At 28.7% G+C, this 72,089-nt stretch overlaps 3 protein-coding genes across 3 annotated transcripts in view; all 3 read left to right on the forward strand.

Annotated features, from left to right (window-relative positions):
* Positions 1 to 12,971: 12,971 nt before the first annotated feature.
* On the forward strand, positions 12,972 to 52,177 carry LOC127283061 (uncharacterized). Its single transcript, XM_051307720.1, has 4 exons — positions 12,972 to 13,646; positions 47,015 to 47,301; positions 50,019 to 50,282; positions 50,477 to 52,177. Exons 1-4 carry the CDS (start codon positions 13,592 to 13,594, stop codon positions 50,915 to 50,917), a joined length of 1,047 nt encoding a protein of 348 aa, XP_051163677.1. The 5' UTR covers positions 12,972 to 13,591; the 3' UTR covers positions 50,918 to 52,177.
* A 7,396-nt stretch (positions 52,178 to 59,573) lies between these two features.
* Positions 59,574 to 64,960, forward strand: LOC127283044 (uncharacterized). Its single transcript, XM_051307697.1, has 2 exons — positions 59,574 to 60,089; positions 64,311 to 64,960. The coding sequence occupies exons 1-2, from the start codon at positions 59,748 to 59,750 to the stop codon at positions 64,632 to 64,634; spliced, it is 666 nt and encodes a 221-aa protein (XP_051163654.1). The 5' UTR covers positions 59,574 to 59,747; the 3' UTR covers positions 64,635 to 64,960.
* A 3,124-nt stretch (positions 64,961 to 68,084) lies between these two features.
* Positions 68,085 to 72,089, forward strand: part of LOC127283033 (uncharacterized) — a 4,326-nt gene continuing 321 nt past the window's right edge. The window contains exons 1-2 of the mRNA XM_051307683.1: positions 68,085 to 68,435; positions 71,215 to 72,089. The exon at positions 71,215 to 72,089 is cut by the window's right edge and continues 321 nt beyond it. Of these exons, the coding sequence (XP_051163640.1) occupies positions 71,252 to 72,089 (838 nt within the window). The 5' untranslated portion in view covers positions 68,085 to 68,435; positions 71,215 to 71,251. The remainder of the gene's footprint in view (positions 68,436 to 71,214) is intronic.

Below are 72,089 nucleotides of genomic sequence, written 5' to 3' on the forward strand. Positions count from 1 at the left end.
TCATTTTGGTTTTATAAAACTGGTTATAATTTAAGGTACCACTTTCTATGGTACCACTTTCTGTGGTACCAGTTGCTGTGATACCAGTTGGAGTGGTATTAGTTAGAGTGGTACCAATTGCTGTGGTACCAGATGGAGTGGTACCAGTTGCTGTGATACCAGTTGGAGTGGTATTAGTTAGAGTGGTACCAGTTGGAGTGGTACCAGTTGCTGTGGTACCAATTGGAGTGGTACCAGCTTCTGTGGTACCAGTTGCTGTTGTACTTTGTAACTTTCTGTGGTACCAGTTGCTGTGGTAACACTTGCTGTGGTACTAGTTGCTGTGGTACTTGGTAACTTTCTGTGGTACTACATTCTGTGGTACCTTTTCCGGTAGTACCACTTTCTGTGGTACCAGTTGCTGTGATACCAGTTAGAGTGGTATTAGTTAGAGTGGTATTAGTTAGAGTGGTACCAATTGCTGTGGTACCAGTTGTAGTGGTACCAGTTGCTGTGGTACCAATTGGAGTGGTACCAGCTTCTGTGGTACCAGTTGCTGTTGTACTTTGTCACAATCTGTAGTACCAGTTGGAGTGGCACCAGTTGCTGTGGTACCAATTGCTGTGGTACCAGATGAAGTGGTACCGGTTGCTGTAATACCAGTTGGAGTGGTATTAGTTAGAGTGGTACCAATTGCTGTGGTACCAGTTGGAGTAGTACCAGTTGCTGTTGTACTTTGTCACAATCTGTAGTACCAGTTGGAGTGGTACCAGTTTATGTGGTACCAGTTGTTGTGGTACCAGTTGCTGTGGTACTTGGTAACTTTCTGTGGTACTAATTGCTGTTGTATCAGTTGCTCTTGTACCAGTTGTTGTGGTACCAGTTGCTGTGGTACTTTGTTTTTTATGTTTTTATTTTTGTTTCATAAGAACATCTTTTTGTTCTAAATAAGGAAATGCCAAAGTAGAACACTTACCAATAAATGCTAAAACGGACAATAAAAATTTGCAAGAAACAAAACAAATCCATAAGAATGGAAAGAAATTTTGGACAAGAATAAGAAAATGATGAGAATTAAAATTTTTATTCGGTGTGTGCACTAGCGATATCTTAACTGTTCTTAATGATTGAAAAAGTGCAAATGGGATCTGTGAGAAGTCGTCATTTTGAGAAAGAGAGAGAGGCATTGCCCTGTTCCGCTCATTAGGGAACTGGACATGGAAGGTAATTGATACTTTCATAACCTAGCAGCATTCCCACCTGCAAATAGCTGAGTTTTTCAACGTCCTCGTTAGAGGTGACAATAAGTAGTTAGCTGTTTCCAAGTACGCACCTACCTACCTGGCTATGCCAGGAAGAACACTCGGCGACGACTCTGAAATCGCGCAACAACCGCAAGAAGTTTTGTATATTGGAATCGTCATTAATCCATTGTCTTTTCTTTTCTTCATCTCTTTCATGGGTGTTGCAAATATAATTTTACGCTAGAATTCCTTTGCTTTTGTGTAACTGATATTAAAAAAAAAAAAAAAAAAAAAACTCCTTTCCATTGGGAAACTTTTTTTAGGGTGTCACCAAAAATAGATTATCCAGAATTATTTTCTTTGTTCATAAATATGAAATGATATTTGTAAATAAAGAAAATTGCATCAACATCCGGAGAAACTTTACCATGTAATGTATTCAATTATATCCTCTAATGATTATTAATAAAAAGTATTTTTAAATTTCTTGTTCCGGAGTAATAATTCATATATGTATATATAGTTGATTGATGCCCACAGAGAAGCTTGTTTGTGTTGTGCAAAGCGTTTACAATTTATCGGCGATCGTGCGTGTACCGAGAGTGTCGACGAACACTAATCACGACTGATTGCTATGGGAGTGCAACCGTCGTTCGGATAATGTGTTTGTAATTGGTTCAGTCCTGTCAACTTTTCTCACATCTTAACCCATAGTTTATATATACCTGATGGGTACGTGCGGCACGAAACGGAATGTATTTTTCTCAAAACATTTTTCTTTTTGTAAAATAAATCTCTCTTCGCAGGAAATCATCCCTTTTTGGACCTAATCATTGCCAAGGACATGCAATGTGAAGTTAATTAAGACACACGTGATTTGTATTTTTTTTTTTGCAAGTTATTATTATTATTATTAAACGTGATTTGTATTTTTCAATTTTCTTTTATTTATTGTATTAATAAATTACACTCTTTATTTAAATACTCTTGTTTGTAACTCTGATGAGTTTGCTGAGGTTCAAGAAGATCAAATGATGAACAAGTTTATTTGAAGCTTAAAAAATTTCTTATTACCTTTTTTAAACAATAAACAATTTAATAATCACTCACAGTACTGAATATTTAAGGATATACCTGATACGTCCTATGGATATCCATTTTCTTCTGGTGGTTTTGTTATCTCTAGGATATTTTGTAATTATAAAATAAAGACATACTGTTTCAGTACTAGTACCAGTACTATGGTAAAGGACGCCATGGAAAAGGTATGCTATGCTACCGCTTGCTATGGTGCCAGTAGTCCTGGTACCAGTTGCTATGGTACCAGTTGCTGTGGTACCGGTTTGCTATGGTACCGGTTTGATATGGTACCAGTTAGTATATAGTACCGGTTGGCTGTGGTACCAGTTTGCTATGGTTCCGGTTCTCTATGGTTTGGGTTGTTCTGGTACCAGTTGCTATGGTATTAGTAGCTGTGGTACCGGTTACTATAGTACTGGTTACTATGGTACCGGTTACTATAATACTGGTTACTATGGTACCGGTTACTATAATACTGGTTACTATGGTACTTGTTACTTTGGTACCTGTTACTATGATACCGGTCGGTACCTGTTACTATGGCACTGGTTACTATGGTACCGGTTCGTACCGGTTACTAAGATACTGGTTACTATGGTACCGGTTGGTACCGGTTACTTTGGTACCAGTTACTATGGTACTGGTTACTTTGGTACCAGTTACTATGGTACTGGTTACTTTGGTACCAGTTACTATGGTACTGGTTACTTTGGTACCTGTTACTATGATACCGGTCGGTACCTGTTACTATGGCACTGGTTACTATGGTACCGGTTGGTACCGGTTACTAAGATACTGGTTACTATGGTACCGGTTGGTACCGGTTACTATGGTACTGGTTATTATGTTACCGATCGGTACCGGTTACTATGGTACCGGATACTATGATACCGGTTACTATGGTACCGGTTACTTTGGTACCGGTTACTTTGGTACCAGTTACTATGGTACTGGTTACTTTGGTACCTGTTACTATGATACCGGTCGGTAACTGTTACTATGGCACTGGTTACTATGGTACCGGTTGGTACCGGTTACTAAGATACTGGTTACTATGGTACCGGTTGGTACCGGTTACTATGGTACTGGTTACTTTGGTACCTGTTACTATGATACCAATCGGTAACGGTTACTATGGCACTGGTTACTATGGTACCAGTTGGTACCGGTTACTAAGATACTGGTTACTATGGTACCGGTTGGTACCGGTTACTATGGTACTGGTTATTATGGTACCGGTCAGTATAGTACTGGTTACTATGGTACCGGATACTATGGTACCGGTTTCTATGGTACCGGTTTGCTACGATTCCTGTTCGCTATGGTACCGGTTCGTTATGGTATCGGTTGCTATGCTACCGGTAGTGTAACTTTAAGGCTTTCGGGCCTGAGCCACAAAAGCCTAATAAATAAATAAGAAATAAATTAAATATCCAGGTAGTCGGATAATTTCGATAATTCTGTTTGCAGCAGAATAACATCTCTACGTAAAACTGATATGCCACTTAGCTCCATAAATAATTTGTTATTTGTTTAATAATTTATAATTTTTTTTCTCTAACATTATGCAATTTTTTTTTTTTTTTACTAAAGAGCATTATAATTTTTGTAAAAACCCCTTTTATTATTGTAAATAATCTCTTTTATCGAAAAAAAAATTATTTTATTGAATTTGAAGTTCTTTTTTTGATCAATTTTTCTTTTTCTTGCAATGCTTTTTGTCCTCCAAGGCATTCGGAATAAAAAAAAAAAAAAAAAAAGGAAAAAACATTCAGTCAGCAATTTGTCAGTAATGCTTTCTTTTTATACGTGAAAATAAATATGTCGATAATTATTTAAAGACAATCTTTAAGAGTCTTCTTGGGAACAAGTCTTGTTACAGAAACAGAAGTAGATAGAAAGGGAACGACGAAGAGACGACGCGAAGACAATTCAGGAATGATTCCTTAGTGGCGAGATACTTCAAAGTGGACGTGCGCCACAAGAAACTCTTCCTGGAACCTGTTGCTTCTTCGTGCGATTTGTCCTTAGGATTCGTTTCTTTGTGATTCAGTTCTTTTGGTCTGGTTTCTGTCTCACGTTCCCACGGGAGCGCGGAAACAGAGAAGGTGACCCTTGATGATTTTGCTTGTATGTATATATATATATATATATATATATATATATATATTGTGTATATATATATATATTCCTTAACCGTGGATATGACCTCTCCTGCGGACTCGGGGGCTCCAAAATATTAATATAAGTTATAGCAGCTCGATAGTTTTCTGAGAAGGTGAAAGAGAGACCCCAATGTAGCAACAATGGCTGTCGCACCACGGGAGGCCAAACTTGAGATTTGCTCTTGGGATAGAGCGAGTTTGACAACGCGATCGCACACAGCATCCTTGCGTCGAGGTCCAGCAGATCTTAGATAAGGACACGTTTGAGAAACCGACGAATTCCACGCTGCTGGCCCAATAGAGGCAGAGTGAGCCCCCTTTCTTTCGCACGCATTTCCTTATACCTTTCTGAATAACTTTAGAAATTCGATTTCGTCGATTCTTGCGCGCGGCTTCTATAATACTAGTCTCTCTCTCTCTCTTTCTCAGCGCCACTATACTCGACCAGAAAGTCAATTCATTCAAAAAAAAAAAAGAAAAAAAAATAACAGAATGAAGAAAAAAAGAGAATTGTGCGTTCTGTTGTTGTGAAAGCAATAAAATACTAAATACTCTTCTTTTCAAATTCCAATATTTAGAAAAAAATCATTTCTTCATTTTTAAAATTGAATTTTCAATATTAAAAATACACCTGTTATTAAATTGTAAAAAAATCCTTATCAATTTTTCCAAAAAAAAAATTTTCTTTTGGCTTCTTTTTATAATTCTGCAATATATCGAATATTTTTGAACATTACCCACACAGCATCCGGATATTCAGAATGTCCTATGGATATACTAGGGATATCCTTTAATAACAAAAATTACTGATAACTAAATAATTTAGTAAAATTTGACTATTTTTTCAGTTATTAATCCTGTGAAATTCAGATACATTTTACTAATAATTATTTATTTTTTAGTTTTTTAGTTATTTATTTAGTTTTTAGTTATTTTATCAGTTATTATTCAACTAAAATTTAGTTGATCTTTAGTAATAATTATTAATTTTTTAGTTACTCAGTTTTTAGTTATTTAGTTGGTATTTTAGTTATTACTCCAATCAAATTTAATTACTTTTTACTAATAATTAGCTATTTTTTAGTTATTTAGTTATTTTCATGGTTTCGTCACTTAGGCTATAGTAACAGTTACCGTAGTAACAGTTACCGTAGTAACAGTTACCGTAGTGACAGTTACCATAGTAACAGTTACCATAGTAACAGTTACCAAAGTAACAGTTACCATAGTAACAGTTACCAAAGTAACTTTTGCCATAGTAACAGTTACCAAAGTAACTTTTGCCATAGTAAGTAACTGTTGCCATAGCATCTTTTGCCATAGTAACTTTTGACATAGTAAGTAACTGTTGCCTTAGTAACTTTTGCCATAGTAACAGTTACCATAGTAACAGTTACCATAGTAACATTTACCATAGTAACAGTTACCATAGTAACAGTTACCAAAGTAACAGTTACCATAGTAACAGTTACCAAAGTAACTTTTGCCATAGTAAGTAACTGTTGCCATAGCATCTTTTGCCATAGTAACTTTTGCCATAGTAACTTTTGACATAGTAAGTAACTGTTGCCATAGTAACTTTTGCCATAGTAACTATTACCGCATAGTAACTGTTACCATAGTAACTATTGCCATAGTAACTTTTGACATAGTAAGTAACTGTTGCCATAGTAACTTTTGCCATAGTAACTATTACCGCATAGTAACTGTTACCATAGTAACTATTACCGCATAGTAACTGTTACCATAGTAACTATTGCCATAGTAACTTTTGCCATAGTAACTTTTGCTATAGTAACTTTTGACATAGTAAGTAACTGTTGCCTTAGTAACTTTTGCCATAGTAACAGTTACCGTAGTAACAGTTACCATAGTAACAGTTACCATAGTAACAGTTACCATAGTAACCGTTTCCACGATAACCGTTACCATAGAAAGCGTTATTATGGCAACCGTTGCCATAGTAAACTATGGCAGGTAACGACTAAACGTTACCTTAGCAGTAATTTTTTAGTTACTTAGTTTGCTTTTAGTTATTTTTTCAGTTATTATTCCAACGAAAGTTAGTTACTTTTTTTTTTTTTTACTAATAATTAGTTATTTTTCTCTAATTTCTAAATCAAAAAGTAGTCAAAAATTTTACTAAAAATTAGTTATTAATAACTAATTTAAATTTAAAAAATACAATTGTTAGTAAGCAGTAATATTTACAGTAACGTAAATTTATCATCGTGGAGAAATTATAAAATTCATTGCATAATATATAAATATATATATATATATACATGTATATTAGATAATAAACAATTCAAGATTAATTATGACCAACAATGTGAAGATAATGTAGAACATGCTTCTAAAAGAAATAATAAACGACAGATATGATTTCCTTATTATTTATAGAATTATATCAAGAGAGGCATTTGGCAAAAAAGATGACACACAGCCTAGAAATGTCGAGAGTGTTACGACGATGATAATAATGATGATGATGATGATTGATATTAGAATTAGTCATATACTCCTTTTTAATTTCTCTATAGACAAATAATAATCTCTTTATAGTATCAAAATTATCATTTGGATTATTTTCATCTTTTTTTTTTTTTTTTGCCACCAGTCGCTGATGTCAGATCTCCGTTATGCCGGAAGTGTTGACAAATATCGTCTTCATTTTAATTAATTAATAAAAAAAGAATTCTAAATTCTCAACAAAAAAAAATTGGAAACGTTTTTTTTTTTTTGTAAAATCTGAATCTGCGACAAAATATTGAATATAAGAAAGAAAATTTAGAAAGCGATGAGTCGTCACCTTAAAATAAATGATTATTTTATTATAATAAATATATGTGTGTCAATTTGACTTCTGTAGATATATATATATACATGTATTGGACGCGTGGCACCTTTTCGGGCACATTCTTTCTAGTTGACAAGGTGCAAAATGGTTTCTGAGAAACAGAGCTGCGACCACGTGTTAAACGTTGATCATCGCGTTAAGGTCCGCCGGTCGTGTGATCGCGCCCACAATGTGGTTTTATAAACTCGTGTGCCCCTTGAAAGTCTCATTCTATTCTATTCATTGATTTAAAGAGGGCTCACTTTCAATTGATTCAATATTCGTTTGTGCATTTATTTATTTTTTTTATTATAATACCGGTTTTAGTGACACATTAGATTTTCCGCGATAATTGGTGCAACTTCTCTCTTTGACTTCATTTTATAATTGGTGTTGAGAAATAGTGATTTATCGCGTATTATCCCAAAAGATGCAAACTGGTAAGTTTTTTACGAATTAGTAAAAAATAAATTAATTAATAATAAATAATTACAAATTAATAATAAATAATTTACAAATTAATAATAATAAATTAATAATAAAAAAATACAGAATTCAAATACATAATTCAAATACAGAAATTATTTGTTCAAATAAAAATTATTTGGTTCAAGTATGAATATTAATTTGTTTAATAATACCAATTATTTGAATCAAATAAATCTTTTTTTTTTTTTTTTGCTGTATATTTTCACTAATTATAATTATAAAAAACCATTGAAGGGCACTACAATAATAATTATTATTGTAGTGCCCTTCAATGGTTTTTTTTAACATTAAGCTCGATACTTTTGCAAATAATAGAAAAAAAAATTACAATAAAAAAGATTGAAATCAAATTTAAAAATAAACAATTTTATTTACAATTTTTCATGATTCTCATTTTGTAATCTATCTTAATGAGCTCAATTTTTTTTTTGCCACTGATGTTATACATTATTTTCAATTTTATTAGTCATTGAAGACGAAAACGATTTATAAAAATCTCTTTAATTAATTAATTCAATCTTGATGGTATTATTTAATATCTATATATTAGTCATATACCTGATATACAAATTATCGCAAAAAAAAAGATTACAATTCGATTTTGAATTGGAATAATATATATATAATTTTAAAAATGATTACTATCAAAATTTGAACGATTAAAGAAGATCGGAAGTATGATTGGAATGTTATCTTGATTCGGAATATATATATATATATATATATATATATTGTTCATCGAGATATGGAGTATCACCAAGTAGTGTATTTGAAGGATAGGCGCCATCAAGGTGAGTCAAGGTCTAAAGTTACCAGCAAAGCTCAGGTTCGGTTTTTTTTTTTTAAAAGATAAAGGTCACTCGATGGTAATATGTTAATGTCTCGTAATTTAATTCTTTACAAAAGAAAAATTTTTTTATATTAATAATAGTTAAATCAGAATTTTTCAACCGCTTAAAATTTTTCAAAAAGTTCAGTAATTTTCAATGTTAAATAACCTTTTTTTTCACTTCTGCAATTTTCGAAAATATTAGACTCAAAAAAAAAGAATTTTTATTTGTCAATGTTAAACAATTAAAATTTTTAGCTGCAAAAAAAAGAAAATTCACAAATTTGTTTGATGACCTGCAGGAATAAAAAAAAAGTTTTTTTAATTTTAAAATCTTATTTTTCTAATCAAGTATATCATTTGGCGAAAATTATATTAATTTTTTTTTTTTTTTGCAACATCTCCATAAAGACAATATACTGAGATAAAAAAAAACCTGAATATGATTCATTTTCGATATATAATCTATGTCAATTGAGAAAAAAAATAAAAATTATATATTATTTTGAAGAGGCTAATTTTTTATCTCGAAATTTTATTTTCGCAATTCTATATATTTTGTAGATTATAAAAATAGCGATAAAAACAGAAGCGGGTGCAATTGAGTGGAATAAAATTTCGAACATATATATATATATATATAGCCAAATCTTATATAGAAAGCGACGATTCATTCAAGATGGGGAGCATCAGACCTCGACCACCCGGATTTGTCCATCGCACAACCATTATACTTCTCGACACGTTAAAAAGCAAAAACAGGATTATAGAAAAAGAAAAAAAAAAAGAAAAATAAAAAATCTCTTGAGTAACTCGAGATATCGTGTAAACAGCAAGAAAAAGATCTTTCATCCTTTTTAACAGGGTACGATACCTGTGTGTGTGTGTGTGTGTGTCGCGAAATCCTTCGATACAGGACGATGCTCTTCCATTTTTGACAGTTGTTCCCCCCTAAGCTTTAGATAATAAATAAATATTCAAAAAGCACTCTCAATTTTTTTTCGCGCACGATAGCAATTTACAATTATTATTATTTTTAATATTATTATCATTATTAATATAATTATTATTATTATTATTTGTTTTTGTGTTATTATTATTGTTGTTGTAATAGTAGTTTTCAATTATATTAATTTTGTAATATCGAAATTCTAATTAAAGAAAAAAAAATGAAATTTTTTTCTAAAGTCATAAAAATGTTGAGCAATTTTTGTGTATTAATAACATTGTTTTTGTTTATAATTGCTCGCGCAAAATGTGTTACAATATATATACATATGTTATTTCCGTGAAAATATCCTTCTGACAATATTAATGTTAATGCGAAATAATTCCATGACCGAAATTATAAGCTATTGACAATGGCTCGCACATCGTTTATTTTATCAGAAACTCAAATATATAATATCATGACTTTCTTATCATTTGACGTCAATTTTTCAATTTTTCATCTCTCTTTCACAACAAAGACATGTGAAATTCAATTTTTTTTTTTTGTTTCTCAAATTCAAGAAATTTTTTTTTTCTATAAAATGAAATAAATTTTGAAATCAAAATTCTTGATAAAAATTTACCTGTTTTCTATATAATATAATGTCATTGATTCTGAGAATTCGATAACTTTGAAGTATATATATATATATATATATATATATATGTATCGTAGGCAATGTCCTCTGATTTTCCACGCAATCGCACACGGAGCTCCAGATTCCAAACGAACATCCGGTTGCTCAATGGATCATTAATTTTACGACTCGCGTTAGAATCATTCCTTAATAATTGTTAGATAGTGCGCGCGACACACTTCTTTCTTTTTTTTTTTTTTTGTTTCTATATAACTTTATAAAAGTAAATATAAATTTTCGACCTCGAATATCAATAAAATATAGCATTTTATGTCGGAAGTTGTAAAAAAAAATTATTATTATTATTATTATTATTATTATTGATAATTCATAATCACACGGTAAAATTTGTAACAAAGTGCGCTGAAGAAGAAAAAATTGAAATAAACTAACGCGAATCGTAATCGTAAAAAAAAAATGAGAACAAGTGAATCGTCTTGGCGCAAAAAAAAAGTTCGGTATTAAAGATATTAAGATTGTGCAGAAGATAAACATTTTGTGTCGTTTCTTTTTCTTTTCTTTTTTTTTTTTTTTTTTTTTTTTTTTTTGAACGATTAGAGACGCAGATCATGATAAAAATAATAAGGAAAGTGTCATTTTCGTTGGTATCTTTTGTTTGTTTATCAAATATAACGTAGGTCGGCCACCTTCAATGTTCGATTTACTATTGAGTTCAAAATCAGTTAATTAAGTTCAACGATCTGGTACTTCAATTTATATATGGTAAAAAAAAAATTCTTACCAAAGACCACTAATTTTTTGGGGTTTCGTGACACAGGACCGAAAGCTAATTTCGCATTGGCGTCCGTCCGTCGTACACTCGAATGGTTACCATGGTAACCGTTGCCATAGTAACAGTTACCATAACAACCGTTTCGGTAGCAACTGCTTCCTTATCAACTGGATCCATATATATACTAACCGGTATCATAAGAAAAATCGATACAATAGTAACCCGTACCATAGTAACCGGTAACATATACTAACTGGTACCATAGTAACCGGTACCATATACTAACTGGTACCATAGTAAACGTTACCATAGTAACCGGTATCATATACTAAGTGGTACCATAGTAAACGGTACCATAGTAACCGGTACCATAGTAACCGGTACCATAGTAACCGGTACCATAGTAACCGGTAACATATACTAACTGGTACCATAATAACCGGAAACCATATACTAACCGGTAGCTTAACAAAACCGGTACCATAGTATCCGGTACCATTGTAACTGGTACCATATACTAACTGGTACCATAGTAAACGGTACCATATGCTAACCGATACCTTAACAAAACCGGTACCATAGTATCCGGTACCATAGTAACGAATCGGTATCATTGTAACTGTACCATATACTTACTGGTACCATAGTAAACGGTACCATATACTAACCGGTACCATAAAATAACCGGTACCATATACTAACTGGTACCATAGTAAACGGTACCATAAAATAACCGGTACCATATACTAACTGGTACCATAGTAACCGGTACCAAAGTAACCGGTACCAAAGTAACCGGTACCATAGTAACCGGGTCCATTGTAACTGGTACCATATACTAACCGGTACCATAAAATAACCGGTACCATAGTAATCGGTACCATATACTAACCGGTACCATAACAAAACCTGTATCATAGTAACCCGTACCATATACTAACTGGTACCATAGTAATCGGTACCATATACTAACTTGTACCATAGTAATCAGTACCATATACTAGCCGATACCATAACAAAACCGGTACCATAGTAACCAAAATTGAAGCTACAATTTTTCGAACTTGTCATTAGAAAAATAGAATTATCAATAATTATTTACTGATAATGAATTAATGTTACTATTATTTAGAATTGTTTCAATTGAAGCTATTAGCATTTGGTAACTACTTTTTGGGAACTAATGGAATAATTGAAACTACAAAAATTGAAGCAAATAATTATTCGAAATTGTCATTATTAATAATTGAATCAACAATTAAAGTTACTATTATTTATAATTCCACCTTAAATTATTGTTATTATATTGCCTAGAACTACCAATAATTGAAGTTATCAGTATTTGGTAACCAGTTTTTTGAAATCAGCAGAATAATTAAAACTACCAAACAATTGAAGCTATTATTTGAAATTATTCTTATTAAAAATTGAACAAACAATTGAAGCAATTGGACCATAATAATAAGTAATAATCAATTAATAAAAGTTACCATTGCTTAGAATTACCATAAATTAAAGCTATTATTGTATTTATAACTATACCAATAATTATTAAAGCTATCAGAATTTGGTAACCAATTTTTGGTACTAATTGAAATTGTAAAATAAAAAATTGTTCAATGTTAATTATTTTTGCTTTTATTATTTATTTATAAATAAATAAAAAATAAATAAACAACAATTTTTGTATGTAAAATCTTAATTTTTGTCAAAAAATTATTTTGGAAAATTAGTAATTTTTTTTTTTTTTTTTTTTAATTCAATTGTTGATTGGATAGTACCCCTTTTGCGAATATATATCTGAAGTATATATCAGAAGGCAAAGCACGCAGTGCGTTTAATGATACATGTAATGAAATCGCGTGGCCCGGGGGTCGAGCCCGTACCCCCACGCGTGAGGGTAAAACTTAAGTGGGGAGTTTGTGGTGGTACCCGGGTAAAAAGATAGAGGTGGGACCGAGGCGTGAGTGAGTGAGTGAGTGAATAGTGAGTCCCGACCAAGTGAGTAAGACCCACTCAGCAGTGTCTCAGTCACAACGAGATCGGCAAGCTGAATGGTCAATCGCGTGTCTCATCGTGCTTTAAAAAATAAATAAATAATTTCTCTCTCAAAAATAAACCAACCCCCCCCCTCTCAAATTATCATCCCTAAAAAATTGATTTTCCAAAAAAAAAATTTTTGGACTAGAAAAAAACTTTTCATTTTTCTCGGATTACGAATGTCATTTATAATTATATTAATTATTATTATCCTCGTTATTATTGGTGATCCTTTAATAAAATCAAGAATGAGAAAAGGGTGGTTTTGTCAAAAAATTCAATTGTCAGATGATAAATTTATGAATAAAAAATTGAAAGAAATGTTAATTGAACTGGGACAATGTGGAGATATCTGGTGCGGTCTCGAACTATCTAGTAATTAATTTGGTTTTTTTTTTTTTTTTTTTTTTTGGATAGTGAGGACATAGGTTTTTAATTCGTGATTAAGGAAAAATTGAAAAAAAAGACTTCCAGTAGAGTAACCGGAAGTGCGTGAGTGGATGCAAAAAAGCTGTATCGTTGTTGGGAGAAGCCAAAGAGTCTCCTGCCGGAGGAAGAGGAAGAGATGATCTTCGGGCTGCTGGTGGCTGGAGCTATTGCCCTTGCCACTCTAAGGCGGTGTGTGTACATTGTTATATTTCATTCGTTAATTTTATTATTCATTTTTATAAATTTTTTCATTATATTTTGAAATTCCATTAATTTTTTCATCTTCTGAAATTTTTTTAAAAATTTTAATCTGCAAAATTAATTCTAATTGTTTTCATAAATATTTAATTTAAACAAATCCCTATCAAAAAATTAACTACTGGCGCGATATTGGTAACGGTATTGCGCCAGTAGTGAACTCTGGAAATTTTTGGTACGGATTCAAATAATTTCAATATATTATTATTTTTATTATTAAATTATTAAATTATTAAATTATTAAATTATTAAATTATTAAATTATTAAATTATTAAATTATTAAATTATTAAATTATTAAATTATTAAATTATTAAATTATTAAATTATTAAATTATTAAATTATTAAATTATTAAATTATTAAATTATTAAATTATTACTAATATAATATATTAATATAATATTATTTTCTATACATACTAAAATAAATAAACTTGTATACGTGTATGGATTGGATTTTTCAACACACATATATGTTTAGAAAAAAAAAATAATTTCTAAACGTAAACTACATTGAGTATACGTTTTTGAAAAAATCAATCTACATCATTTTATTTTCACATATATTTTTAGTGTGGTTTATGAGTTTTATATGTATATATATGTTTTGTATATACAAGACTGTGGTCTAGCTTAATCGTTGATGATTCATTATATATATACCCACCGCACGGTTATCTCGCGCGATCAGTGCGGAGTCTGAACTTGTTTCGTTCTCGTGCACTTTTAAAATCAGATGATATATACTTTATGATGATTATAATTTATTTTTTTTAATTTTTTTTTTTAAGAACAATGGCCCATATTCATTTTTGGTGTCATTAAAATTCTTCAAATTTAATTTTTGACATTTGTAAATTATTCATTTTTTAATTTGTATAGATTATTTATTTTTATTATTATTACTTTTACTATTATTATTATCATTATTATTATTATTATTGTTATTATTATTATTATTTTATTATTATTATTATTATTATTGTTATTATTGTAATTATTTTTTATTTACTATTTATTATAGTATTTTTTCTTTTGTTGTAAGCCTGTATTGAAAAAATAAAAAAAAAAGGAATTTTCGATATCAAATATTAAGAATTTTTGATTTATTTTTCATTTGGAAAAATTGTAAAAAAAAAAATTTTTTTTTCTCTGATTTTCTAGTACATACAACTCGTTAAAAAAAATATATATAATATTGGCTGAACTGAGTCATTATCGGGCTAAGGTACCCCCAAGTGTTTATTTGGCTTCATCTCAGAACTGGCTGCTAAAGTCGATATAGATATCGCTTGGCTTTGCTCGCGACCCTCGTATCATTGACACTTATATATACCTTTTTTTTATTTTCTCGCAGTTGTTCGATATACTTTGTCCCTTCTTTTAACATATATCCCAGACAAAATTCTCAAAAATACAAATCTTGTTTATTTTTTTTATTTATTTTTTTTTTTTTTAATAAATTTTTGTCAACAATTATAAATTATTATTATTACTATTCTTACTAGTAGTAAATAAATATAAATTATAATTAACCATAATAAATTATATATAATAAAAATTAATTTTTTATAATTATTTATTTTTCTTTTATGTAAGCGAAAATTTAATATTTAATTTAAATATTTACACAGAAAAGGGTAAAAAAAAGTCTATAAAAAAAAAAATACAGTTAATCTTTGCGCAAAGTTGTTATACATAAAGTGTTTGTATATATATGCGAGATAGATCTGTGCCGACATTGTCATAAAGCAATTTCGCCCACCTCGCATGAACGATACACATTGTTGTCACCCCATCAATAAAAAAAAAAAAAGAACTTAGATTATAGACTATAAACACTTCAGGTTACGTAATTTGTCATCTATATATATATATATATATATATACAAGAATCAATATTATATATGTTAAACGTTGATTAAAATAATTTTATAATAAAAAAATCTAAATTTATATTATCTTATTTGAAAATTTTATACGAAAAAAAAAAAAAAAAAAATTAATTTTATCTTGAGAATGGAAATAATTTTCTCGACTTTGATTCATTATATGTATAAAATCGCAAATCAGTTATTTTGATTAGCCTTATATGTGCACGTGAGGGAGAAAATGATCAGGACAATATGATTAAATGACAAATGACGAGCGACAAAACTCGAGAGATAAAGTATGCTTGAAAGATAAATTCGAAACGTGATGTTAGTTCAGAACACACACACACACACACGTGGATTATTTGCATTGTGGATGGGGTAACCACCCTGTACCACTTTTCTAAACGAAGGATGTATCAAAACACTAGTAATGTTACAAAAAAAAAAAAAAAAGTTAAAGTAAATATGTGGATTTAAATATTGCGCGTTTTGTGACTGATGCAAATATGAAAGAGTCGATAACTCTTTTGTCCTGTAAAAGTGTTTTCATTTGAAATCGAAGGATGTAAAATCTCATGGTACATGCGTGCTGATATGGGGAAAGAGGTGCGTTTTCTCGCGTGAGTTAAGGAGGAGCGGGTTGAGGGAGGAGTCAAACAGCTCTAAGGCAAACCCTCTCTTTGCTCTGGTACCCATCGTAACGTACGTCAACCGGCGCAAAAACATCGCAACAGAATGCGCCGGCGCTTTCAAGCCCTTCCTACTTTAAATCGTCAAATTAATTTCAAATTCAATTGGAGGGGGAGAAAAAATACATGAAAAAAAGGGAAAATAGTTGCTATATTGTTATATAGTTTTGAAATTTTGGTTGCTATTATATTTTATGGTTTAACTAATATCAAATCATTTTGGTTAGAAATTTAAACCATTTGGTAAATAGTATAGATTTTGTATGGTAACAAAATTTTTAGTTTTGCTATTTTTGAATGGTAGCAGTTTCTTTGATTTGCTGCATAATTGGTGAAGGTATTGGTATTGCTACAATTGGTACCAATTATTAAACCACTATTTATGGTCGCTATCATCATTATGTGGTTTAGTGACGATTATTATACAAGTTTGGTACAACTATTTAATGGTACCACTATATTAATTGCTACCATTGTTTAAATTGAACTATTTAATGGTACCATTAATTTAGTTCCGAAGAATGTTTGGTACCGATGGTACCACTATTTATGGTTGTTATCATCATTATTTGGTGACAATATTGTACTTGCTATCATAGTTTATTTCGATGTATTTAATGGTACCACTATTTTTTTTGCTACCAGTGTTTACTTCAAACTATTAAATGGAAGCAGAATTTTACTTGCTACCATAATTTAGTTCGAACTATTTAATGGTACCACTATATTAATTGCTACCATTGTTTAATTTGAACTATTTAATGGTACCAGTAAATTTAAAGTGAACAATGTATGGTACAACTATTTAATGGTACCACTATATTAATTGCTACCATTGTTTAGATTGAAGTATTTAATGGTATCGCTATTTTCAGTTCCGAAGAATTTTTGGTACCGATGGTACCACTATTTATGGTTGTTATCATCATTATTTGGTGCCAATATTGTACTTGCTACCATAGTTTAGTTCGATGTATTTAATGGTACCACTATTTTATTTGCTACCATAGTTTAGGTCGATCTATTTAATGGTACCACTATATTAATTGCTACCATTGTTTAGTTTGAACTAATTAATGGTACCACTAAATTTAAAGTGAACAATGTATGGTACAACTTTTTAATGGTAACACTATATTAATTGCTACCATTGTTTAGATTGAAGTATTTAATGGTACCGCTATTTTCAGTTCCGAAGAATGTTTGGTACCGATGGTACCACTATTTATGGTTGTTATCATCATTATTTGGTGCCAATATTGTACTTGCTACCATAGTTTAGTTCGATGTATTTAATGGTACCACTATTTTATTTGCTACCATAGTTTAGGTCGATCTATTTAATGGTACCACTATATTAATTGCTACCATTGTTTAGTTTGAACTTATTAATGTTACCACTAAATTTAAAGTGAACAATGTATGGTACAACTATTTAATGGTACCACTATATTAATTGCTACCATTGTTTAGATTGAAGTATTTAATGGTACCGCTATTTTCAGTTCCGAAGAATGTTTTGTACCGATGGTACCACTATTTATGGTTGTTATCATCTTTGTTTGGTGCCAATATTGTACTTGCTACCATAGTTTAGTTCGATGTATTTAATGGTACCACTATTTTATTTGCTACCAGTGTTTAGTTCGATGTATTTAATGGTACCACTATTTTATTTGCTACCAGTGTTTAGTTCGAACTATTGAATGGAAACAAAATTTATTTGCTACCATAATTTAGTTCGAACTATTGAATGGTACCACTATATTAATTGCTACCATTGTTTAGTTTGAACTATTTAATGGTACCACTAAATTTAAAGTGAACAATGTATGGTACAATACATAGTCTACTTATGGTTGTTATTTTTATTATTTGGTACCATTAGTAACGATTAAGTTTGGTACAACTATTGAATGATACAAACGTTATGGTTGCTAACTTTGTTTAGTTCGGACTATTTAATGGTACCACAATTCGTTGTTGTTATCATAATTATTTGTTACCATTATTTACAATTTGTATTTATGTTTGGTGCATCTATTTAGTGGTACCATTATAATAGTTGCTACCATTGGTACCATGTTTGGTAACACAATTATTACATGGTACCAATAATCTTTAGTTGTTACCAATAATGTTTTAACTACAACAGTTCGGATGCAACAATGTCGGTACAAAATTTTTATCAATAAATAAGACAAATGTTGCAAATATTATTTTTCTTAAAAAATTTTTTTTGTCACTTTCAACAAAAATTTAAATTAATTCTCTTTTTTTCTGTCTTTTGAGAATGGAATGAAAAAAAAGAAGAAGAAGAAGAAGACTATACACGCTATGGAGTTATTATATTGGACGTTCGGTCGTTTGTGGTTTGAAGTTCATCAAAGGACGCACACAACGCTCAACTCTTTGCGAGAGCGTGAAATGAAAATATATCCCATCTCATGCGGGCGCGACCCATGTGCGTCGACATTTTGCAAGAAAAAAAAACAGAAAAAAAGAGAAGCACATATTGGTAGCTTAAAAAAAATGAACGTGATGTCCCGCGAACTTATTAAATACATTTTAAAATTGACTTTTATGCGCCCTTTCATATGATTTATTACACAGTAATTATTAAAAAAATTTGCTGTCTTTTAAAACTGGTTTATCGTTCGAATAATCCACCGAAAGACGCGCGCGTTGGTTGTATATATATATAAGATCGTTGGCAAACGTTTCATAGGTCTCTCATTCTGATACCATAAGCACTCACTCTCCGTCAGTGATCGTAAAGCTGCACCGCATAAGACCATTAATTTCATCGAGGTTACCTCTGAATCATCGTAATCGTAACGTCGACTTGCCAACTCTCTTTCTCTCTCTCTCTCTCTCTCTCTCTCTCTCTCTCTCTCTCTCACTCTTGCGACTTGTTAAATTATTCTAGATACTTATCATATCCGAGGGTAATTTCCAGTGGTAGGAAATCATTCCGCCCTCTATCTCCTAATTCATATAGAGATAATTTTATGAAATTATCATTCTTCAATGTCCATTTGTTACGGTTTTTCATGCTGTAGCAGCATATCGAGTCTTGTGCTATAGATATTATATAAATATTAAAAAAAAAGATACGAGAAAAATAATTCTTGAATTTCTTTAACAAAGAATAAATATATGTATACGTGTATATCTTTCAAAAGCAGATTGCAAAGTTGAAATGTATAAATTCAAGTAAATGACTTTAGAAATATTATAAATGACTTTACGGTAACATTTTGATTTTAGTTGTGGGTTAAAATTTCAAATGCTGGGTGTTATAAATCATTCATTTAATTTTAGTTGAAGTAGTAATTGATAAGTTCAATCAAAGGGGGGAGTTTAAAGTTGGTATAGTTTCAAACTCTCAATACTTCAATAGTTCAATACTTCAATTCCACAATATTTCAATACAAATGGTTACTTCAAAAAATTGCAGGTCCACTGGTTGGGAAATTGCCAGTACTAAATAATAGGGGTGGTACCTAATAGGGGCAATACCTAATAATGATAGTAACTTATAGTGGCAATACCTCATAGTAGAGGTAGTACCTAATAGGGGCAATACCTCATTATGGCAGTACCGAATAGGGGCAATACCCAATATTGGCAATACCTAATAGTGGCCATACCTCATAGTAGGGGTAGTACCTAATAGGGGCAATACCTCATAATAGGGGTGGTACCTATTAGGGGCAATACCTAATAATAGGGGTGGTACCTAATAGGGTCAATACCTAATAGAGGCAATACCTAATATTGACAGTACCTAATAGGGTCAATACCTCATAGTATGGGTAGTAGGCAGTAGTAGTAGTAGTAGTAGTATGGCAGTACCTAATAATGGCAACACCTAATAGTGGCAATAACCCATAGTAGGGGCAGTACCTAATAGGGGCAATAGAGTACCTAATAGAGTACTTATAATAATGTCAGTACCTAATAGTGGCAATATCTCTTAGTACGGGTAGTACCTAATAGAGGTCATACCTAATATTGGCAGTACCTAATAATGGCAACACCTAATAGTGGCAATAACCCATAGTAGGGGTAGTACCTAATAGGGGCAATACCTAATATTGGCAGTACCTCATAGTAGGGGTAGTACCTAATAGTGGCAGTACCTCCCAGTAGGGGTAGTACCTAATAGTTGCAGTACCTCATAGTTGGGGTAGTACCTAATAGGGGCAATACCTCATTATGGCAGTATCTAATAGGGGCAATACCCAATATTGATAATACCTAATAGTGGCCATACCTCATAGTTGGGGTAGTACCTAATAGGGGCAATACCTCACTATGGCAGTATCTAATAGGGGCAATACCCAATATTGGTAATACCTAATAGTGGCCAAACCTCATAGTAGGGGTAGTACCTAATAGGGGCAATACCTCATAATAGGGGTGGTACCTATTAGGGGCAATACCTAATAATGGCAGTACCTAATAGGGGCAATACCTATTATTGGTAGTACCTAATAGGGGCAATACCTAATTTTGGTAGTACCTAATAATGGCAATACCTAATAATGACTATAACTAATAATGATAGTACCTAATAGTGTCAATACCTCATAAAAGGGGTGGTACCTATTAGGGACAATACCTAATAATGGCAGAACCTAATAGGGGCAATACCTAATAATGGCAGAACCTAATAGGGGCAATACCTAATATTGGTAGTACCTAATAATGGCAATACCTAATAGTGGCAGTACCTCATAGTAGGGGTAGTACCTAATAGGGGCAATACCTCATAATAGGGGTGGTACCTATTAGGGGCAATACCTAATAATGACAGTACCTAATAGGGGCAATACCTAATATTAGTAGTACCTAATAATGGCAATACCTAATAATTCCAGTACCTGATAAATGTACTACCTGACAATGGTAATTCCAATTGACGATTACTTTAAGCAATTTCTTTCACTAAATTTTTGAAACACACGTCGAGGAGACAAAAATTCATTGCCAAACAAGAGTCTGCTTACTCTGAATTGCTTCTCGGCTATATATACCAAAGTGCTTCTTTAAAATCCCTTTAGCCAAACATCTCTCGATGCTTCTTGAGAGCCTTTTCGACAAGTAGTGTATATACACACTCTCATCTTAGGGTCCCGATCTCGACCCAGAATTTCGTTACTCGCGCACGAGCTTGCCGAAAGCGATGATAGGGAAATGATTCGTATCTTAAATTTAAATTCACAAATGCTACGCTCAATTGGGTCTCTCCCTTTCTTTTTTCTTAGAGTCCAACTATATATCTTGTACCACCATCATCATCCATTCATCCTAATTTATATCGCAAATTTTTTTTTTCCAAAAAAAACAAATTCTAAGGAGACTAATATATTAATTAGTGACATAATATTTAATAATAAAAACTTTAAAATGACATTGTAAAACTTTTTTTTTTCAAATAAAAATCCAAGTAGTCTATTGATGAAGATGATTATAAATCTGATGATGATAAAAATCTTTACGATTGGTTTTTTTTTCACTTTTTTTTTCTCATTGTAATACAATATAACGCGTATTGATACAACCATTTATTATTAATAATTACTGACGACTACAAATTACAAATTCACATTCTAATAACATGAAAACATTGTTGCACACTATATACTTACATTTGCAATATACGTAATGAGACAAAAAAAGAAATTTTTTTTTTTTTTTTTTTTTTTGATGAGAGCAATAAAAGGAATTTTTTTCTTGATAGAAAAGTATAGATATGTAGTGTCGTGAAATAATTTTTAAAATTATTTGCAATTTTATAAAAAGGAAAAACCGAATTATCTCTCGCGATAATATAATTGTTATGCATTTTATGTTTAAATTGAAAAAAAAGAAGTATTTTCATTATCTCTAACAACCTCTAATTGCTCGGATTTACGATCACATTAAATATCGACAACTTACTTGTTTCCTTGCATTTCAAGGTGCGTAGGCCGATCTTTCCTAATCATTTTTCAAGGAGATTCATCTATTTCATAGACTATATATTTTTTTTTTAATTATTTGATTAAATAATAATTTTTTATTCAAATTTTTATTTTTAAAAGAATTTAATTTTTTTGAAAATAATTTTAAATATTTTGTGAATATTGAAATTTTTTTTTTAAATAATTTTAGGCTGAATTAAATTATATGCATGGTGGTATTGTGAAGGGGGGAAATTTATTCCTTTTGAATTGGAGAAATTACTTCTCATCTGGAGAACACCAGCTACTGAATTAGCCGTCAGTTGTATATATATATATATATATATATCTAAAAATTTTATCTTTTCTTGTTGACCACTTATCTTACCGCCCAGAGCAGACATGGATTTGTGCAGAAAAACGAGTTCTTTGAATGTGGGAATAGTACCTATATAATTATACAAGTAACTTCTGTATTCATTGGAATGTGGCAAAAGGAAATATTACGTAATTCTGTTTTCGCTAATTTTTATAATTACAAATCAGTCGCAATTGCAGAGTCTAGATGTAAAAATTTTCTTTTTTTCCCCCCAGCACAAAATCCCGGAATGACCTGTTATTACTTCTGTTATTGAGCTCCAAGATTTCATTTTTCTCTTTATATATATATATATATATATATATTAAACTATTTTTATCATTTCCAGTAATAAAAATAAAATTCTAAAAAAAATGAATTTTTTTTTATTTTTCTTCTCTGAATAATTTTTAAAATTAAAAAAAAGGCTTTTTACGGTTTCGTGGCCTATCAGGGTCGAAAGCCTTATAGTTTCGCTTTGGCGACCGTCCGTCCGTACGTCGTACATGGTAACCGTTTCCAAGGCAACCATTACTATGTCAACAGTTACTATAAAACTATTACTTACTATGGCAGCAGTTACTTACTATGGCAACAGTTACTTACTATGGCAAAAGTTACTATGGCAAAAGTTACTATGGCAAAAGTTACTATGGCAATAGTTACTATGTCAACAGTTACTTACTATGGCAAAAGTTACTATGGCAATAGTTACTATGGTAATAGTTACTATGCGGTAATAGTTACTATGGCAAAAGTTACTATGGCAAAAGTTACTATGGCAAAAGTTACTATGGCAAAAGTTACTATGGCAAAAGTTACTATGGCAGCAGTTACTTACTATGGCAAAATTTACTATGGCAAAAGTTACTATGGCAGCAGTTACTTACTATGGCAAAAGTTACTATGGCAAAAGTTACTATGGCAGTAGTTACTTACTATGGCAAAAGTTACTATGGCATCAATTACTTACTATGGCAAAAGTTATTATGGCAAAAGTTACTATAGCAAAAGTTATTATGTCAAAAGTTACAATGGCAACAGTTACTTACTATGGCAAAAGTTACTACAGAAAAAGTTACTATGTCAAAAGTTACTATGGCAAAAGTTACTATGGCAAAAGTTACTATGGCAAAAGTTACTATGGCAAAAGTTACTATGGCAAAAGTTACTATGGCAAAAGTTACTATGGCAAAAGTTAGTATGTCAACAGTTACTATGGCAAAAGTTACTATGGCAAAAGTTACTATGGCAAAAGTTACTATGTCAACAGTTACTTACTATGGGAAAAGTTACTATGGCAAAAGTTACTATGGCAAAAGTTACTATGGCAAAAGTTACTATGGCAATAGTTACAATGGCAACAGTTACTTACTATGGCAAAAGTTACTATGGCAATAGTTACTATGGTAATAGTTACTATGCGGTAATAGTTACTATGGCAAAAGTTACTATGGCAAAAGTTACTATGGCAAAAGTTACTATGGCAAAAGTTACTATGGCAAAAGTTACTATGGCAATAGTTACTATGTCAACAGTTACTTACTATGGCAAAAGTTACTATGGCAATAGTTACTATGGTAATAGTTACTATGCGGTAATAGTTACTATGCGGTAATAGTTACTATGGCAAAAGTTACTATGGCAAAAGTTACTATGGCAATAGTTACTATGTCAACAGTTACTTACTATGGCAAAAGTTACTATGGCAATAGTTACTATGGTAATAGTTACTATGCGGTAATAGTTACTATGGCAAAAGTTACTATGGCAAAAGTTACTATGGCAGCAGTTACTTACTATGGCAAAATTTACTATGGCAAAAGTTACTATGGCAGCAGTTACTTACTATGGCAAAAGTTACTATGGCAAAAGTTACTATGGCAGTAGTTACTTACTATGGCAAAAGTTACTATGGCATCAATTACTTACTATGGCAAAAGTTATTATGGCAAAAGTTACTATAGCAAAAGTTATTATGTCAAAAGTTACAATGGCAACAGTTACTTACTATGGCAAAAGTTACTACAGAAAAAGTTACTATGTCAAAAGTTACTATGGCAACAGTTACTTACTATGACAATAGTTACTATGGCAGCAGGTGATTTCCATAGCAACTATATCAATTCACAAATAATGTAATTATAAATTATATATTATATTCAAATAATTTTTGATCTGAATTTAAAAAGCCACAAAACTCTAGATGTAGGCCCTTTGCGCCTCCTATTTTTCCTGATTTTTTCTCTTTGTGGTCCATGAAATATAAAAAAAAACATATTTCTTTAAATTGAAAAGAAAAATACTGTCACCCGCATAAAAAACAAAAAATGTCAGAGGGAATTAAAAATAAACTGTGAGGAATGCAATGTAAACGAAAAAAATAAAATAAAGTGCCGTTCTCTTATTTGCATTGTGGATGATTAATGATTGGAAAGAGACTTTACGATTACAAAAATTGAAAATGGAGAAATGAATTAATGTGAGGTGCGGTTGTTTGATTTGAAAAAAAAAAAAAAAAAAAAAAAAAATTCAATTCCCCTCTAGGCAAATCAGTGTCATTATCGGAAATCAGAGGGCTTTCTGCAATGTAAATTTGATTTCGTAGTGAACGCGGAAACCACGTGGTTACATATAGATATGTGCGGGTGGTACAAATCATACAAGAGTAGAAAGTGAGGCAATGTTTAAATTACCCGCCCCACATTGACTCTCTCTCTCTCTCTCTCTCAAGCTTTACGATATTGAATGCGTTTGTTTCTTCCGTTCCACCACTATAGCAATTACACTAGCTTGGGGCGTTACAAACTTACATATATATTTTATAATGATCTTTTAACGCCATTGCAAAAAATAATTTTTTTGAGAAGGAAAAAAAAATTCAAAGCTGTTTTTTAAGCAGAAAAAATTTTTATTTTCTGTTTTGTAAAATTTTTTATAGTTAATTTGGAGGGTAAATTTAAAATCATTAAAGTGGTGCCAAAAGTAGTATTAGTTTAGTATTAGTTTCTTTTTGGTATTAGTTTTTTAGTATTAGTTTTTTAGTACTAGTTTCGTTTAGTATTACTTTATTTAGCATTAGTATTTTTAGTATTAGTTTCTTTTTAGCATTAGTTTCCTGTTAGTATTAGTTTATTTTTAGCACTAGTTTCCTTTTAGCATTAGCTTCTTTTAAGCATTAGTTTCTGTTTAGTATTAGTTTTTTTAGTATTAGTTTTTTAGTACTAGTTTCTTTTAGCATTAGTTTCTTTTAGTACTAGTTTCTTTTAGTACTAGTTTCTTTTAGTACTAGTTTCTTTTAATATTAGTTTTTTTTAGAATCTGTTTTTTAGTACTTATTTTTTTAGCATTAGTATGTTTAGTATTAGTTTCTTTTTAGCATTAGTTTCCTTTTAGCATTAGTTTTTTTTTAAATTTCAATTTCATTTAATTTTAGTTTTTTTTCAAATTTACAGTGATAATCTTTTCAAAAATTTATCGTATACCCATACGGGATAATTTATTATAAACCACTGAAAAGGGGGGAGGGGGAGAAGGAAATTAATTTATTCAGTTGCGAAAGTATCGATTGTGTATATATATATACAATATTGTCAATAGCACAAGGATTCTTTTTCTTTCAAACGTATATTATAAAAAAAAATTTTTTTTTTCATTTGGTATCGAATTTTACTTCAACAGTATTGGATAAATTGAAACGTAATTTAGCGACACAAATATGTTCACGTTTAATGACATTTACAAGCGGTAAAGGAATTTATTACTTGTCAAATTGTAAGATAAGAGATATTCATTAACATATATAGGAGAGATATTCAAATGATCAATATTCTTTTACCGTATCTGGACCATTAGGTATAAAGTATGATTCCTGGTATTAGAGTCCCATATAATGATAATATAGTTTTTCAATTGAATTTATTGCAATATGTACTTGAATGAAAAATATATATTTGAATGATGCTGAGTATTTAATGGTAATTTTCTCCATTATAATCGAATAGTGATACATTTTATTGTTTATATTTTCCATTGTTTAGACAATGAATATGTAATTTTATGACAATATACTTTTTTTTTATCTATAGTAATAGAGAATAAATAAATAAAAAATTTTTTTTCGAATTACAATTGAAACTGATTTTAAGAATTTTTGTTTTCAATTTGCAAAAAAATGAATTAATTATTATTCTAGATTATTATTTTTCATATGGGGCTGAACGTAAACGATGCGTTCATTCATATACGCACATGAATGAACCATGCGCGCCCAGAATGAATGTGTCGTGTGTTTGTGTGTGGACATAAAGTACTCTTCAATGAAATGCAGCCTGTGGTTCACGATTCTCTTTATATACGCCTACATCTCTTTTCTCTTTCAATGACGAAGCAAAAAATAAATGATAATTGAATAAAATATCACAAATCAAATTCTCGTTTAAGACTTATATAGGGAAAAATTATTATTTTAAAAATTATCACGATTTTTTTGCTATTATATTTTAATAAAATATAAAATAATAATTTTTACATTTTTTGTTTTTGTTATATGAAAAAAATTTTTTATCTATTTTATTTGACACATGAATTGAGTTAACTCACTGAAAAATAGTGAGTAAAATATCGAAACATGAAGGCTCGATATCGAGAATGTGTATATGTGTATTTTTGTTGTAAATGTCAATGGAATGATAAGGAGACAATTCTAATCCGCCTAGAACTTTGTGTTCCCGACCACGGACAAGTTTTTCGAGCTAGACAATGGGTTTGCTTATAAATGACAACGTGTGACATAATAAAAGTCATATATATGTCGGAAATTCATATCGTCTTTTGAATCTCGTTTGCTTTTTCATCATCAGAAACTTGACTATTATTAAGTAAACATTTACTTGTACCAAATAATTTTTGGATTTGGACCAATAATTTTTGTATTCGAACCAATAATTTTTGTATTTGAACCAATAATATCTGTACCTGAACCAATAATATCTGTACCTGAACAAATAATTTTTAAATTTGGACCAATAATTTCTGTATTTGAACCAATAATTTTTGTATTTGAACCAATAATATCTGTACCTGAACCAATAATATCTGTACCTGAACCAATAATATCTGTACCTGAACAAATAATTTTTAAATTTAGACCAATAATTTCTGTATTTGAACCAATAATTTTTGTATTTGAACCAATAATATTTGTATATAAACCAATAATATCTGTATTTGAACCAATAATTTTTGAATTTGGACCAATAATTTCTGTAGAAAAATAGTGTTGTACCTAGACCAAACTATGTTTTTTGAGATTCTTTCAGAGCAATGAGTTCCCTTTATTGATAGAATTAGTATAAAATTAAAATAATTCAAAAATAAAAATGGTACTTTAAAAAATATTCAATGATGTTTCAAAAATACAAAATGTTAATAGTATATGTGAATGTGCTAAATGCAAATAAAGAACTTTTGTACTAGTATATCGCTGTTAAAAATAAATAAATAATAAAACTCGAGGCGAAATGTTCATAATATTAAATATATATATATATATATATATACATATACCAACCTGCATACAATCATATCATTAGATATGTATTGTTGATTCTCTTCCTAACAGGTTTTATATGCATCTTTTAATATGTATTTTTAGCGATTTATCACACACTTCTTATACTTTGTTAGATAACAAGTAAACTGTATATTCATGCAATTTTATATACACACACATTTTTAAAATTAATATCTACATTCATGAGTCAATTATTTAGAAATCCCCTCCCCCTCCACTTCTTCATTTTAATAAATTTTCATTAGTGGATAATATAACCAAACAAAAGAGTTACACGAGATATAAATAACATTTATAGATATATAATAATTGAAAATTTACGTATATTGTTTATCAAATCCTACGATTTTCCAGTTTAATTCTATTAGACGTAATTTGAGTTTATATATTTTTTTTATTATTATAGATGAGAAATGAAAGTGATTTCTAGTATCTTTTTTATAGTGAGATGAACATGTGAGAGTTTAAAAGCAGTTCTCTTTCAAGTATAGTATATATATATATATATATATATATTCAATAAAATGATCGTGGGTGGAGTAGATCGTGCCTGACCACCGACAACTTTGATTCCCTGCGATTGTTGGGACCAGGTGGGTTCAATGATCGGTAAATCACACGCGATTCAATAGGTTTTAACTTTTGTAAAATAATCAAAACAAAACAGGTTTTTCTATTTTTTAGAAAAAAAAAAAAATAGAATTGTAGTTCCATTGTTTTGTATTTACCAAAGATTTTTACAATTTTTGGTAGTTTAATTGGAAATTTAGCTTTTTGGTATTTAGGAACTATTTTCTGATTTTTGTCTTTTGGTTGCCGTTCATTTGGTTTTCAACACAAAATATTTCTTTTTTGATAATACTGGTATTATTAGCTAATGGTGATTCCGAACGTTGGTTGATACAATCTATGGTATTTTGAAATAATAGTTATAACAATTTTGATATGGAAACGGTTGCCATGATAACGGTTTTTATGGTACAGATTGCTATAGTACCAGTTGCTGTGGTACCACTTCCCGTGGTATCAGTTGCCGTGGTACCAGTGGGTGTGGTACCAGTTCCAGTGGTAACAGTTGCTATGGTACTTTGTAACTTCTATAGTACCAGTTCCTGTGGTACTTTGTAACTTCTGTGGTACCAGGTCCCGTGGTACCAGTTGCTATGGTACCAGTTGTTATGGTACCAGTTCCTGTGGTACTTTGTAACTTCTGTGGTACAAGTTCCTGTGGTACTTTGTAACTTCTGTGTACCAGTTCCCGTGGTACCAGTTGTTGTGGTACCAGTTGCTGTGGTACCAGTTGTTGTGGTACCAGTTGCTGTGGTACTTTGTAACTTCTGTGGTACCAGTTGCTGTGGTACTTTGTAACTTCTGTGGTACTTTGTAACTTCTGTGGTACCAGTTCCCGTGGTACCAGTTGTTGTGGTACAAGTTGTTGTGGTACTTTGTAACTTCTGTGGTACCAGTTGCTGTGGTACTTTGTAACTTCTGTGGTACCAGTTGCTGTGGTACTTTGTAACTTCTGTGGTACCAGTTCCTGTGGTACGAGTTTCTATGGTACCAGTTGCTGTGGTACTTTGTAACTTCTGTGGTACAAGTTCCTGTGGTACTTTGTAACTTCTGTGTACCAGTTCCCGTGGTACCAGTTGTTGTGGTACCAGTTGCTGTGGTACCAGTTGTTGTGGTACCAGTTGCTGTGGTACTTTGTAACTTCTGTGGTACCAGTTGCTGTGGTACTTTGTAACTTCTGTGGTACTTTGTAACTTCTGTGGTACCAGTTCCCGTGGTACCAGTTGTTGTGGTACAAGTTGTTGTGGTACTTTGTAACTTCTGTGGTACCAGTTGCTGTGGTACTTTGTAACTTCTGTGGTACCAGTTGCTGTGGTACTTTGTAACTTCTGTGGTACCAGTTCCTGTGGTACGAGTTTCTATGGTACCAGTTGCTGTGGTACTTTGTAACTTTCTGCGGTACCACTTTCTGTGAAACCAGTTGGTGTGGTACCAGTTGCAGTGGTACCGGTAGCTATGGAAACCATACGAGTATACGTCGGACGGACGGACCGACGGACGCCAAATCGCCTGTATTACGAAATCCTAAAAATTGTAGTTTCATTTTAATAACTGTTCAATTCCAAAAATTTTGCTACTTCAAAATCATTTTGTAGTTCGAAACGTATTTTCAAAAATAAAATTTTTATTTCAAATTAAAACTTTGTTTAAAAAAAAATTGCAATGAGTTTTCCATTCTGCTTTATAAGAAATAAAAATAAATTTGAAAACAAGTAAATGCAATTTAATGCAAAAGAAATCATAGGCATGAGTTGTATATATATATATATATATATATATATATATATTCGCAAAGAGAAGAAAAAAAACTCTTTTTTAGTAAGTTGCAGAAAGCCGTGAAGTCTGCACGGTATATAAAAGTTGAGTGGGCATTAGGTGCACTTTCGCCACGAGACCATAATATAGTGGTGATGACAACTTTACCAACTTTATTACCCACAGCTTGAAAAAAGAAAAGAGAGAGGGGGACCGTTATCGTTTGCTGAGAAAAAAAAGGAAGGGGGTAGGGGAGAGCGGTACATACACAATGGGAAGAAAATCGTAAATGTTCCAAGCGGCATTTTCATCATTTTAAAAAGCCTTTATATATATATACTGATATCTTTTTAGTATGAATATATATGTATGCATACCATATACATGAATCTTAATATATATACGCACTTTTACACGTTTAAGGACAAGATTCGTGCAAATTATGTTAAAGCAAATCAGCATATACGTACAGTGAGTTTGTGTGTGTGTGTGTACTTTTAGATCCCGATTGCTTAAAATGTTTTCTCAAAAAAGTAAACTCCTCATCTCAAACCGGATGAGAGTAATGTTTGTGTGAAACACGACCCAAATGTTACCTTCTTGTGGATTATATTCTCACTCCTTTTTTTTGATTTTTAGATTTCATTTTTATATTTTATTTATTATTTTCCTTATCATGATTAACAATTAGCATCAGTTTTATTATAATTGTCTCAAAAGCTATGATAACGGTTGCTATGGTAATGGTTGTCATGGAATCGGTTACTGTGGTACCAGTTACTATGGTACCGGTTACTATGGTAACTTTTCGTTACCATGGTACCAGTAATTTAGATACTAGTTATGTACTACGGTACCATTTAGTTCCTATGGTACCAGTTACATTGGTACCAGTTACTATGGTACGAGTCACTTTGGTACCAGTTACTTTGGTAGCAGTTACTTTGGTACCAGTTACTATATTCCCGGTTACTATGGTACCAGTTACTTTGGTTCCAGTTACTTTGGTACCAGTTAATTTGGTACCAGTTACTTTGGTACCAGTTACTTTGGCCCCAGTTACTATGGTACCAGTTACTTTGGTTCCAGTTACTTTGGTACTAGTTACTTTGGTACCAGTTACTTTGGTCCCAGTTACTTTGGTACCAGTTACTTTGGTACCAGTTAATTTGGTACCAGTTACTTTGGTACTAGTTACTTTGGTACCAGTTACTTTGGTCCCAGTTACTATGGTACCAGTTACTTTGGTTCCAGTTACTTTGGTGCCAGTTACTTTGGTACCAGTTACTTTGGTACCAGTTAATTTGGTACCAGTTACTTTGGTACTAGTTACTTTGGTACCAGTTACTTTGGTCCCAGTTACTATGGTACCAGTTACTTTGGTTCCAGTTACTTTGTTACCAGTTAATTTGGTACCAGTTATTTTAGTACCATTTAGTTTCCATGGAACCAGTTACTTTGGTACCAGTTACTTTGGTTCTATTTAGTTACTATGGTACCAGTTACTTTGGTACCAGTAACTTTGGTACCAGTTACTTTGGTACCAGTAACTTTGGTACCAGTTACTTTGGTACTAGTTACTTTGGTACCAGTTACTATGTTCCCGGTTACTATGGTACCAGTTACTATGGTACCAGTTACTTTGGTTCTATTTAGTTACTATGGTACCAGTTACTTTGCTACCAGTTTCTTTGCTACCAGTCACTTTGGTACCAGTTACTTTGGTGCCATTTACTTTGGTACCAGTTACTTTGGTACTAGTTATTATGTTACCGGTTACTATGGACCAGTTACTTTGGTACCAGTTACTATGCTACCGGTTGCCATGAAAACACTTGCTTTGGAAACGATTGGCAAGGAAATAGTTGCTATAGTAACTGTAACTATGGCTACCGTACGAGTTTATCCAGCTTAATTTACCTATTCTCTACCTTACCTTATTCCCGATGAAAACAGCCTCATAGAAACAATTATACTATTTATTTTATATTTAAAAATAGAGAATCATGACGAATATATGAAATATTTTCTTCATTGAGAGAATGTACAATGAAGATAGTAATATATATATATATATGTTTAAATATATTTATCAGTAGGAAAAGTATAATTTTACGATCATTGACCGATGACAAACGTTTATTAATCATTAATATATAGTTGAAGGTCCTGCTTCTTTTTTTCTTTCTCAAAGGACAACATGTAATAAACCATTAAAGTTACTTTACTTCGTATTGTATATCTGTGCCACTGATGCTGCTTTCACGTGCACCGTTGATGTTATTTTTATCATCTCGCGAATAAATGTTAATCATATCTGATGTTGACAGGACGTAATCGTTAAATTGAATCGAAAGATGACAGCAGATAGGTCGTTAATAAATTTCCATGTGGGTGGTTATGGAATGTCACTATTCAACACTACAATTTACAGATATGGAAATTCAAAACAATATGATAAATTTTTTTTGAAAAATTCAGAAGCTTTTTTTTATTTATGTTAATTTTTTTTTTTTTTAATATTTTTTAACTATTGATATACTCGTATCACGCATGAACATCATTTTTCATTTCTTAATATAAAAGTTAATTTATTCCTTTAACAATAAATAATTTATTTTATATTTATTCACAATATCGACTCATCATAAATTGCTTAATCTGCATAATATTATTATATACATTTTTGAAATGAAAGCCCATATAATATTTATACTTGTAACATTTTACTGATTGTTATTGGCTTTTACGAACAATAGTAAATAAAGATGTCTTGAAAATCATGTGTATATTTATTTATTAATAAAAAAAAAGGAAGAGGATGGAAATTTTTTTTTTTTTTTTTTTTTTTTTTGAGTTAAGACTTGTTCCCTTGTTACCTTTCAGCTTAAATTCCGTTTACGCGGTTCTTCAAGCGACTGTCGCTCGTAAAAATGCCATCCTCTTGGAATCGAAGGCGCGACAAACGGCAAATTACAGTTGTGACTGCGCGACACGTTTGAACGACCAGTTTGTGTTTATATCGTATATGCTTAAGAACGGTAATGTGCGAAACGGAAGTCTCCACGTGAAGAAGGCGCAAAAGTCTCTTCCATTTTCTCTTATACAAAACTTTCAAATAAATTATTTCGCCTCATTATCATTTCTTTCAATTCGATGTAACATAATAATAATAATAATAATAATAATAATTTTTTTCAAAGACGTTATGATATCGTAAAATAATTTTCGTACAGGAAATTGTGATAAAAATAAAGAACTTTAATTTTCTTCAAAGAAAAATCTTTTCTATTTTACTAATTATTACTTGAAAAAGGTAATTTTCTTTTTTAATAACCATTTTTCTAATCATTTCCTTATAATTATTTCAATAGAGTATTAACTTTAAATAGCAAACGGTATTTTCGTACCAGAAAATTGGAGAGAAAAAAAAACTAATTATTCGCGAATAGAAAGTATATTAAAAGAAATTTCTTTCACATATGCATATATATATTTCTAATTGAGATCCGTGCCAATTAAAGAGAGATTCAATATTTTTTTTTTATATGACAATTTTCTAATTTAAAGAGATTTTTTTTTTTAAATTCAACTTTAGAAAATATTTTCCAATCAGGAAAAGATCGATTGTATTTTGTTTGACTTTATAACCAATTTCAAATTTTATGCTTTACTGCCACATCATTGTGGTTGGTGTGCGCGCAAAGAAACTGGGTTTTAGTAATAAACGTCTGATAAATTGAGTGTTTCGCATCCACACACACAAACACAAAATGAAAAAAAAAAAAAATTCACCATCACATGAACCAGTGGACAGAAATAATTAATACCTCCAAGAGAAAACGACGTCTTGATACATTTGGAATAGGATCCTAAATCGTTGGCCCACTAAAAATAAAAAAAAAAAATACCCTCTCTGTATTAAGTTGCAAAAATGTTCATCTAGCAGAGGGAAAGAGAGATGGCGAAACATTGAAATAACGAATATGGAAAGTCAAAGTGATAGAGATAGGAGAAATTCACAAAAGGTGCGAGACATGCAAATTAGACCACATGGGGTAACCCAACGAAATGTAAAATATGTACTGAAATCGCGCGCGCAGAATTAGGTGCGTATATGCAATAAACGTAAGTGCCAACCACAAAATTGAATGCGCACATTTAATAAAATTTAATGTACACACAAACAATGATTCTGTTATTTAAAACTACAAATTACTTTTTGACGGAAAATTTATTTACATTTTTTTTTACTACAGAGAAATTTAATTAAAGAAAACAAAAAGTTTTCTTTACCACTTTTTGTATTTGAAACTATATCACAGTAGTAGTAGTAGTTCCAATTTTTAGTGGTATCAAATGATGGTTCTTCCAAATTTAAGTGGTACCAAAAGATAGTTCTTCCAAATTTGAGTGGTACCAAATGATGGTTCTTTTAAATTTGAGTGGTACCAAATTATGGTTCTTCCTAATAATAGTAGTTCCCATTTTGAGTGGTACCAAATAATGGTTATTCCAAATACCAGTAGTGCCAATTATTATTGTACCAATTGTAAGTGGTTCCAAATAATGGTAGTTCCAATTTTTAGTGATATCTAATGATGGTTCTTCCAAATTTGAGTGGTACCAAATGATGGTTCTTCCTAATTATAGTAGTTCCCATTTTGAGTGGTACCAAATAATGGTTATTCCAAATACCAGTAGTGCTAATTATTATTGTACCAATTGTAAGTGGTTCCAAATAATGGTAGTTCCAATTTTTAGTGATATCTAATGATGGTTCTACAAATTTGAGTGGTACCAAATGATGGTTGTTCCAAATTTGAGTGGTACCAAATGATGGTTGTTCCAAATTTGAGTGGTACCAAATGATGGTTGTTCCAAATTTGAGTGGTACCAAATGATGGTTCTTCCTAATAATAGTAGTTCCAATTTTGAGTGGTACCAAATAATGGTTATTCCAAATACCAGTAGTGCCAATTATTATTGTACCAATTGTAAGTGGTTCCAAATAATGGTAGTTCCTATCGTTGGAGGTACCAAATAATGGTGGTTCCAAATAATGGTTAGACCAATTCTGAGTGGTACCAAATAATGCAAGTTCCAAATAATGGTATTTCCAATTGTGAGTGGTACCAAATAATGCTAGTTCCAACTAATGGTTGGTCCAATTGTGAGAGGTACCAAATGAAGATATTCCCAAATAATGGTAGTTCCCATCGTTGGTGGTACCAAATAATGGTGGTTCCAAATAATGGTTGTTCCAATTTTTAGTGGTACCAAATGATAGTTATTCCAAATAGTAGTAGTTCCAATTTTTAGTGGTTCCAAATGATGGTTCTTCCAAATTGGAGTGGTACCAAATGATGGTTACTCCAAATAGTAGTAGTTCCAATTTTTAGTGGTACCAAATAATGGTTGGACCAATTGTGAGTGGTTCCAAATAATGCTAGTTCCAAATAATGCTAGTTCCAAATAATGGTTGGACCAATTGTGAGTGGTACCAAATAATGGTTCTTCCAAATAATAATCGTTCCAACTTTGAGTGGTACCAAATGATGGTTGTACGAAATAGTAGCTCCAATTTTTATTCGTACCATATGATGGTAGTTTCAAAAAACATTTGTTCAAAAATAATGGTACCTTTTGTTTTTACTAATACCAAATACCATTAGTTCCAATAATAAATGGAATCATGCCTTTATCGTACGATAACATCAGAAATGACATCAGTGATCCATATCCTCAAAACACCGTATTGTAATTGCGTGAGAAAAGTTTATTTGATTATGGTTATATGCGGTTACAGCACGATGTTTATGTATGCCTGCAAGACAATTGGACAGCAAAAGAAGTAGAGGCCAGGGTTCATGCAGGTAGCGCGAAAAAAAGAAGTAACAAGTAGAAAATGACGATGAAGAAGAAGAGAACGATGATGGTGATGGAGGCGAATACGGACCAAAAAAGAAATAAAGAAAGAAGAAAAAGAAGAAGAAGAAAAAGAAAAAAAAAGTGGCATCGCCAGCGGTATGGAGACGATGGGTTAACGTGCACCGGGTATAACCAAGCAACCTAAAACCCTCCTCGACCAAACAGTTTATGGGTGACGTTCCCATGTGCAGGAATATATCCATGTGCGCGTGACTGGCGTGTATACGCGCGGTATGGAAAGCACACTATATATCCGATCCGCTAAGTCCAACGCGCCAGACAAAATGCAAATGTGCGCGAGCGCACCCGCTAATCTGTCTGGCGCATCCGTGACGTCACATTCCAATGGCGGAGTAATAGCTTTGTCTATTTTTTTTCCATATATTCATGTTTCGTTTGTATTAAACAAATTGGTTTATTTGCTATAAAAAATAATGGTAGTTCCAATTTTTAGTAGTACCAAATGATGGTTATTCCAAATAGTAGTAGTTTTAGTTTTTAGTTGTACCAAATAATGGTTGGACCAATTCTGAGTGGTACCAAATAATGCTAATTCCAACTAATGGTTGGTCCAATTGTGAAAGGTACCAAATGAAGATATTCCCAAATAATGGTAGTTCCCATCGTTGGTGGTACCAAATAATGGTGGTTCCAAATAATGGTTGTTCCAATTTTTAGTAGTACCAAATGATGGTTATTCCAAATAGTAGTAGGTTTAGTTTTTAGTTGTACCAAATAATGGTTGGACCAATTCTGAGTGGTACCAAATAATGCTTATTCCAACTAATGGTTGGTCCAATTGTGAAAGGTACCAAATGAAGATATTCCCAAATAATGGTAGTTCCCATCGTTGGTGGTACCAAATAATGGTGGTTCCAAATAATGGTTGTTCCAATTTTTTAGTGGTACCAAATGATGGTTATTCCAAATAGTAGTAGTTCCAATTTTTAGTGGTTCCAAATGATGGTTCTTCCAAATTGGAGTGGTACCAAATGATGGTTATTCCAAATAGTAGTAGTTCCAATTTTTAGTGGTTCCAAATGATGGTTCTTCCAAATTGGAGTGGTACCAAATGATGGTTATTCCAAATAGTAGTAGTTCCAATTTTTAGTGGTACCAAATAATGGTTGGTCCAATTGTGAAAGGTACCAAATGAAGATATTCCCAAATAATGGTAGTTCCCATCGTTGGTGGTACAAAATAATGGTGGTTCCAATTTTTAGTAGTACCAAATGATGGTTATTCCAAATAGTAGTAGTTTTAGTTTTTAGTTGTACCAAATAATGGTTGGACCAATTGTGAGTGGTACCAAATAATGCTAATTCCAACTAATGATTGTTCCAATTGTGAGCGGTACCAAATGAAGATATTCCCAAATAATGGTACTTCCCATCGTTGAAGGTACCAAATAATGGTGGTTGCAAATAATGGTAGTTCCGCAATTTTTAGTGGTACCAAATTAATCAGTTTCAGATGACTTACTTAAATCTTACATATGATTATCCAATTCAATTGTCATTTGTTTGATTATATTTCTTCATTATCTAATTCAAAATTGCAATTTAAAGAGAAAATAATTGAAGAAAAATAAAATCCATTGTTTAAGGATCTGATTGTTACAGTTGGAAATGAAATTAAAAGAGACAGAACAGGAACTGGTTCCGGTAGGTGAAAACTTCTACGCCTCTGCAGAGAGTCTGTTTTACAGGCCCTTGGGTACAACCGTATTAACCAGCCAACTCTCTTTTGCTATGAGTCGAGATTGTTGGGGTTACACCAAGTGGGTGCAGGAGGACGACTTCTCAGCGCTTCTTTATACCTTATAACACTATATAGCTCTGAAATGCGTATCCCACGTGTTCGCCACACGTAAGACACGTATATATATATATATATTTAATACATAAGTTCAAAGAAGGAGTGGAAGAAGGAGAATAAGGTGGATATCATCCCACATACCATGCTGAACAAAGCGTGTAGTCGTATGCCGACTGAAATAAGAACACGCGTCTTCGAGTTTGCGAGGTATAATTAAAAAGAACTTGAAAACAACAGGGTGCGCAAGGGAAAGAATATCTCTTCCATTTTATTTTTTAAAAATTTTTGGTGCTCTGCAATTTTCGCCGTCTAATCAATTTACATGAACTAATTTTTCAGTGATTGAATAAAAAAAAGTAACAGCAATTAGAAGAATCATCTACAATACTATAATCATTAATCATAGTATTAAATTGATAAATTGAACTTGGAACTACCAATCAGTGGAACCATTTTTCCTAAACTAGTATAAAATTTTTTTCTTTCATCTCCTTAAGATGACTTTTATGGTTGTTTCACGAGAAGACAGTGATTCAAAAATTCATTTACTCCCAAAATGTAAGAGTGAAAAAAGGTTTAGTTTCTCCTTTGGTTATCTGTGTGTGTGTGCTTTCTCAGAGAGTCTTTTGCTCTGATGTCCAAAGAGAGAGAGAGAGAGAGAGAGATTCTAGAGGCTAATCACCACGCAATCACCGCTCCCGGTGAGGTCGACGCCAACCAGTTCCCAGAAAGTACCGCGCGCCGCCCCTGGGGGCATCGGCCACGTTGCAAAACCAACAATCTTCATCTTCCAATTCGCGGAGGGCAAAAAAAATGTGTGAGGGAATACTTCGTCCTCGGACTTCTTCTATATACTCGATATCGAACGATCCTTCTCACTGGCACCCAAAGAATCCACAAGAATCGCGCGACTAAAAAGGACTCCCGTCTTTAAAAAATAAAAAAAGAAGGTAGCATCGAAGGTCGATGATCCATTTAGTCAATTTTCGATTTTAGAGACATTGAGAGGGAACATAGTAGTTTTGAACCAGTTCCAATTAATGGTGGTCGTAAACGTTGATAATTACAACCAATATTAGCTATACACATTGATAGCTTCAATTAGTTATGGTTTTAAATGTTGACAGCTTCAATTAACGGTAGTTATTAAAGTTGTCCAATTCAATTACTAACAGATTTAAATATTATACTCTTCAATTAATGGTTGTTGTAAACGTTGACAGCTTCAAATTGAAATATTGACAGCTTTAAATTAATGGTAATTGTAAACGCTAACAACTTCAATTAGTATTTTCGGTAAACATTGAGAGTTTCAATTAATGAATAAATGGTAGTTTTAAGCTATGACAGTTGCAATTAATGGTAATTGTAAACGTTGTTAGCTACAATTAATGGTAGTTTTAAACGTTGACAGATTAAATTAATAATAATTATGAATTTTGCCAGCTTTAAACATTGGTAGCTTTAAACGTTGACAACATCAATTAATGGTAGTTTTAAACGTTTACAGCTTCAATTAATGGTAGTTTTGAACGTTGGTAGCTTTTAATGTTAATTTCTTCAAATAATGGAAGTTTAAACGTTGGTAGCTTCAATGAATGGTATTTTTAAACGTTGACAGCTTCAATTAATAATAGTTTTAAACGTTGATAACTTCAATTAATAATAATTTCGAACATTGGTAGCTTTGAACGTTAATATCTTCAAATAATGGAAGATTAAACGTTGGTAGCTTCAATTAATATTAATTTTAAATTTTGGCAGCTTTAAACGTTGGTAGCTTCAATTAATGGTAGTTTTAAAGGTTGACAGCTTCAATTATCAAATATATTTAAATTTTGCCAGCTTTAAACATTGGTAGCTTTAACTAATGGTAGTTTTAAACGTTGACAACTTCAATTAATGGTAGTTTTGAACGTTGGTAGCTTTTAACGTTAATTTCTTCAAATAATGGAAGTTTAAACGTTGGTAGCTTCAATGAATGGTATTTTTAAACGTTGACAGCTTCAATTAATAGTAGTTTTAAACGTTGATAACTTCAATTAATAATAATTTCGAACATTGGTAGCTTTGAACGTTAATATCTTCAAATAATGGAAGATTAAACGTTGGTAGCTTCAATTAATGGTAGTTTTAAACGTTGACAGCTTCAATTAATAATAATTTTAAATTTTGGCAGCTTTAAAATTTGGTAGCTTCAATTAATGTTAGTTTTAAAAATTGACAGCTTCAATTAAAAAAAATATATAAATTTTGACAGCTTTAAACGTTAGTAGCTTCAAATAATGAAAGTTTAAACGTTGGTAGTTTCAATTAATTGTAGTTTTAAACTGTTTATAGCTTCAATTAGTGATGGTTTTAAACGTTGATAACTTCAATTAATCGTATTTTTAAACATTGGTGGCTTTGAAAGTTAATATTTGCAACTAACGAAAGCTTAAACGTTGGTAGCTTCAATTAATGGTAGTTTAAAACGTTGGTAGCTTCAATTAGTGGTAGTTTTAAACGTTGTCACTTCCAATTAATGGCAGTTCTGAACGTTAACAGCTTCAATTAATGATTTAAAAAAATAACTGTAACAATTCAAGTAAATATTTTTATTTATCATTCATCAAAAAAACAAAATCATCGATATTAGATTTTGATAATAAAAAAAAGAATAATGATTATGATGATTGTGTCAATGAAGATACTTTGCTATTCGCCTTGACCTTGAATTAAATGGAGTATAATTATTACAAAATGAGAACGATGATTTAGCGCCATTCGTATATTTCATTGACGTTAAATCACGATTCGATTAACTTTTGAGTCCAGGCGAGAGCTTATCAAGTATCTTTACGCCTCTTCTTCATTTTCTATACTTCCTCTCATCCATCGTTTGCGTTGTATTTTTTAACAGGTTACCGACTACCTACGTGGGTGGTTCGAGTACCTTTCTCGCACATTAAAATCGCGTGCTACACGAGTCTTCCAATTTCTATATACTCGCACGTTATTCTTTTATTATACATATTCAACGTCCAAAAATCTTGGTTGATCACTCATTCGCAAAATTTCCAAACCAAATAACTATTATTATTATTTCACACTAAATTATCAATATTATTTCTTATTAAATTATAAATAATATTTTCATAAAAAAATATATTCGTTTAATGTTTTTTTTCAGTTTGTTATACATTTCTCATATGTAAACATAATAGCTTCGAGCAAATTTGCAGTAAATAATAATTACTTCAAATAATGATAGTTTTCAATACAAAAAAAAAAAATTTATATAAAATAATATTAATATAGTATTAAATGGTAATTTTCGTTGAAGATAGTATCAAATGGTGTTAGCTTCAAATAAATGGTATTTTTTTGCGATTGAAGATACTATCAAACAGCTTCAATTACATATATAGAGCTAACTTTCATTATCAAATTACAATGATTTGGATAAAATGAAATGTAGAGGAAATTATAATAACGAATCTGACAGTTTTTGAATTATGAAAATTAATTTCCTATTATATATCAACTATATAATATGTTATCAACCATTTATAAATAATATCAACCACCCATGTTGCATATATATGCAACGACTTTTAAATAAATTATCTTTTGATTCTAGCTTTTATAACCATGAATCACATAAATGGTACTTACTCAAAAAAAAAAAAAAAAAAAATTGCAAAATATTTCTCAACACACAAGTGCTCGCTTTTGTCTTCTTCACAAATCTTGAATGTGAAGAAATAAATGAAGTCTAATTAGTATTAAACTTAAAAATTATATTCCAGATTTATATATATATATATATATATATATAAATGCTCTCAAGATCTATGATATACACGTTCTAATGCTCGCAAACATAAATGTAATAAAGTGTTACACGTACATTTAGTGTAATTTATAACACCGGTTATAAATAAAATTTACTCTCTTAGACTCGACACTTTCACTCTTTGGTCGAATTAATAGGGCACATATATATATATAAGTGAGTCTCAACAAAATGCGCGTGCGAAATTTCAAACACATTCGACTACATGGTTTAACGATTTCAAAGTGTTAAAAAGACATGGGATCATAAATTTTCAACGGGCAATTTGACATTTTACATTCTACGCTTGATCTTAATATGACAAAAATGTAGTTATTTTAATTTATTGTTGCAAAAAAGGCATTATCAATTTGTCAATTTTTTTTTTGCTTATAATATTTATTTGATATTCACAATTTTTCATTATTATTCTCATAAATAATTGTTTAGCTTATTTCAAAATAGACAATGTTTAAATTAACGTTAACTGAAGCTAACAACGTTTAAAACTACCACTAACTGAAGCTATCCATGTTTGTAACTACCATTAACTAAAACAGTCAACGTTTAAAATTACCATTAATTGTATTTCTTAAAGTTTGTAACTATACCATCACTGAGATATTATCGATTTGCTACAAATTATATTGAAGCTATAAACGTTTAAAAGTACCATTAAGTGAAGTTACCAACATTTAAATTTCCATTAATTGAAGATATTAACGTTCAAAGTTACCAATGTTGAAATTTATTATTAATTGCAGTTATTAACGTTCAAAACTACTAATAATTGAAGCTGTCAACGTTTCAATCTATCATTATTCGAAGCTACCAACGTTTAAATTTCCATTTTTTGAAAATATTAACTTTCAAAGCTACCAACGTTTAAAATTATTATTAATTAAAGTTATCAACGTTCAAACCTACCATTAATTGAAGCTGTTAACATTTAAAACTACTATTAATTGAAGCTACCAACATTTAATTATAATTATTTGAAGATATTAGCGTTCAAAGCTATCAATGTTTAAAATTATTATTAAATGAAGTTATCCACGTTCAAAACTACCATTAATTGAAGCTGTCAACGTTTAAAACTTCTATTAATTAGAACTACCAAAGTATTAACTGACATTAATTAAAGATATTTACGTAGAAAGCTACCAATGTTTAAAACTATTATTAATTGAAATTATCAACGTTTAAAACTACCATTAATTGAAGTTATTAACGTTTAAAATTACCAATAATTAAAGCAGTCAACGTTTAATTACCACTATTTGAAGATATTAACGTTCAAAGCTACCAATGTTTAAAACTATTATTAATTGAAGTTATCAACGTTTAAAACTACCATTAATTGAAGCTGTTAACGTTTAAAACTACCAAAAATTAAAGCTGTCAACGTTTAATTACCATTATTTGAAGATATTAACGTTCAAAGCTACCAGTGTTCAAAACTACTAATAATTGAAGTTAACAACGTTTAAACTATCATTACTTGAAGCTACCAACGTTTATTCTTCCATTATTTAAAGATATTAACTTACAAACCCACCAACTTTTGAAATTATTATTAATTGAAGTTATCATTGTTCAAAACTACCATTAATTGAAGCTGTTATCATTTAAAACTACTATTAATTAGAACTACCAAAGTATAAACTGAGTTTAATTAAAGATAATAACGATAAAAGCTACCAATGTTTAAAACTATTATTAATTGAAGTTATCAACGTTTCAAACTACCATTAATTGAAGCTGTTAACGTTTAAAACTACCAATAATTAAAGATGTCAACGTTAAATTACCACAATTTGAAGATATTAACGTTCAAAGCCATCAATGTTTAAAACTATTATTAATTGAAGTTATAGACGTTTAAACTACCATTAATTGAAGCTGTTAACGTTTAAAACTACCAATAATTAAAGCTGTCAACGTCATTCTATTTGAAGATATTAACGTTCAAAGCTACCAGTGTTTAAAATTACTATTAATTGAAGTTATCAATGTTTAAAACTACCATTATTTGAAGCTACCAACGTTTAATCTTCCATTATTTGAAGATATTAACGTTCAAAGCTACCAATGTTCGAAATTATTATTAATTGAAGTTATCAACGTTTTAAACTACTATTAATTGAAGCTGACAACGTTTAAAAATACCATTCACTGAAGCTACCAACGTTTAAACTTCCATTATTTGAAGAAATTACCGTTCGAAGCTACCAACGTTCAAAACTACCATTAATTGAAGCTGTAAACGTTTAAATCTACAATTAATTGTAGCTACCAACGTTTAAACTTCCATTACTTGAAGATATTAACGTTCAAAGCTAGCAATGTGTAAAATTATCAGCGTTTAAAACAACCATTAATTGAAGCTACCAACGTTTAAGCTTTCGTTAGTTGCAAATATTAACTTTCAGAGCTATCAATGTTTAAAAATACAATTTATTGAAGTTATCAACGTTTAAAAACATCACTAATTGAAGCTATAAACAGTTTAAAGAGCTATTAACTGTCACTTTGAATGTTTATAACAAAAATTAATTGAAGCTATCAACGGTTAAACAATAATTGAAGCTATCATTGTTGAATGTAATCAATAATTATAATCAATTACAATTAATTTGTTTTTATTTTGTAATAAAAGGTCAATGATCTTAAAATGTAATCTAAAGACATTTACGATGCAAAAACATTGATGCGAGGACGTGGGTTTTTTTTTTCACAACGAAAAGTAAGATGTAACGAAAAGTCAAGAGATAAAGTAAAAGAAAGATATACATTAAACACGTGTTGTAAAGTGTAGGTTTTATGTAACAAATAAGAAGCATGTTATTGGGTCATTTAGTATAACTGAAACGGGTGCCGCTTTTATGCCAGCAAAACACACGTATGTACATATACACATATAGGGAATATAAGTATATACGAGAGAAGAACCCTTTCCAGTGTATATATATATATATACAAGTCTTCCGACTTTCACATCGAAACCAATGGACCCTATATACGCAGGTTTATATACACAGGTATATTTACTAACACGCGGTTTTTTTGCACCTACGCGTCAATTTAACACAGCGTCCAATCGTTGTCGCCCCCGCAGACGGAAATGGGTTGCAAATCGGAGAATCAGGATTTATTACGCAATTATATCTTCCTTACTTACACGACTTCCTCCGCGCTAATATCCACCAAAGTTTATAATCTCATGTTTCTTTATTACCCAAAAAAAAGAAAAAAAATGGATAAATTACACTTTTCTCTAATTTTATTCGAATGATACATCAAAGATATTTCTCAGCAATGAGGAAAATTTTGTTGTGATGGACCAAATAAGACTCATCACTGGTTTAAATTCGTTTCGTATTTGTTTTTACTTCGAATCATTTTGTCTTGAAAATAGAAATTTGCGTAATCGCTCTTGAAATGGAGTTTCAAATGAAGTGAGAAAACGATGATTAGTTAAATTCTTGCCATTTTTGGGAAAAGAAGCTTTGGTGAAAGATTTTCATATAAAAATTTTTATAAATTATTTACAGACAGAGAAAAAGGGTGGAAAAAAAATAGTTTCTTAAGGGCAACTAAAATTTTTTACTGCGTCAATAAAATTTGTCTTACCCCAAAAAACAAAAATTACTAATTGTTAACTAATTGGTTTTCACTTTAGATATTTTGTTATATATTTATAGTATAAATAAATGTCAGCAATTGAAAAATATGTACTTCATAAATTTTCTTTATCTTGTCTAGTAAGGTGGAAAGCTCCACATGTGGTAATTAACGTTCGTTAATTGCCGGTACGTGCAGATAAGTATATTCAATATATATATATATATATATATATATATAGTGGTGGTAGGTGCGTGGATGTGTGTTATACGATTCGCTATACCACTATATTGCGCGCGCGATTCATGCAATTTAATTCAGACATCAGTTACGCACGATTGAGTCTCTCAAAGAGTCTTTGGTATTGAATATGACAGCCACTCGTCGGTTCATTTCAAAGCCCAATAAATCTTTTTTAATACACGATTTGTGATGAAAATTAGCTTCAAATTAAATTAATAATTAATTAAATTAAATAATTAAATAAATTAAATAATTAATGATTATTAATTAATATCTTTATTTCCCAAGTTGTATGTAATATTACAGCTTACCTTAGTTTATTCAAATAACATCATAAACATAAAATTATATTATAAGTTATTTAGCTCATTGGTTAGAACTCTCGACTCGTATGCATTGGGTTCGGGGTTCGATTCTCAGCTGGGGTGCATTTTTTCGTAAAAATTATTTTCTATTAATATTACTGTAATAGTACAGTAATATTACTGTAATAGTACAGTAATATTACAGTAACATTCTTGTAATATTACTTGAGTATTACAGTAACATTATTCTAATATTACCTTAAAATTAGTATTACAGTAATATTACTCGGTAATGTTACTACAATATTACAGTAATATTACTAGGTAATGTTACTACAATATTACAGTAATATTACCTGGTAGCATTACTGTAAAATTAATGTAATATAAAAATGTTAAGTATAACAAACTAGCTTCAATGATAAATGAAAAATAATACGAAAATATTAATATAATATTACTAATATAACAATTAATATACAATATTACTAATTAATATTACTAATATTAATATTAGTTATCAATTTCTATTAACAGTATAAAATATTATTTGGAACTGTTAATAGCTAAAGTACCAGCTAATAATTGCCATACTATTTTCTTTTTGATAATTTTCTTTATCAATAATTAAAGCTACAAACGTCAATGAAAATAGTTTTCAACTATCATTAAAGCTATTTTATTCAATTTAATTTTTTTTGTTGTAATTTATACATGTAAAAGAATAGAAAAAAAATTGATTGCCAGTGAAGCTAAGTGAAGTTTTTTTTTTCTTCTTTTAATTTCAGATTCGCTGATACATACTGCAACAATTACAAGTTTAGCATTTTTCTTGAGTTCTGGTTTAACTTCCGTGACTGCTGCTCCCTCATACAGTCATCGAAGTATTATATCTGAAGCTATCGATATGGAACCTTGGGTACAACCCTGTGGAACACCAGTCGCTGCACCCTTAAGGAAAATACCTCAACGACACAGTGTTCATCGTGCATTAAAAAGGGTACGAACACAATTAAGGGTCGCACAAGAACATCTACGAAAGGACATCAAGGATATTCACGAAATTTATTCAAAAGTAATTTTTATTTATTAATTTTAATCCAATATATTTCTTCAATAAAAAAAAATAGCGAAATATATTTATAAAAAAATAAATTGAATTAAATTATTATTAATAAATAGTATTTATTTTTTAAATATATTCTAATGAGATACATAATGTGAATATTTAGTGTCATATGACAATTTTCATAATTTCTGTTTGAATATATATTTTGTTTAATGTAAACTCAATCATTTGAAGTGCTTTTGAAGCGCGATGATGATATAATTAGTGAAAGATGTCAACGTCATTGTGCAAATTGTTTCGAATTCACTGTGAGAATAATTCGCAAAAGTTCTTATTGAATATCAGGTGTCTACATAAATAAGAGATAAGAGAGAGAGGCTGAGTTTACGTAATATTTTGCACCAGCTTAACATCATAGCTTTTGTAACTAGATGACAGTTATTATTGTTTTGTCTAAAGTGTACACTTCAGAGGCGACATTAAGAGGCGTCAGCACAGCCTTCCCTGTGGTCCAGCCATTATCTTTTATTCTTTTATTTTTTTTTTCCCTTCTTTTTCTTCTTCACTCTTCATTTTTAATGTTCATCATTTCATAACAAGGTGTTTTCTCACGACAATGTGTCTCTCATCTTGATTCAATAAGTTGGTGCGAATAAATTAATGTAAAATTTTGTTTTACTATTTATACTATAACCTTCAAGATTATTTTACTACCTTATATTTAGTTTTAGCAAATTTTAAGAATATTTTACAACCTTACGAAGTATTCTACAACCTTATAGTTTGTTTCACAATCTTAAAAAATACTTTACAGCCTTTAAGTTTATTCTATAACCTTAAAAATTACTCTACAACCTTCTATTTAGTTTAGAAATCTTTAAGAATACTTTACAACCTTACGAAGTATTCTACAACCTTCTTTTTAGTTTAGCAACCTTTAAGAATACTTTACAACCTTTAAGTTTATTCTATAAGATTTATGATTATGCGACAACCTTCTATTCAGTTTAGCAACCTTTAAGAATACTTTACAACCTTTTGAAGTATTCTACAACCTTACGAAGTATTCTACAACCTTATAGTTTGTTTCACAACCTTAAAAAATACTTTATAACCTTGAAATTTATTCTATATCCTTCAAGATTATTCTACAACGTTCTATTTAGTTTTAGCAATCTTTAAGAATACTTTACAACCTTTCGAAGTATTCTACAACCTTAGGAAGTATTCTACAATCTTACAAAGTATTGTACAACCATAGGAAGTATTCTACAACCTTATGAAGTGTTCCACAACCTTTGGAAGTATTTTACAACCTTACAAAGTATTGTACAACCTTAGGAAGTATTCTACAACCTTACAAAGTATTGTACAACCTTAGGAAGTATTTTACAACATTACAAAGTATTGTACAACCTTAGGAAGTATTCTACAACCTTACAAAGTATTCTAAAACCGTTAGAAGTATTGTACAACCTTAGAAAGTATTGTGCAACCTTAGGAAGTTTCCTACAATCTTACAAAGTATTCTACATCCTTTAGAAATATTCTACAACCTTTAGAAGTATTTTACAAACTTATGAAGTGTTCCACAACCTTTAGATGTATTTTACAACCTTCTATTTAGTTTTGGAACCTTAAAAAATTCTTTACAACCTTTCGAAGTATTCTACAACCTTACAAAGTATTGTAGAACCTTAGGAAGTATTGTACAACTTTAGGAAGTATTGTGCAACCTTAGGAAGTATTATGCAACCTTACAATGTATTCTACAGCCTTTAGAAATATTCTACAACCTTTAGAAGTATTTTACAACCTTAGAAAGTATTGTACAACCTTAGGAAGTATTCTACAACCTTACAAAGTATTCTAAAACCTTTAGAAGTATTGTACAACCTTAGGAAGTATTGTGCAACCTTAGGAAGTATTCTACAACCTTTAGAAATATTCTACAACTTTTAGTAGTATTTTACAACCTTATGAAGTGTTCCACAACCTTTAGATGTATTTTACAACCTTCTATTTAGTTTAGGAACCTTAAAAAATTCTTTATAACCTTTCGAAGTATTCTACAACCTTACAAAGTATTGTAGAACCTTAGGAAGTATTGTACAACCTTAGGAAGTATTGTGCAACCTTAGGAAGTATTCTGCAACCTTACAATGTATTCTACAGCCTTTAGAAATATTCTACAACCTTTAGAAGTATTTTACAACCTTAGGAAGTATTCTACAACCTTATGAAGTGTTCCACAACCTTTAGAAGTATTTTACAATCTTCTATTTAGTTTAGCAACCTTAAAAAATTCTTTGCAATCTTCAGGTTTATTCTATAACCTTTAAGATTATTTTTACTCCAATATCTTCTATTCTCTGAAATAAAAATTTCGCGATTCCGTGTCCTTTCACATATCAGCCAAAGAACATGTGACTTAAAATAACTTGAGAGAATGAATAATGCTACCAATCAGCAAAAAAAAAAATATTAACATTTATATATACATATATGTATATCTGTGGGAGCGAAAAATCTCTTAAGTTAATTACGTCACATATTCTTGGAAATGAAATGAAGATGAGACAGATGTTTAGAGTAGTGTTCGCTGCGTTAGCTTATGCTTGATAGAAAAAAAAGGTGTTGAAGTAATGCGCAATGAGATATTGGATCATGTCATCATACTTCAAACAATATAAATCCTATATATGGACTTTCTCATTTTCTAGGTGTACAAAGTGCTGAAGGAGCAACAATACCGAATGTCCTGGTTACCCGAGAAACAACTCGATTGGTATCATCGTGAATTATGGTGTTTGGAAAAAAGTAAAAAAGCAGAAAAAGCACTTCCACGTTTACACGATGCCCTACAAAGGTTCGCCATTACATTTTATCATTTGAGAGCATTTCGTCTCAAATCAAATATTAATGCCGAGCTCACAATGAGCAGGAGGAATGAGATTATTGATGGAATGTACAACGAAGTGCGAAGGGTAAGATTCTCTCTTATCTTCTCATCAATTTTAATTCAATTTCAATTCTAAATTTTTTTTTAAATTAAATTATTAAATTACATTAATTAAATTTAATTACATATCTTTTCATTGAATTGAATTTTTATTTTTTTTTTCATGAAAATTTTGAAAATAATTTTTTTTAATTTGTTTTTGTTTTTAATTATTTACAGACGTTGTGCGAAGTGGAAACGGCAATTTTCAATTTAGGATTACAATTGCCAACAACTCATAAGGCAAATATTGTGACGGAAAGTTCAAATTGGGCCGAGGAGGGTGATTTGACATTAATGTTAATTCAAGACTCGGGTGTATTGCGACTCTATAGAGATTTTCTCAACGATTGGACAAGAGCATTTCGTAATGCAACTGCAATTGGACCCGGTACATGTGATCCAAATATGATTAAGCCCCTCATTTATAAATCGAAAAAGACAAAAAAAGAATTTCAACAACATAAAAAAAAACCGAAAAATCCATTAAAAAAACAAAATAATGGACAAATTAAAAAAAATTTGTCTTTTAATAATAGAAATCGACAATTTTTACAAAATATGCGATGGGGATTGAGAAGAAGATTAGGTAGCAATAAACCAAGGACGACTGACAATTGAAAAAAAAAAAATTTTAATTTTTCTCCGAAGTACCTTTTTTTTTATATATAAAATTACTCTTCTTTTTTGTACTTAATTTTTTTTTTCTACTTAAAATGAAATTATAAAGTACTTTTAAAATTAAGATATTTTTTTGTGGATGTTGGGACATATTTTTTTTGTCCTTGGTAATTGCAATTATATAGGTAAAACAGTATTACAAGATCTTGAGTTCTGAACGATTAAACAGTATTATATGTATGTTGTTTAAAATACGAAACTTTTTTTTTTTTTTTATTTTATTTCTGATAAACGTGAAAATGGCGCAAATGATTTTAGAAAATACAATTATTATTTAGATTTGAATTGTAAACAAATTTCCAGGTCACAAAATTTAAAAAACTATTTTTTTGTAATACAGTCAAACCTTGGTTAAAGGACCCACTGAATTTTATGGAAGTTATTAAGTAAAAATTATTTCAAAAAAATTTCGTGAAAAATATATTGCAAAATAATACAAAATTTTGCAATTCTCGGAGAATTTTATGTTTGCAATATTCTTAACGAGGGATTAGTGTATAAAAAACAATTAAAGAAGAATTACATGATTTTATAATAAAAAATTAAAATTTCGTATTCAAATTAAATTTAGCTATTAATTAGAAAAAGTCAATACAGTGAAACCTGTTCAAGTGAGATTTTTTTTTATTTAATCCCACTTAAAGAGGTATTTCACTATAAATAAAAATATTTCCATATAAATATTCTTGTAATTGAGATTTCGTTTACTGTCCCATTTAGCCAGGTTTGACTGTATACATATTCAAATTTATCATATATAGTACAAGACTGTATTATGTAAAGATAATTATTATGTATCGCGAAAATTTTTGTATTATATATATACAATTCAAAATTGTATTATAATTTTCTGTATTATTGTATTTACTTTATTTTTAAGGCACCGACTCTCGTGTAATTTATTTATTTGTAACTTCATCGCACATTTAGTGTCGAAGGCTTGAAGTTGAAAGCTGTGATATGATTCTCGTATGTGGACACTACAAAGTTCCTACGTTTTCTTTTTTTTCTTAGCTATTGTACAGAAAGATTTTAATAAGTTTTATATATATTTTTAAAAAAAATTGTATACTTTACAAATAGAGGCATATTAGGTATACCAATATACGTAAGTTCAGTATTTTTCTTTCAGCATTTTTACTATAATTAAAAATTCGACTTTTTGTGATATAAACGTTTCCAAAAAAAAAAACTACTATAATTTTCCGATCGTATTTTTATAAATAATTAATAAATTATTATTCTAAAAATTAGAAAATCAAAATTATTATTTAAATTGTTAAAAAAAAGTTTACTAATTTAAATAGTTACTTTGGAAATGTAAATGTTTTTATTAAAAAACTATTTTTTTAAAATAATTATTATATATGAAAATTTAAAAAATTGCGAAATTGTTTATAAAAAATAATCATGACATTTTGGGATTAGAAATCTACAAAAGAAATGCAAGTGCAAATTAAAAATCAGAATATTTTTTACGACTTTTGTATAAATTTTATAACGTCGTGTAAAAAAAAAAACGTATTTCTGTATGAAAATATATTTTGAAAAAATAATTTATATCACAATTTTTTTTTTTAAAGAAAATCTTCGCAATATCATATAGGATAACAATTTTTTTTTCTTATAAACATTTTTATATTTTATATATATATATATATTGCACACATTCCATAACATTTTATTATTTATTCTATCACGTTACCATTGCACATATTTTACATATTATTTATTGCCATTTTTTTTCTTTCTCTGTGTAATCGTTAAAAATAAAAACACAATTTTTTTTTTGCATTAAATGGAATTTGTAATAAAATTATGTGTCTATATTTTTATATTAACCTGATGCCTAATTATAAAGAGCCTATAAAGTAGAATTACTATTTGAAATATTAAAAGTGTAAAAAAAAATTTACAATGAATATTTGGAATTTTACAGCTATGGAATTTTTTTAAACTTTATCCTAAAATTATGTAACTTTCGAGTATTTTTACAGTAAGTATCAGGAAAACAGAAGAGGAGTATTACATTCATGTAACATGATCGATACCGCGGGGAGGATGTAACCTACATTTACAGGAAAATTTAGTTTTTCCATTTTTCAAAAAAAGAAAATTTTTTTCATTATTAAATTAGATTTTTGTTATAATTTAATTAGATCATGAAAATGTCATAGTCAATTAGAAAATATATTAAGAAAAGTGTAAATTAGAATTTAAAAATTATTTTTATTTACATAAAAATTTTTTTTTTTTTTTAAATAAATAATTTGTGAATTTTTTTTTTTTTTGAGAGAATAAATTATTTTACGATGATTGAGAATATTTGACTTTTTTAATTGTCTTAGGGATAAGTGTGATTTTTAGCAAATGTGATAAGAGAATTTTTCTTTGTAAAGGTTAAATTTGAAAATACGAGTAAAGTTTTTGAAAGGGCATGTTGAAGTAACAGGAGGCCACGGTGTGCTGCAAGCTCGCAAGCACGTTACACCGTTACAGGTGTGCGCAGTCCTGTAAATCGATTTATATCCCTCCACTGTATTTGATGCTTCGCCTGATAGTTGCGCAAACTTTATCATTTTATTTTCCAAAATGTCGACGGAAAACTCTCATAATATACACACAAATCGCACAAAAGTTCGAATTATTATTTTTAAATTCAATTTTTTGGTAAATTAAAAATTAATTTGCAAAATAAAAAAATGTTTTGGAAAAAATTTTTATTTTAAAAAAAAGTAATGCAATTTTCAAGCGTTAAAAAGAAAATAATTACAATAATTATAAAATTAATAATTAAGAGGAATTTTCAAATTATAATACAAAATAATTTTAATTATATTTAATTGTAAAATTAAAACAAATTTGAAGTTGAAAAATTTATAATATTGAAGAAATTATAAACAATGATAAGAATTTAAAATTTATAAATATTAATTTATATTATGAAATATCTTTTTAATATTGACTATAGAAATTATGGTTAAAGAATGAAATATTATTTTCAAAATTATTTATTTACCCGTACATGGTAAATAAATAAATAAATAAATAAATAAATAAAATTAAACAATTAGGACAATGACAAAAACAAACTTTTTTTTGTAGTTTTTGCCACAGATCGCGCAACAATAATTTATTTGCTCGATAATTCTGTGCAGTTGTTTGATTAGTCATAGAGATAGAGATCTCATCTTATCAGTGCGCGTGTGGCATAATGCGAATTAAAATAGGTTAATATTGAAAGATATCTAAATCTATTGGAAATTCTCTGTATTTTCACGGAAGGTTAGTAACCGTTGTAATTGTGCTCTTTTTTTCCCCCCTCTATACTTTTGAATATTTTTATTTTGCAACATACTTTCATGATTTATAGAAATGGAATTTTAATAACAAATTGTAAAAATTTATTTACGATAAATTCGTTTATTTTTGTATTTTATATTTATTTTTTTATCTATTTTTTTATTTGTTTATATAATTTTTTAAATTTGTTTATATATTTTTTAATTTGTTTATATATATATTTTTTAAATTTGTTTATATTTTTTTTTAAATTTTTTATATTTTTCGCCTATTGCCTTATATTTTTTTAATATTTTTTTTTTCCAATGAAATTTCACTTTTAATCCACGCGAATATTTTCGCGCTTGTCAATGATATACAATCATGATAAAAAATTATTGAACCCTTGATGAATCATTTTTTATTTTAATTATTAATACTCCAAATTAGATTGAGTCCAGGAATTGATCACATAAACAATTTTCTTTTCCAATTTCTATATAGGAAAATAAATGTCAAAACAGAAAATTGAATTTTTTTTTTATTATAAAATTAAATAATAATTATTAAGTAATAAAAAATAGAGAAATAAAAATATGTAACAAAAATAATAAATAAAAATATATAAAATAATAATGAATACAAAAATAATGTTGTTATAAATAGTAATGAAAGAAAGAAAAAAAACAATAAACAATTGTTCTAACTTGTGTAAAATGAATATTTCATTGTTTTCGAGAACCAAACAAAAAAAATTATTTATCATTAAGGTCAAATTGATATTTTCTCCTTTATAATGGAATTAAACACGGTGGATTTTTCCTGATATTGATAATTCATTTCGTAAATAGTCCATATATTGTCACACCCAGAGAAATTTTATATTTTTCCCACAGGCAAATAAATATTTATTTGATTCAAATTTTTTTAATTGATTTAAAATTTAAATAAATATTTATTTGATTTAAATTTTTTAATTGATTTAAAATTTAAATAAATATTTATTTGATTCAAATTTTTTAATTGATTTAAAATTTAAATAAATTTTTATTTGATTTAAATAAAAAATTATATTTACGACAAATAAATAGGCTAGTTGGCTGTGTGACAAATATACGTTTATTTAATTCAAATATATTATATTTGATTCAAATAAAACGTTTCTCTGGATGAAGGAAATAATTTTTAATTAATTATATATTTAAAAATAATAATGTTATATATATATATATATTAAAAGCAGCATTTGTACTGTGTATCGACAATTGACATAATGTTTGATAAGAGGGTTGGTTTTGTCATGACGTCAATGAAAGATGTATTTATTCTTTTTTTTTGAAATTTTACTGCTATGTAATACTTAAACCTTAAAAAAAAATGGGATAAATTCAAATCCGATGGGGATTTTCTCAATTGACGTCAAGATGATCTAAAATTTAGATAAAAAGAAAAGAATAGTTTTTTGAATGATTATTTTGACTCATCAAATATGTACCGTAATTTTAACTATATTTCATCATATTAGTTCACCGAAAGGTAGAGAACAAATAAACCTATATTATACATTACGCACTCTATAATTGTGTGTATATCTAATCTTACAGGTTTTAACAGATTTCAACTTATTGCATGATTTTTCGACAATTTTTTTTATTGCACCTATTATTAAAGAAAAAAAATGTAATCACTGTTTTTTTTTTTCTTTTAATTATTTTATTGTTTAAAATTTTTTCTAGTTTTCTGTAAATTTATTATAAATGTAGTTTTAGTAATTTTATTATTGTATTCTTCTGAGTAGTTTTTTTCATTCTTAATTTAATTCACCTAGAACAGGGAAACATTTCACTGAAGCAGCAAAAATTTTTACTTGTTTCAATTAAATATTTCGCTATTTCCAGTAAATTTTTTTTTCCCTATTTATAATTAAAATTAAAAAAAAACTGTTGATAAGTAAAAATAAATGATGAATAAAAAATCAAATTCTATTTTTAAAAAAATAATTTCAGTAATTTTTTCCTCTGTTTTTCAAAATTTCACCGTTTTCTCGAAAATTTTCCTTAATTAGATAAACTCTATAAATGGACATGTACGCATAAAGTGTAAACTTTCAGGTATAAAACTGTCATCTCACGTTCAAGTTCATTCAATATTTTTTTTTGTTAGTTCAGTTTTTGTTAGAATTTCTCAATGAGAACGTCAACTGACGTCAAGAATCGAGGTTCATTTTTGAGAATTACTTTTCCAAGACTTTTGCTTTCGTATACATATACATTTCTTTTTTAACTCATTCTCAAAATTTTTTTTGAGAGAAATTAATTTTTAAAAAAAAAGTAATGAAAAAAAAAAGAAAAATAGAATTAAAAAAAAACATTTATCATTAAAATTTTCCTTTTTTTCTTCTTTTTTTGTAACATTCCAAAGAGACAGGTAATATTGGAAATTGGAGATAATTTCAGTGCATTTCTGTTGACAGTAAATATATCCTCACCGCGAAAAATGAAACAGGTGATTCCCAATGTAACCTTTACTATAATAATCTTGCACATTCATTGCTTCACTTTATCTTTCAAACTATGAATATAACTTCCTGTCATGCCAATATCATTCCTTTATCATTTCTTTATCATTCTCATATTTTACACATATTATTTTTTGTATAAAATTTTGTTATCAAATTATGTCTCCTTTTTTCACATTCTTACGTTTTACTATATATATAATAAAAAAAGAAATTGAGTATCAGTTGTATAATTTATCACTCAATGAAAATTCCAAGAGGTGCGTACCTACTTCACAGGTAGGTATAAGGTTTTTCTAATTGAGTCATCATCAATTTTCACTAGAATAGAAAACATTCTTATTTAATGAATAAATATTCAATTGCCATAAAAAAAAGAATCTTGTTTGTCATTGTGATAATAAAATTGATAGAAAGAAAATTGGAAAATCAAATTTCTTCTAGAACGAAGGAAATTATAAAAAAAAATGTTTTTTTATGGGATTTATTCTTTTTTAATTTAACTCTTTTTATCTAAAAGTACACGTTTTTCACAACCTATTTCTCATTCCCATTGGAATCTATTAATAAATGATTTTATTAATCACTTTAGAGATTATCAATCTATTATATAATATGTTATTGTGTCGAGTGTCAATAAATGATTAATGGATAATTATTAAATTAATTAATAGTAAAACTATACACAAACTATTTTGCCGGTGTAGAAATTGTTCTACTCGGGCCTTAGTAGGGAATGGAAAGCCACAACTGATTAGGGCCAAATCAGGGCGTTCAGAAAACTTGGACTCGTACGTAACCAGTAATATTTGGAACCTACAGTAGGACATAAACAATCGTATTTAGAACCTACAGTAGTTAGAACTTACAATAATTACAACATACTATAGATATAACCAATAGTAGTTATAACCTACAGAAATTACAACCTACAGTAGTTTGAACCTACAGTAGGACGTAACCAATAGTATTTAGAACCTACAGTAGTTAGAACCTTCAGTAATTACAACCTACAGTATTTAGAACCTCCAGTAGGACTTAACCAATAGTATTTAGAACCTACAGTAATTACAACCTACAGTAGGACGTAACCAATAGTATTTAGAACCTACAGTAGTTAGAACCTACAGTAATTACAACCTACAGTAATTACAACCTACAGTAGGACGTAACCAATAATAATTAGAACCTACAGTAATTACAACCTACAGTAGGACGTAACCAATAGTATTTAGAACCTACAGTAGTTAGAACCTTCAGTAATTACAACCTACAGTATTTAGAACCTCCAGTAGGACGTAACCAATAGTAATTAGAACCTACAGTAGTTAGAACCTTCAGTAATTACAACCTACAGTATTTAGAAACTACAGTAGGACTTAACCAATAGTATTTAGAACCTACAGTAATTACAACCTACAGTAGGACGTAACCAATAGTATTTAGAACCTACAGTAGTTAGAACCTACAGTAATTACAACCTACAGTAGGATGTAACCAATAGTAATTAGAACCGACAGTAGTTAGAACCTTCAGTAATTACAACCTACAGTATTTAGAACCTACAGTAATTACAACCTACAGTAGGACGTAACCAAAAGTATTTAGAACCTACAGTAGTTAGAACCTACAGTAATTACAACCTACAGTAGGACTTAACCAATAGTATTTAGAACCTACAGTAATTACAACCTACAGTAGGACGTAACCAATAGTATTTAGAACCTATAGTAGTTAGAACTTACAATAATTACAACCTACTATAGAGATTACCAATAGTGGTTATAACCTACAGTAGTTACAACCTACAGTAATTACAACTTACAGTAGGACGTAACCAATAGTATTTAGAACCTACAGTAGTTAGAACCTACAGTATTTACAACCTACAGTAGGACGTAACCAATAGTATTTAGAACCTACAGTAGGACGTACCCAATAGTATTTAGAACCTACTATAGATATAACCATAATAGTAGTTTTAACTTGCAGTAGCTACAACCAATAGTAGTTACAACCTTCAATAATTCCAACCAATAATTTCAGCTTTGGCAAAATTTCTGCACGGTTGTATATCGAATTTTAACAAACAAATTTTTCTAAACTATTTATTTTTTATTTTTTTAGAATACAAAAAATATAAAAAATATAATATAAAAATATAAAATACTATATAAAATATAAAAAAAAATAATAGAAAATATAATAGAAAATGTAATAGAAAAAATAATAGAAAAAATAAAAAATATATTAAAAAAATTATCTAATATGCATATATACACGAGTGGGTCCTCCTTATATAATCTAAATAATCAAAAATTTTATCATATGCCTCTTCACAAGAAAATGATTTCATATATTTCCAATTAAAATCAATCGAAAAAAAAATCTTCATTTGGTACAATGTATTAATCGCGATATGATCATGAATTTGTCATGTTTAAGGAATCCTTAGATTCAATGATAAGGCCGATAGTAATCTCTTATTATTATTTTTTTTAATAATTGAAATTCCAAGCCCCCGTTTTTCATGAAATTTCACGTATATATAAAGAATTTCGCAGACAGACAGTCTCAATAATCCGCAAGTCCGAATGAAAAAGAAAAAAAAAAAAAATAAAGAAATCACTCGGACAAAATTTCTCCCGCCAGGCACATTACGAATGGCACACGAAACGTCGAACTTACTTGCGTACGTACATCCGATTGTTTACACTTTGCCATGTATAAAGGAGGAAGCATGAAGGTTTGACAATCTCAGTTCACGATCTCACGCCACTCGCTAACATCGTTCACATATTAGTATTTAATCCACTATATCGACTTGTTATCAGTGATCAATACATTAAAAAGTTGATAAATTTTTTTTTAAAAAATAATAATAATAATAATAATAGAGTGCAAAAAAAAAAAATTTTTTTTTGTGAGTCATCAATAAAGTGAAGTTGAATAAAAAAAAAATAAACAAAAATGAATAAAATCAGTGTTGTGTTTTTTCTTTCAATTTTGACAATTGTTTTGACTGCGCCAAGTCGTTTAAAGAGAGCGACGACACCCGCGTGGCATAAACCATGTGGTATGCTTAAGGAAACGGAAGCAACCAGTGGTAATGATGAGGAAGTTAGAATTAGCCTTGAAAGTATTAAACTACTTCATATATTGACTATGAACAATTATTTGAGTCATGATTATGATTTTCTTTATGAACGTGCAAGACGCGGTGTTCATAAGCATCAATATATTCCCAATTGGGTACCCGGCGAGAAGGACGTTAATGCAATTCGAAAATTGTCCAAAGCATCATCTCAAATGGTGAGAATTTTATTAGTTTTTAATTTTTTTTTTTATTATATAAATGAAGGTTTTTGGATCAATTTTTCTTTATCATTATTTATCAATTTATTCTTAATTTGTTTATTAATTAATTTAATTTTAATTTTTTAATTTTTAATTAATTTTTTTTTATTTTTCGGATAATTTTTTTTTTACAATTTGTCAATTAATTGTTAATGAAATAAAATTAAGAAATTGACGAATTTGCAAAAAATGGCCAGAAAGCTTCTTTTTAGTGATATAATTGGAAGGATATAAATAATAACATAATTTTAATTTATTTTGAATTAATTTAATTTATTTAATTTTTTTTTTTGTTCTTTGTTACTATTAATATTTTTTACTTTCTTGCTATATTTTTTTCTATTTATCTTCATCTTATCTTCCTTTTTGTACTTCTTCATTTTATTAATTTGTAATTTTGTCTATAGTTTGTATTTTCTTTTTCATTTATTTTTAATTTGCCCCTTACATTTTAAATTTCCTTTTCCCCCTTTAAAAAAATCTTCACCTGGAACAGCCATAAGTTTCTCTGGAACAGCGAAATATTTCTCTAGAATAGCGAAAACTTCTTCTTCTTCTTCTTTTTCTTCTCCTTCTTCTTCTTCTTCTCCTTTTTCTCCTTCTTCTACTTCTTCCTCTTCTTCTATTTTTATCCCGACCTCTATTTCTGTTATTAGATTTTCCCATTTTTTATTATTATTTCTTCTTTTACTCCTTTCTTCTTTTTCTTCAATTTTTTTCTTCCATTTTTATTTTCTTTTATAACTACTATTTTTTTTCTTCTAGTTATTTTAATTGTTCTCTTCGATTTCTTTTTCTCTCTTTATTTTCTTCCATAATTACTGATTCTCTTCTTTTTTCTACTTCTTCAATTTTTCATTGCGTTTTTTTTATATTTCGCTTCTTCTTCTTCTTCTTCTTCTTCTTCTTCTTCTTCTTCTTTCTTTTACCGACGAAAGTAATAATTACACTATACTTTTTTAGCACTTCTACAATGAATTTTCTTTTTATCTACTTATCTACAAAAAAACTTATTTTTCAATTTTTTACTCCTTTTTTTATTTCTACTATTTCTTCATTTATTTAATTTTCTAACCTATTTTCTACTGTTTCCTCTGTATCTTTTACATCTTCTTCTTTTTCATCTCACTCAATATTTCTTTATTGATTTCTTACTGAATTTTCTTCTTCTATTACTAGACTTTTTTCTTTTTACTTTTTCTATATACTTATCCCCAAATAAAGGAAATATTATTATTATTTTTATAATAAATTGCAAATTTATTTTTATATTCAAAATTTAATTTTTCTTCTTTCTCCCATATATTTGTTGATACATTTTTCTGAATTTCATTATGTTTATTTTCTCTTATTGTTTATATGGAAAAATTCATGAAATATTGTTCTTAAAAGTATAATATATAAAATTTTTTGAGAATGTTTTTTTGACTGCAAATAAGTATCCTGCTGAGAAAGCATTCTCAGAGAGAAATTTGTATATTTGTCCGTTTTATAGTTTCTTTTTTTCCTCTGAGCCTTCAATTATTGAACTCGCATCGATACTGGGAAAATTTATATTTCACCAAAAAAAAAAAAAAAACTAAAGAATTCAAAAACAGATTCTCAATTTTAATTAATTTCAAGAGAGATTTTTTTGGTTCTTTTTCTTTACATTCCTCTGTATCATTTTTTTTAGAAAGAAAAAATATTACAAAAAAAAAATTTATAAAAATTAAAAATTTTAATAAAATTAATAATTTAATAAAAATAAAAATATATTTTAAAATAAAACCAAAACTTGAACAGTAAATAATAATGAAGAAAATTGTAAAGTTTTGAAAACTTACAATATTAGTAAATTAGATTTAATATATATGCAACAGTGAAGTAGATTAATATTAATGAATTATGCATTTCACCATGATCATTAATATTCATTTGCTCTGTGAGTTCATAAGCACGTGGAGGGTTGTATTTAGTCTCCCTCTCTCTATATAGAGGAGGAGAATGTATAATATTCGCGATATTGGCCCCCGTGAAAATTGAATTATTTGGTCCAGCGAAATGTTTGTTTTGAATAAAGATAAACACGTGGTACATATGTATCGCTTTTTGCCCCAAACATAAATTGTGCTTGCAATTGATTAACGTTAAATAACAAATTTTAATGAGACAGTAATTATTATAAAGTACCAGGGTAACAGGAAAGCGGTGGTCGGTTCTCGCAATGCGCGCGTATAGCCTTCTACTCGCCGTGTCTCGCGACTGCGTAATCGGGACTCGAACGCCAACAGAAAACTGATAACAAGTTTCATTCCCTTCACACTCTCCCCCACCCCCATATACACCTCTCATATACAATTCTCTCACAAGTTTGTAATCATTTTACTATTTACATTTCTCTCTCTCTCTCTCTTTCGTTGTAAGTAGTGATGTCAAATAATTCACGTCATTCATCTTTACTCTCACGATAGAATTTTCTAATCGTAAAAAAAATTTTACAAATCATTTTACTATAAATTAATATTTTTTTATTATTAATTTTTTCCTTCTTAAAATTGGAGAAAAAATTGAAAAGCTTCTTTGGATTTTCTATTCTAATTAATTTTGTAATTAATTTTGTAATTAATTTTGTAATTAATTTTGTAATTAATATTGTAAGTCATATTGTAATAAATATTCTAATTAATACTCTAATTAATATTCTAATTAATATTACAAATAATGTGCTAATTAATATTCTATTACAATTTCATTTTTGTTCCAATTTTACCTTTTTTTTTATCTGCTTTTCTTTTATTTCTACTCTCAGGGAAAAAAAATTACTTGAAACAACGAAAGGTTTCACTAGAATAGCAAAATATTTAATTGAAACAATAGTAAAACTTTTTACTACTATAGCGAAATGTTTCGCTGTTTTAAGTAAAACTTTTTGCTACTATAGCGAAACGTTTCGCTGTTTCAAATTATTTTTTTTCCTTGCGCGCTAAATTTAAATTAGTTAATTAATTAACTAATGTTTAATTAATTGGAATTTAGCAACTGAATCACTTATGTATGTTTTTTCACTAAAAATTTAGTAACATTTTACTGAACAGTATGGGAATTTTTGCTGATGAAAACAGTAAAATCTGTTTTACCGACAAATGATAATGCAGATTTAACTATTTAAATAAGTAAAAATTCAACTGATTTTCAGAGAAATTTGACTGAATTTTAGTAAAAATATTACTGACTCTCTTAATCTGAATATTAGTGAAAAGTGAGCTACTAATTTAAATTAGTAAGAATTTTCACTAATTTTTAGTCACTTTTTACTAAAAGTTTAGTAAAAAATTGAAAAAATTACTAAATCAAATAGTAATATTTTACTAAAAATTAGTAAAAAAGTTTACTAATTTAAAATTAGTGACTCACTTTTTGCTTCTCAATTAGTAAAATTTTACTAATTATTAGCAACTTTTACTTAAAATTAGTAAAATTTAACTAATTATAAAGCAAAAAGTGAGTCTCTAATTTAAATTAGTAAACATTTTTACTAATTTAGATTTAGAGAGTAGACTAAATAAATGTTTAGATTATTTAAATAAATTTTTCAAACAAAGAAGCAAATTAATTGAACCAAATTAAATTTTTATTTTAATTTTACCTAAATTTTATTTAAATGCAATATTTATTTGATTCAACCAAAATTTGTTTGAATTCAACTAAATGTGATTCAAAATAAATATTCCCTTGGTCTAAATAAACTAAACGTTTATTTAAATAAATTTTTTGGAACAAAGAAGAAATTTGATTGAACTAAATTAAATTTTCTTTTGATTCAACCCAATTTGTTTGATTCAAAGAAATTTTTTTTTTTATTCCAATAATATATATATATATTTTGTCTAAAATAAACGTCTAGTTTATTTTAATAAATTTTTTCGAACAAAGAAATAAATTGATTAAACCAAATTAAATTTTGTTGTTCGTTTTGACAAAAAAATTTGTTTAACTATTTAATTTTTCTGATTCAACCAAAATTTGTTTCTAAATAAATATATTTACTTGGTCTAAATAAACGTCTGGATTATTTTTAATAAAAATTTTCGAAGCAAGAAACAATTTGATTGAGTTAATTAATAAATAATAAATAAAATAATTTTTGTCACTAATGTTAATTAAAATTTTCGTTTTTTTTTCTTTTTGTTCTAGATTGCAAGTCATTTACCAAAATTGCATTTGGATTTGCAAAAATTTGCCGTGGCATTCGAGGAATTAATGGAGGATGAGAGAAATTCAATAATTTCTGATGCCTTAAAAAACACTCATGCTTATCTTATAATGATGCTGTGCGAAGTTGAGACAAACATTGTTCTATTGCCATCATTGCAAATGCCACCAAGAGTCGAAAGAAGTATTATGTCAATTGAGGATCGTGATCCAATTGATGAAACAAGAAGACTTGTTCGTGATTGGGGTATTGTTTTAAAATATCGAGATTATCTTCACAGTTGGCGTCATGTTTTTGATTATTAGAAGAAAAAAAAGAAAATATATTCTCGACAAATTATCAAAATCGTGATATAGAAAAATCTCTATAATATATGTATTTCAAATTGAAAACATTCATGTCCCATATTGTATAATATTCTCAAACCCAAATAAGCCTTAGTGGTCTGTTTTAAGATTTTTCGGGCTGTATAGTGTCTAATTTTTTTTTTCTATTTCTTTTTTTAACTAGGAATTTTTGAAAAAAATATAGATAGCATTTTTCTATTATTTATATTTATTAGACAAAGCATAATGTAGATTAGAATTTTATTTATTTTCAAAAATAGAAAAAAAATTGTTATAGATTTTTTTTTGTTTATTATACGACGAAGCATATATTATTTATTTCATATTTTCAAAAATAGAAAAAAAAATTGTAATTTTAGAATAATTATTTGTTTATTTATTAATCGACGAATAATGTATTCTCTAAATCTGAATTAGTAAAAATGTTTACTAATTTAAATTAGTGACACACTTTTTGCTTTAGAATTAGTTAAATTTTTACTAATTATTAGTAAAAGTTACTAATAATTAGTAAAATTTTACTAATTGAGAATTAGTTAAATTTTTCCCTAATTATTAGTAAAAGTTACTAATACTTAGTAAAATTTTACTAATTGAGAAGCAAAAAGTGAGTCATTAAATTAAATTACTAAACTCTTTTACTAATTCAGATTTAGAGAGTATTTCATTTCAAAAAAATTATTTTTACAATAATTTTTATCATTTTTTTCACGAAAGAAAATTGAATGTGATTTGAAAAAAAAAATTTATCAGAAAAAACTATTGGACTTTTTGATAAATTCAATGAATGACGTGAATAGAATGGTATGATGTAAATGAATTTAGTCTATACACTTGTCGATTGATTTTCTGCATTAAATATATATATATATATAAAACAGGTGCATCGACTATACGTCATAATGACGAAACGATTAGATACCATGTCATAATTATAAAAATATGTATTATCAGTTAAATCATTGCTATTCCAGAACTATAGCCGATTTGTATATATATATATATATATATATATATATATATATATATATATATATATATATATATATTACGAATGATTTATTTATTTTGCTCTCATATTTCTTTTTAATTTTGTATTAAAACTAGTATTTATTTAGACTACGAATTTATTTATTATGTATCGCGAGGCTAAGATATATTTATTATTATTATTATTATTATTATTATTATTATTTATTTGTAAATTTTTGTAAACGAACGAACAAAGAAAAAAAATTATTTATTGCTACGATAATCGATGGACAATTTTGTCAATTGGGCATATAATAGAGATTTCTCAAGGAAATTTTAGAGCTCAAGTGATATTAGCAAATGTGTACTTTAAATAGTATTAGATTTATTTATATGAAAGACACTTTTGCGAAACTTTTTTTTTTTCTGTCGCACTCAGTATTACATCAATGCATTATTATATAATCCATCAAAACATCGGCATTTTATTTATTTATTTATTTATCTGTAGACATTTAGTATTTATTCTTTTTTATATAAAAAAAATTTTTTTTCTTAATAAACTGATTTTCATATTATTATTGATTCTGTGATTTTATTACAAACCCGAATTTTTAAAATTATTGAATTATTATTATTTTCATTATTATTATTATTATTATTATTATTATTATTATTATTATTATTATTATTATTATTATTATTATTATTATTATTACCCAGACAGCATGTAAGCTTGCAGCAACCTGGCGGCAAGCTTGGCGCGCAATATTGCCAACCTTGCAACGGTAAACTTGCCGTAAGCTTACTGGAAGCTTCAAATGTCCCACCTGACCCAAGCTTTCGTGGTAAGCTTACCGGAAACTTGCCGCAAGGTTGCTGCAAGCTTACGTGCTATCTGGGATATTATTATTCTTTTCATTTTCATCATTATAATTATTTACATTTGTAATTATTTCTAAAAATAATTTTGTTTAACTAAAATTAAATTTATCATTGCCATTATAATTATTTCTATACATAGTAAAAAAAAATCAAACAAGTTCCACACATATAAAAATTATGTTAAAATTTTTATTTAATTTATCGTCAAATTGTTATTTAAATTTTAAATTATATTTAAATTTATCTTTTTTAGTTCTTTTTTAGAAAGAAAAAAAAATTCCTTTTCAGGTATATTGTCATATGTATAATTGTTATAAGAAGAAAATACCATTTTACTAAAAATTTAGTAATCACTGATTTTCAACATTATAATAAAGTGAAGAAATAAAAAAAAAATTTTATAATTTAAATTTTAATTATTTTAAATAAAACAAAAAATATAAAAAATTTTCTTCTTTTATTATATAGTTTTAAAATGTTTAAAATTACGACATCTATCAACGAGCGTGGGAAATCATTAAATATGATTTTAAAGATAAAGAAAATTTAAATTTTTTTTAAAAAGTTTTTTTATTTTTTTTTCAATTTAAAAAATAAAAATAAATTCAAAAAAACGATTTTATTGTTAATTTGTAAATTTTTTTCGTTTAAAACAAAAATGGTAACAAAATCTGTATATGGTAAGATATCAACAAGAGAAAGAAAATTTGCGTTTACCGTCGATTGGTAACAAATATATTAATTAATAAGAAAAAAAGGGACTGTAAAAATACAATATTTTAAAATATATAATTGTAAAAATTCGCGTTTTTTTAAACAATTTATATTAAAAAAAATGTAATGTTTAATCTAAATTAATGGGATTTTTCATACCGATGGAGTGAAAGGATACGAAGATGTTCTGCTATGTATCATAAGAGGTAATTTGAAAGGTAAGAAACTTTGATCGCGCTTCGCTAGAGAGTAGCACTGTACATTTTGCTCTCTAATACTGAATTAGTAAAAATGTTTACTAATTTGAATTGGTGACTCACTTTTTGCTTCTCAATTAGTAAAATTCTACTAATTATTAGTAACTTTTACTAACAATTAGTAAAATTTTACTAATTCAGAAGCAAAAAATGAGTCACTAATTTAAATTAGTAAACATTTTTACTAATTCAGAATTAGAGAGTAGTTTCAAATAAAAACATGTATAGCGGAAAATTTGAAATTTATTTACTATATCTAATACATAAATTATGAAAATTTTTCATATTTTTTTTTTATTTTAACAAATTGCAAAAAAGCCATAATCCCCACCACTCGTTGCCTAAGTTCTAGCTCAGCGTCGCTTCTGCTTTTTAGGCTCACAATTAGCCAAATTCCATTACCCTTACCACTTTTTTTTATTATTATCTACACTGAAGTGATTCATTTCTTTATCATTGAAAATTATAGTTATCTTTTCATTTACAAACGTTATGCTTCGCACTTGACTGAAGCCATTATAAAATAAAGTCAAAAATTAAAATTAAATATTAAAAAATAAATAAATAAAGAAGATATTAGAATATACAAAAATTAATCTGTACAACTATATATCCATATATTTCTATGTATAAGTGATTCTCTTTTCTCTCTTTAGTAACTGTATAGAATCACGCCATTGGTCCTCCAATTTGTTTATAGTAAAAAGCAGATAAGGTCCTATGAGACCACACGTTGACTTCGTCACGTTTAGTCACTCGCCCGCTCTCATTTAATAAAGATATACTTTTAAATTAGATATCGTCTACATTTATTTGAACATTCATTAGTTTATTATATCCTTTAGTTATTTCACTTTTATTATTATATTTCCAATAGAAGAAAACGTTAAATTTGCAATCGATAAGGATTTTTGCTGTCAGTTGTATTTATGTAAGTTTTCATTATTAATTAATTATTAATTATTATTAATTAACTATAATAATTTCCGTATTCATTCATTCATTCCGTCTGTCCACACTTGAAGTTAGTCGTATTTTGTTCCTTTTGTTTTTCTAAAATTTTGACAATTCTTGATTTCGTAATATTTTATGGTTAACGCGACGGATATTTTTATTCATCGTCATTAATTAAGTCATATACTAAGTGACAGTTTAAAGTAAAAAAAAAATATTGTTCATTGTGTGCAGCACCAGTATATTTCCTACTTGGTATTTATAGAAAAAAAAGTTTCAATTTTAATATAATTTTTATTATTATTTATAAATTTATTATATTATATATACATTTTTTTATATAATGATTACACAGGCCTACAAAATTTTGGATTTTGTCAGACCCAGAAACCGGAATAGTCATTTTCGATGTAATTTGTCACGCTGAATCCAAAAATGACATGGAAATTACTCTATCACGTCAGCATTTTGAGATATTCTAACCTAAAAGCTTGAAAAATGAAGTTTTTGGTAATATTTGACACTCTATAAAATCGATAAAAAAATTTTTTAATCATTGGTCAAAATTTTAAAAGAAAGTATTATATTTCTCCTTTCAAAATTTTCTAGGTTCGATCTGATCCAATTTCTTTTCTCTGAGATACAACCATTTAAGTTTTACATTACATGAACTAAAATCCCTTTCAAAAAGAAAAATAAATTGCAAAGTACTCATATCACTGAAACTTATTTCTCGGGGATTTTTGAGGTCGCTAATTACGAATCTGACGTCAGATTTTTGAATTTCAAAATGTCGGATCCTATATGGCGGACACTTTTTAAAAAATTTACCGAATTCGCTTGTCATTCATTACTTGGGGGTTTTTAGGGTCGCTGATTACGAATTGAATGTCAGATTTTTGAATCTGATATCACATTCGTAATTAGCGATATTAAAACCCCCTGAGTAACAATTTTCAGTGCCATGAGTACTTCGCAATTTATTTTTCCTTTTTAAAGGGATTTTAGTTCATGCAATGTAAAACGCAAATGGCTGTATCTCAGAGAAAAAAAATTGGATCAGATCAAGCCAAGAAAATTTTGAAAGGGGAAATATAATACTTTCTTTTGAAATTTGGACGAATGATTAAACAAAAATTTTGTCGATTTTATATACTATCAAATATTGCCAAAAACGGCATTTTTTACACTTTTAGTTTAGAATATCTCGAAATGCTGACGTGATAAAACAATTTGCTTATCATTTTTTGATGTAGCGTGATAAATTACATCGGAAATGACTATTCCGGTTTCTGGGTCTAAAATTAGAACATTTTAACTTATAATTATTATTTCTTTCATTATTTTTTCATTATTCATTATTATTTATTATACATTATTATTCATAAATTTATTATTATTAATTATTAAATTGTTATATTTTTTTATCTGTAAACAATATAAAAATAGTTTGATTTTTTAAAAAATTTTCAATTTGATTTTAATTTTTAATTTAAGTTTAAAGTTTAAAACATTACAAAGTTTTTTTTAGGTTTTATTTTTTCAAAATTTTTAAATATTTTTTAATTGATTAATACTTTTTAAAATATAATTAATAATTTTCAGTTAATTTAAATTTCTTTTTGATTACATAATTTTTTAATATTTATTAATTATCAATTAATTACATTTTTTGAAAAAAACATATAAATTTAAAATTTTCATTTGCAACGAAATATTTATAGAAAATACAAAAAAATATTTAGCAAAACTAATTTTTTGTAATTTCAAAGATTATAAAAAATCATCGAACATTGACTTTATCAAAAATATTTATTTCTAAAATTTTAATATTTATATTTTAAAATTTTTACTTAAAAATCTTATTTTTTTTACTATCAATTCACAAAAAAATGATCTTACTCGTTATATACATTCTGTCAATAAGAAAATCCATTCGTCAGTAATATCTTTTATCCCAACAATCTCTGCCTTTTCGTATACAGTATACATAAGTGACAAAGAATATTTTAATCATAATTGACACAACATAATTAATTTTTCTCGGCATTTCAAGTTATGTTAGCGATACTAGAATTGATTTATCAAAATTTACACCGCCAATTGTAACTATTGGTTTTAATTTATGTTTTTCTTATCATCACTTTTTCGATAGGTTTTTTCTTGGGTTTTCATTGTTGTTACCGTCAACAATCAAACTAATAGTTTTACAAGTTTATTAAATTTAAAAATTAACTTAGCTAAATTATTTTTGCTGTATTAACTAATTATAAGCTGGCTTAACTAAAAAATCACTATTTATATAACATCAAACTCATTTTTTTTCTGTGTATAAATAAATGATAACGTGAAAATTAGAAATATACCTATTATTAATTTATTAGAATTATTATTATTATTAATTATTAATATTATTATTATTATTATTATTTTAAAACAACCATTGCATTCAAAGTTGGACGCGCGTGTAATTTTGCTAGTATATTATATATAAAGGGCATGTCCCGTCAACTTAATAAATGAAATCAAAATTAAGTGTTGGCCATTTAGACAAATATCCGTTGGCATATATTTCATTTTTTTTTTTATTTAGAGGAAAAAGTAATTTGAACGATTTTTTAATTAAATAACAGCTTAGATTTTGATTAATAATAAAAAATAAACAATTTAATCTTATATAATACACTAATATGACTTTTTTAATTTCTAACGTAGTTTTAAATTTTAAATATTTTAATATAAAATATTTTTTTCAGAATTTTATACTACCGAAAGTACATATTATTGAGTGATATGGAATCCAATGTGGTGCAGCAAATTCTCACTAATGCTTCTGAGGACAATTCAAAAAAAAATTGTAATAAAAATGTTTACTTATTCATAATCCCTAGTCAAAAATTGATTAATTATAAAGAATATGAAACAACCTCAATTTTAAATGAAAATCCGGAAATTTCATTTACAATCAAATTTGAAAGAATTAGTACTAACTTGCGTGCTAATATAAGATTTGATAAAAAAATTTCAAATCAAGAATGTACAGTGACTATTTTCTATCTAAATTTTCAACGTAAAATTGAATTTTTCGAAACAATTAGTATAAACAATATTTTTCTTGACTCAACTTATTTTTTTACAAAAGAGTATAAATGTTACATATACGATAGAAATTATGTAGAAATGACTAACGACGGAAAATTTATTGATAATAATCTGTGGGTATGTTTAAAAATAGAAATAAACGATGTTTCAACGAGAAAACTAGATATTCATAAAAATGAAATATCTTTGAAATTTCTATCCCTTTATGAAGAAAAAATCTTGACTGATTTTAAAATAATTTGCAAAGATAAAGAATTTTGTGTTCATAAAGCAATTCTAATATGTCAATGCGATGTCTTTCGAGTCATGTTTGAACATTCAATGAAAGAATCTCAAGAAAACACAGTTATTATTAATGATTTTGAACCAGTCATTGTTGAATTAATGATTCGTTATTTTTACTCCGGTGAAATTAGAACAGATTTATCTGTAGACGAACTAAAGAAGCTCTTTCTAATTGCAAATAAATATAATTTAAATATTTTAAAAAAGATTTGCTTCAAAGAGATATGTAAATTCATAAAAGATT

This window comes from Leptopilina boulardi, unplaced genomic scaffold, assembly GCF_019393585.1.
Source record: "Leptopilina boulardi isolate dan_hultmark-lab unplaced genomic scaffold, ZJU_Lbou_2.1 LbouV2_305, whole genome shotgun sequence".
In the NCBI taxonomy this organism is placed as follows: Eukaryota; Metazoa; Arthropoda; class Insecta; order Hymenoptera; family Figitidae; genus Leptopilina; species Leptopilina boulardi.

Bases quoted from the DNA above. Each gene is read 5' to 3' on its own strand.
- LOC127283044 (XM_051307697.1), top strand. From the start codon at position 59,748: ATGAATAAAATCAGTGTTGTGTTTTTTCTTTCAATTTTGACAATTGTT. The intron at 60,090-64,310 runs GTGAGAATTTTA...TTTTTGTTCTAG, and splicing joins CCAAAGCATCATCTCAAATG to ATTGCAAGTCATTTACCAAA.
- LOC127283061 (XM_051307720.1), top strand. From the start codon at position 13,592: ATGATCTTCGGGCTGCTGGTGGCTGGAGCTATTGCCCTTGCCACTCTA. The intron at 47,302-50,018 runs GTAATTTTTATT...CTCATTTTCTAG, and splicing joins TTCACGAAATTTATTCAAAA to GTGTACAAAGTGCTGAAGGA. The intron at 50,283-50,476 runs GTAAGATTCTCT...AATTATTTACAG, and splicing joins TGTACAACGAAGTGCGAAGG to ACGTTGTGCGAAGTGGAAAC.